Consider the following 72,089-nt stretch of genomic DNA (forward strand, 5'->3'; position numbering starts at 1 on the left):
ATTTGTTGATGCATGTCATCGTTTCCCAATTGCGTGGATCGATGCTCAGGATGTCAATCACTGGTTTATCTGGTCCAGACTCGATTAATTACAGACCGCCGTCATATAGCTGGGATATTGCAGAGTGCGGCATTAAACAGCAAACAACCAAACAGACAAATCAGTGAAACTGTTATTGAAACTGAATTAAATAGGACCACAAATGAGCCTGCCTTTCTAATATTAGACATGCCATTACTCTTTAAAACTCGGGGTGGTCGGGTGGCCAAGTGGTTAAAGCATTCGCTCGTCACGCCGAAGGCCCGGGCTCGATTCCCGACATGGGTACAATGTGTGAAGCCCATTTCTGGTGTCCCCGGCCGTGATATTCCTGGAATATTGCTAAAAGCAGCGTAAAATCAAACTCACTCACTCACACTCTTTAAAACTCACAAACAATATTAAATTTTGATTATCGTTAGAATATGTTTTTTTAGATTCTGTATATTTAGTGTTTTTATTGCATCAGTTTTGCTACTAGCTAATGTTTATTTGTGTTACATATGAATAATTGATGCTTGTGTTGCAATGAATAATGTAATATGCCACACTCTTTCTAGCATTTACCGTCAAAGCTTTTAGCAGGCTGTGTGACCATATGGTACACATAGTCACAGAAACCTTCAGACAGTCTTGAAGCGACCAATCAAATTCATTATTACAAGCACCATAGCCAATAGGCATCCTTGTAAGTAGCGTCACGGCTGATTTGTTTTACAACCAGGTATTGGATTTCTTGCAGCACTGAGAAGACTCGGAGTGAAAGGCAGCATTCCCGCGCTACATAGGATGTGAGTGTTGACACACGCCTCGAGAAGTGCTCGCTAACTTGGAGTAAGTTGAACGCTCCGCGTTGATCGTTTCCCGTTCTACGCGTAACAGAACAGCTTGGCGGTGCTACTAGGAGAGTGTAGCGTTAGTCGTGTTTGTGTATTTGGTGGCATCTGCGAGATAGGAATACCACAAGATAACAGTGATAGTCCGGGCCAGCTATCTTACCACCAAGGGGCCGACAGCTTTGCAGGAGGGGGCCAGCGCATCGTAACCTTGTGGCTGGAGAGTGTGTGGTGTTTACAAAGATCCATAATTGAAGATATACGCGCATTGAGCGCGGAGTGTTTATGCCGAGTGAGTGTACTCGTTCGCTATTACAGAAGCAACTGTGATCGAGTGCAGTCGGGAGTCTTCAGCTGAGCGCTGTGGAGAGACTAGCTAATTAAGCAACTCGCTTGCTGTTATTCCATCGCCGCTTTCGATTTTGTTTCTGAAGCAGGAATCAGCTGATCGCTTTGTGACGACGAAACAAAGAACAGTGCTGCCAATGTCGTTCTTTGCAGGAATCGGGTATTGTGTTACTGTGTGGTGAAAATCGGTGAAAATACATCAGTGTGCAGGGCTATCGACTTAAGGAGGAGAATACAGGCGTTTAGCCTGACCAAATAGCCATTGTCCGTGTGTTGTCTCAGAAGGACAATGAGTCGAAGGGCTAGTTTGTTAGCTAAACAGAATAAGTGCAAACCCAAAGTTCGATTCCCGGATGAGTTGGTGTTTCTGGATAACATAAAGGAGAATGACCTGAACGCTGTCAGTACTATGTTGAGGCGAGCATCGCTCAAAGTCAACATCAACGAAATCAACGATGTAGGTGAGTACACATCGTCGTCAATGTCATCGGTTGTTGTAGTCTCAATTTTCAGCCAAGTTAAACGACAGCACCTCACACTGGCACACCCTGAACATGAATGTCACGAGTCTCTCTCTCTCTCTCTCTCTCTCTCTCTCTCTCTCTCTCTCTCTCTCTCTCTCTCTCTCTCTCTAAATATATATGTTGTTGAGGTATCTACAAAGACATCAATGTCCATATCATAATTGTGATAATCAATATTTTAATCACCATGATGGTGATGATGATGATGATGATGTAATATCATCTTCATCATCGTCGGTAATATCAGAAAACTGAAAACTTATTGACATAACTACGATCATCGTTTTCAATGTTATCAACATAACATCATCATCATCATCATCATCATCATAGGTATGATTCAAATTATTAACTATTGAGACTGAGCCGTTACGTCACGATGCGATGTCGCCAGTGCACCTTCCCGCATCATGCAACATAGCCAGGTGTAACGAATGATTCGTACACACGTTCCCTCGCGTAATCCTAACAATAGACAAATGCTACTGTATTCACATCGTCACAATGTAATCACCTACTTTTACAGGCAATTATAAATCAGCATGAAAAATACACTTTGTTTTTTACGTTAAATTAGATCAGCATGTATCTCTGTTGATCCCGGCTACATCATGTATTACAGGTGTCGATAATGACGTCCTCGTTACCTGGCGCAGTGTAAACTAGGTTGACGTCGTGTTGACGATATTACCAATGCACCCCAACAAATACACATTTCATACCACAATCCAGTGGACGGTTGTTGTAATTCGACCGCTAGAAAAAACCTATTGTGGTAATTACGACTATATACTGATTGAAGAAAGAAACGGAACGGTTGTAATTAAACATACTTGAAATAACCATTGTTTGGATTACGACAATAAAATTTGGATGAAAGAAACGGAACAGTTGTAATTAAACAACTTGATATAACTAGTGTTACGATTACGACTATATACTGATGAGTGAAAGAAAAGGAACGCCATCACTCTCGTTATCTCGAAGACAGAGCAGAAAGGAGATGTTTGAGATAACAGTTTCGACACAGCAGTTATGGTTTATCTTGCTTAGGATAACGTCGACACATGCGATGTATGGGGTACCACAGTGTAGTGTGTACGTATCATATATTCGAAAAATTGTAAATGTAGAAATCAAGAAATTGACACTATTGATCAAATAGATGTTTGTATCCACTTTAGGGGCGGTCGGGTAGCCTAGTGGTTAAAGCGTTCGATCGTCACGCCGAAGACCCGGGTTCGATTCCCGACATGGGTACAATGTGTGAAGCCCATTTCTGGTGTCCCCCGCCGTGAATTTGCTGGATTATTGCTTAAAGCGGCGTAAAATCAAAGTCACTCACTCACATTGTATCCACTTTGGCAGATATGGTGTCTACTTATGGTGGATTTCAGCCAACGGTTAGATAAACGATCGTTGAATCTCAGAATATCTGAATCACAACTGAACCTTTTTACCATGGTCATCTACGAGGTTCGTTCGTTCGTGAGTGATTATTGTTCAACTCTGCATCAGCAATATTGCAGCTATTCGACGAAGGCTCGTTTAGGTTCCACACATTGTTTGTAAACAAAACTTATCCTTCAAAGACAAATACCAACCCTGCAACCCAGAAAAATCATATTACTAATATACTGATGGAAACGAATAAGGAGACAATGACAAATGTAGAGGCATACGCTCTACTGTCAGTATATTTCAAATAGCTGTGTCTAAAACTAAGTGTTCCCATATTCATTTCCATCAGTATATTCCATGTACAACGCAAACTATGTTGTTATATTTGTTTTATCCCTGTAATAATTGCATTGTAAACACCGTGAACACGGTGCCCTACCCTCTAAGATACACGAGACTTGCCTCTAGAATTGACTGGGGGACATCCTTTGTCTTGAAAAAACACGTGTGAAGGGCTATTGCTGTTTGCTATAAACAAACAACGTATTTAAAAAGGCCATTAGCCTATTTATCTTCATCTTAACTTATATTACAGAGCGTATTAGCTAGCAACAGGTTACCGGATCTTTAATCCATGAAGGAGATACCCTCGTCAACAGATTAGCAACAACTGGAGAAAACGTTTAGAATATGTCAGTCTAAATTTAAAACTTGTCACTTGTTGGGAACGACATGGTGATGATTTATTGAAACAATTGACATCAATGGTTGTCAACAAGACCTGTTTGTTTTGTCTGTCTTCGCAGAAGGTTTCAGTCCAGGGACAACATAGAAGCTAGGTTATTGTAACAACTTCCTACAGTTTACATAAATTCTATTTATCTTATCATACATCCTATGTCCTTGTCAATATAAACAACGGGAACTATTTGCTAAACAAACATCGCACATCTTTTTAGATCAGGAACATAAACATACGAAATTCATTCTTGAACAGTTTGATCATTTTTAAATAGGCTTTCCTATTAATTTCATTCAAGATCACACATGGATCCGACATCTTGTTTCTTTCAATAGCTTCCAAGAACGGAGTACTGTTTGTCACGTGACAAGCGTTCTTGTAATTCTTATCAGAGTGGGAATTACACCGGGCGCGATAATGGACGCTGACGTAGGCACAGCAGTCAGTGCAAGATTCATACAATAGATCACTTCTCACTTTGTGGTGTTTTGGGGGATATCTTACAAAGGAGTCTGATTTTAGTAGATATTTCTAGTGATAATGGAACTAGTTTTGCTGCTTTCACTTCGTCACTGTAAACAATATCGCAAATTTCCTTTATAAATCTCATCGACAAAAACACTTATAATGACATTCTGAACACGATGCCAATAAAAAAAGTACATCACATTGTCAGAAAGTGTTGATTGATTCAGAAGCTACGGAATATTACATGACAAGTATCTGTTTTGTTCTAGAAGCGACTACGTTCTACAAACATTGTGCCTTCAATGAAAATACCTTTACACTGTTAAAATAGCATTTGTTATTAAGAATTACAAGGCAGTTGACTATTGTGTTCTTCTGTTCTATTGTGTTCTGCACAATCAAACATTGTTATTGTTTGTGTATTTTGGGTATACTGCTCATAAACAATAACATAAGAGATGCCTATCTTGTTGACAGAGAAGGCAACCGCTCTGTAGTCGCGACGCTTATAAGTCAAATACATAAACCGTGACACAATTCAGAATTATTGATGATGGAAGGCATGCGAAACCAAGGTGATGAAAGTAGTGATTGATGGGGTGTGGGGGTAGTGAGGTGGGTGAGCACTACTACCTTTTTAAAGCATCCTTAACATGTACACGTACAAAAATATAACTTAATCGTTGCTGATATGTATAGAAGGAATACAAACACGAATTATATTCATACATACATACATGTTTATGTTACGTACAATGTTTTCTTTTTGATAAATATGATTAACGTAGCTCCTTTTAAGCAGAATATTCATATTACAACGGACCTATATAACAAGTCCGTGATATTACCAAATATAAATAGTTTAATTTTACTTATATATGGATGTTATACTAATGAAAACAAGTTAAGAAACACCCCAATTGTAAGCTTTTTAAGGCTGTGTGTTGCAATCCCCACCAACCTTGACAAATGAATCATTCATTGTCATATGAAAAAAATCTGGTGTTCTTTAAATAAAAGCGACAAACCCCTTTCCATATTCATTAGAAATATTTGCCAAAAACTGGGGTTGATTGTACGATTAACTAGTTTTGGGGAGTACATATACAGTCCATCACTTAACCCAAGCGGTATTGATACATGTACTCAATTAATGTACTCAGTGCATGTACTCAAACTAAACTCGACTTGCGTGCCATCCATTTCTTCGTTAAATTAAAATCCACACTGAACTCATTACATCCTCAAAAGAAAAAAAACTGTCCATTGTAGCCAATTTAGCATCAAACAGAAGATGATTAAGGTTTAAATATAACCACAGACACTATATATCGACTGTGCGCTACGTCAGGGCTGCACTCGATCAATGGAGGTTGTTGAACTTTTCCCCTACCTACTGGCGTTCTCTTTCATCTCCGACAAAACATTCACATCTTTGTTTGAGTGGTTTCACCTTGACCGTCGAAGCTGCCCACAAATGTACATGTCCGGCTCATCTTTGGCCCACCAATTACCCCGTTCATTTATCTACATGTCCAGGGGAATTCCCCGGTCACTCAGATCGTGCTCCTGTAATGAAATCCGAATCGATCGGATGTGTGAAGTGTCCAGCCACGTATGTGTTGGGGAGAGGAGGGTCAGATGATGGCTCAATCTGCTGGGGGTAATGTCCATGTACACTTGACCGGTGGACTGTGAAATGGGAAGATTATTGGGTGAGGAAATTGGTTTATGGTCTGGTTATTGTCGTCTGCCCCTCCAAGATATGCGAGGGATGGGGTTGTTCATTATACGGGTACTGTAGCCGTGGAGACACGTGCTGCTTTATGTTCCTGTCTATCCTCATTGTGTTCCTCAAAGTGTTCATCACTGTGCTGTTTAGTATTGTTTAGTATGTGTTCCTCAAAAGGGGGGACAGCAGACTAGTGGTTGAAGCGTTCGCTTGTCACGCCAAAGACGTTGGTTCGATTCTGGTCTATATCTGGTTTTATTGCTTGAATATTGCTAAAAGCGGCGCCAAAACCATACGCACTCCCCACAAGGGTCTCAGCAACCTCTGGACTTTTGATATATATTTATTAATGTCAACTATATGCTCCTACTAGGGGAAACGACCTTCAGGATTATGTGGCAGAATCGGTTCCGAGAACTCCTTAAGAGTCGAAACAACCTATTTTGAGGATCGGGTGGTTACAATGTCTGACCTGGCTGATTGCATTGCATCGCACCTTGTTGCTCGTGTTGTCAACCACTGGTTTTGCAGACTCCAAACACGACCAGAACTACGGACTGCGGCGAAAACGCCGTACAGTCAATTCTTATTGTAAATAATATCCATTAATATTCCAAAATACGCGTAATGGTTGTTTAAAGCTACTTATTCCTGAAAACTGCTGTGGGTGAAATCTGTTTTAAGAAAAAATGAACACCGCAGAATGACGAAGCTGTCGTTACGAGAAGAAGCTAATCACTCCTCTGTAAAGAAACAAACGACGACAGTTAACAGCATAAACATACCTCGCATGTATGATGGCTTTTGACCGTCGGGAATAAACAATTTTCCGAGACACCCGGGGTAGAATTTGAGATATTCAACATACATAGGTTCCGTCCTAGATTTATGTTCAAGAGGGACCAGGGCGTTTCACAAAGCGATCTTAGCAATAGGTCTATTGGTACGACAGTTTTATCGCTAACATCATATCGCGGATCATATTCCCAATAGATGGCCATGGGCACAGCTTGGTACGCCGCATTGTCTGAACTCTTGATACCAAGTGAGGGTATATTCCCTTAGTTTCAGGCTTCTGTTCCAGAGGTCAGACTCACTCGTGAAGATGTGGGTTAGAATTGATCTTCAGAAACCCATGCTTGTCATAGAGGAGGCTATGCGTCTCGAAAGAGGAGACTATCGGGATCGGGTGGCCAGGCTCGCTGACTTGGTTCATGCATGTCATCGTATCCCTTTTAGGTAAAACGATGTTCATGATGTCAATCATTGGATTGTCTGGTCCAGACTCGATTATTTACAAACAGCCGTCATATAGCTGGGATATTAATTGCTGAGTTCGGCGTTAAACACCAAAGAAACAAACTCAGCTACGATCGTTGCAGTTTATAAGTTTAGCTTTCGTACTTATACGACCGTCACGCCACTGTGAAGATCCATGTAAGAATTTGTCTTCAGCAAACAATGCTTTTCATAAGAGGCGACTCACGGGATAGGGTGGTTAAGTTCGATGAGTTGGTTGCTCAAGTCCCATGTGCGTAGATCGATGCTCATTAATCACTGTTTTGACTGCTCCAGACTTGATAGTTTTTGCTTTAAAGAACAAACAAACGGCTGTCTGGTGTAATGGGATCCCACAATAAAGAAGAATGGCATTGTAGTACCTTCACTCGTTTAAAATTCAGACATCGGTGCAACATGTGCCACGATATCTTGTTGTTACTCGCCGATATAACCGTGCAATTTTACATGACGAAGAACCCTACCAACACATCATGGTTCATCCTCGATTAATCAGTGTATTATATTTCCATTCCATGAGGATAATTACTCTGGATCCATTCGTTACCAGAATTCATTTTAATCGGATTCGAATGAAAGGATCATTGATGCTAAAAATAGCTATCCAATCGAATAACTCATGTGCAACAGACATCCTCTGGAAAATTAATCAAAAGACAGACGGAGATGGTGACGTCACTACAACAGGACGATATGTTGGCGAATGAGCACTTATGACAATTGCCTTATGTTCCTGTCTATCCTCAGTGTGTTCCTCAAAGTGTTCATCACTGTGCTGCTTAGTATTGTTTAGTATGTGTTCCTCAAAAGGGGGCAGTAGTCTAGTGGTTCAAGCGTTCGCTCGTCACGCCGAAGACCTTGGTTCGATTCTGGTTCATTTCTGTCCCCGCCGTGATATTGCTAAAAGCGGCGCCAAAACCATTCGCAGTCCCCGAAAAGGGTCTCGGCAACCTGTGGACTTTTAATATATATTCATAAATGTAAACCAAATGCTCTTACACGCGAAAACGACGACCTTCAGAATTACGTGCAGAATCGGTTCCGAGCACCCCTTAGGAGTCGAAACAGACTTTTTTGTGGATCGGGTGGTTACAATGTCTGACCTGTTTGGTAGCATTGTATCGCACCTTGTTGCTGGTGTTGTCAACCATTGATTTGAAAAGACTCACGTCATCTTGTCACAACCAGTATACTGCAGACAATTATGACAATAGAATGGAGATATGATAATCGAGGGCGACCACATTCTTTCTTTCGCACAAGCCTCGAACCCCGCTGCAGCTGTCTGTGGAGAACCCGCAGCTGGGACAGTTGGTAACACGATCATGAGAAAATCGAATATAACCCAGCCTCCCAGTGTTTACCAAGGCCGGCCGGTAGGTGTTGTGATGTAACACACAGCCCTTGCTTCAGAGGCGCTACAGGTGGACGTTCAGCATGGAAGTAAACACCCCAGGGAGACACAGGCGAGCAACAATGAGCAGCTCCATATGGTCGATTGAGTAATCATGACTGGTCGGGATGTAACGGGTTGTTGCTAATACCGCTACAGAACGTGTGGATTATAATGCTGCATCTGTTTATTACGTATGTGGATACCCGTGAAGATCCGGGGTAGAACAGGTCTTCAGCAAACCATGCTTGCCGTAAAAGGTGACTATGCTTTTCATAAGAGGCGGCTAACGGGATCGGGTGGTCAGGCTCGCTGACTCGGTTTAATGCATGTCATCGTATCCCAATTGCGTGGATTGATGCTCACGATGTCAATCAGAGGATTTTCTGGTCAGACTCAATTATTTACAGATCGCTGTCATATACCTGGAGTCATGTCGCACAAGTGTTGTGAAGTACATACAGTGACTAACTAATATACACTAACGTGTTCAAACCTCCCCATCCTGGATGCACGTAATTATGACACTTCTACATGGCATTAAGTCATTTTAAGGCTAAACCTACCCCCATTTGTAAGGACTTCCTTTATCGTCTGTTTCTGTAAGAATGAGACCGCCTATGAGGTCTAGTGGTAGTGCGTCCGCCCGGAGAGCGGGTTCGATCCTCGGCCGCGTCTTAGCAAAAGATATTTAAAGACAATATTCATTGTTACCCTGCCTGGCGCTCGGCATTCAGGGGATACAACAAGGATAAGTCTGCTCGGAGTCAGTATACTGTGTCAAATTTGGGAATCCATGTTAAATTGCGGCATGGTATTTCAGTGTGTTAGCACTATAAAATCGACATTCATTCGGACTAGTACAAGCAGACACACACACACACACACACACACACACACACACACACATACACACACACATGCATGCACGTTGCTATATAAGTGCAACAATGTTGAGACGCGACGTTAAACCCCAATTCACCTCACCTCTCCTGTAAGAATGAAGGCCAGCGACCAATATTAACAGCTACAAGATTGCTCCAAACATCGAACTTCCAGAGATACATAAGTTAATCCATATCTCTAAAAGTATTGACATAATACACGTACATAACCTGTTGTTTGACGGTATGTTCACTGGTACTTGACATATTATATTAAACTTACGAGTAGAATGAATATTTACGAATATGAATAATTATGAATATTTGTAAGGGTTATCTACAGTCAAACATGCACAATATTTAAGGACAATCACCATAGACAACATAGTTTGGGAGAAATGTTTTTACTTTCAGGGAACGTTTGTAAGTAAGATTTAAACTATTTTTTACTACATCTTTGAAACAGTTAGCAAAACTAGAACAGATGAAGTATCAAATATTTCGAAGTATGGAATGGGTCTAAACTAAATGATTGTATTATGCCAACAGTATCTGTTTGACTTCTGTCTCGGCATTTGCATTATTTTCGCATTAGAGTTCGCGGATGCACTTGTTCTTCTGTAAATTTTTGGCATGGTGACCTACTTCAACATTAACAGTTAGACTTGCCGTAGACCACAAGAATACGTAGCTTTAAAAAAAGAATATTGACCCATGTTTCCTACGAGACCGAAGGCTCTTCCGTTTGTTTGTTTGTTTGTTAGTTGTTTAACGTCGCACTCAGCAAAATTCTAGCCATGTGACGGCTCTGCGACCTCGTAGGATACATGAGTTAAAAAAATGTTTTAAAGCTACGTATTGCGGTGCAAAGTTCCTGTCAAATCCAGGCCTGTCTAGGCAATGTTTTCACCGTGCCCAATATATACAACCATCGTGACTCATCAATACTGGTTGTGGGTGAGTGAAACAAAATTTAAGGTCGTATCGGCAATATAAAGCCACGATTTGGTGTTCCCATAGCATCTCTGGTGTGTCATCGTTAATACATGTGCAGCATGTTCCTGGGTCAACAACGCATCTTAGGAAATCCCAGACGAATAAAACCAAGATCTGAATTAATTTCTCCTCTATTTTGTTGACCGCCACCACGCCCAACACTTAATCTGATGGCTGGTGTAATGTACTTAACCATTAGCTGAGAACCGCGCCACAGCTTCTATATTACGGAGCCTGGAGCCTGCCGTCTGTTCAATTATATAGGCCTTCCATTAAAGACGTGCCAGATACGATGTACAGTGTTATCATCTTAGCTGACCTACATTCATCCTCATCAAAGGATCATCCATACTGTTGATGAGGAGTTCCGGGGAACAACAGAACCCAACTGCTGCAGCTTCTAGTTATGAACGTCAGTTATGTTCATCCCATAGCCAATTTGTCATTATTGCTACTGATGCAAAGTCGGTCAATTGTTTCTGGAACATTAACGATCAACCTCCCTGCCCTGCATAGCAATCAGCGAAGTGTGGACTCGGTAAAACCAGATGGAGATGACGTTAACAACGCACGTGAGTGGCGAGCGTTTTAGAGGTCGTGTGGAAAAATACGTCAATTTACAGTGTTTTCACGGTGGAGTAGAACCCGGGGAGAGGGTGTTATCACCGAACACACGTATCGCTAGACTACCCGACGATGTCAGAAGTATTAGTTTTGTCGTTTGGGTAAGATGGGGTTAATCCGCCCCCGCAGTGGTTCTTTCCTGATCAAACATTTTGTTTGACCTTCTAGACTTTTGATAGCTTGAGCTCAACCTGTTGCAGCAGCTAAATCCCGTGTAGACCTTCTTAACCTCTTTTACACATGTCAACATTTGAAGCAAGGATGTGCTATCGATGAGCATGTGGTTATTGACGCTGTAAAACTTTTTTTAGAATAGGCAAGCATTATAAGTTTCATTGAGACGTTAAATTGTAACTCACTCACTCACTCACTCTTTGTTAACAGCGTATACAGTGACCAGCATGATTGTGTCAGGTGCGATGCGGAAATACTTTACATTACGGACAAAAGCAAGGCTGTTTCTTTGCTCCATTTAAAAAAACAACAACACACATTTGGAACAGGACTAACGTTTAGTCTCTAAAAATATAACATATTGATAATAACAAACAACTCCATAATTTTATATTGAAAAGGAGACACAAATCTAGACTTGCTTCATTAAGCGCTATAGCATTACGGTGAGGTGTAGTGGGGTGGGGGAACATCATAATATGGACTGTGAGACAGACTAAATTGAAACCTGCAGCAAGGGCAACCCAATAGCCTTACACTCCTATCATCTACCCATAGATATAGTTCCCCAGACCCGCCCTAGCCCCGACCCCCAGGGAATAGGATATCCATTGAATTAGCATCGACACACCAGCTGCATGTGTATCTCCCGCGTAGGGTCTGGTAAGGTCAACAGCCAGCAGTTGTATGTGTGCTGCTTCTAACTGATGTCTGAACGTGTCTCCAGGGAGGGTGGGAATTTGTAATTCATCCAGTTTTCGATAAATTTTTTAGTTCCAACACACAAAGGATAACAAAATATACTACTCAAAAGAAGTTAAAGAACACCCGATTTTTTCATATGACTATAGGGGGCACAGGTGGCCCAGTCGTCTTAAGGCGCCGCGATTCGCTGTGCAGAGTTGCGTCCCCTGGGCACGCCAGGAACCTATGATCGTGGGTTCGAATCCCGGTTCGCCCCGATTATGTTTCTAGGTTTGTCAGCACCATACCCGTGCTCGTGGGTTTCACCGAAGTGGTAAACGTCTGAGACCTGAATCACTTCGGGCTTTCCTCCAACATCAAGCTGACACGCCGTGATATAATTGGAATACTGTTAAAAGCGGCGTTAAACCCAACTCACTCACTCATATGACTATAGTTGATCTATCATGTCATGAAAAATTAACTACAGTCACTTAAAAGATATGCTGACTACTGTTCTTTAACTTCTTTTGAGTGGTATAAATACATCGACAGCCCGATTAACTACCTTTGTCCGGAAACCCGGTTTATCATTACTGGTAGAAGTGAGAGTGAGTGAGTATGGTTTTACGCCGCCGTCCATCCACATCACGGCAAGAGGACACAAAGAATGAACTTCAAACTTTAACCATAAGGGGATTCGAACCATGTTCCTCGACGTGAGGACCCAACGTTTTAACCACCAGGCTATCAACCACCTGTGTAGAAAGGTCTTCATATATACAAAGGTCATTACTCGTAAATATGAACGGTCAACGCCAGAGAACAACCAGTCTCGAATATCCGCCGAAACAGATTCCAATGGGCGTAAAAGACATATTAGTGGTGAAAATGATATGAATGGATCTCTGAAAATAAGTGATGACACCAGGTGTACGGTCCGGTTTAACAGGGTTCACTGTAGATAAAATGCTGGGTTCTTAAGGCAGCATCTGTGTCGACCAGAAGTGAAAATGTTCAGTCATACAAGTCCGTCTGCAACTTACATGCACTGACGCTGGTGTGGACTAATTTCTAGCCTCTGAAATGAACATATTGTACAGAAAAAAAAAAAAATGTTTTTATAAAAATAATAAAAAGGAACCAAGAGATTTTCTTCATTTTCAGAAACTGCAGTAATCTAGACTCGACAAATATTATAGACTTGCATGGATTGTGTTAGATATACTTGTTTCAGGATCTGTATGACAGCCTAGCACTATTGTACTCTTTGTGTGAACAAGTATTGATGTATTTAGGCTAATTGTTTCTCAGAATATATTTAACGTCATTATTGACGGAAATGTTCCATGATGGATATCATGCTCGTCAAATCACTTCACATCTCGTGACTTCATGATTCTCATCGTGTTCCATGTTTAGTCACGTGATGACATCACGCACACTGGTACCAAACTAATTGTTTGCTCCTGTAACCATGGTAACATGAGATAAGCAGTACAGTAATTGAAATACAAATAACGCTCGGAGGGAAGTGAAGAAAAATGACTAATAATGTATAATTAAATCATTTAATTCTACTTAACAGTAATGATGACATTTAGACGTCAAGCCATATCCCGTTTCACGAAACCAACAAACGCCATTGGTGCCGCGGCGTTTGAAGGCCAAATTTCTTGATTTTAAACTGACATTTCCGGCGGTGCCTCCCTATGCTCTGCAGAACATGTGTGTACCACAGACACTGCGATGAAAGAACCATTGGATTGTCAGTGGGGTTCTTTGGGAAATGGGGTGCGAAAAATGATTTGATTATCAATAGACATGGTTAGATTGGGAAAAGTAGGTCAGTTCATAGAAAGCTGTGTGGTCGTTACGGTACAACGGAACAGTGTTAGAATAGAACACTCGCTCGCTTGTGGGGCAGGGACTGAGGTTGGGCGAGTGAAATATATCTGTGATCTAGTAGGTTATATATGGGCGTTCTGGTGCTTGTGTTGAGGACAGGTCGCGTTTGTTAGGCTTCTTCTTAGACTCTAAGGGGCGGTGGGTAGCCAAGTGGTTATAAATGCACAATATTTCAATTCCTGGTCTCATTTTCAAGACAACGAGTCAGTAAGTGAGCATAGTTCTACGCCTCTTCTAGCTATATAACAGCAAAATCAGGGCGGGTGTCACAAGAATTCCGCTTACACATTGTACTCTAGTCCTGCACCATGACCGTGGAATATATTTATTTTATGAAAATAATCTAGAAATGCATACAAAAGCAAGTCTAGCCAGCTGAAGCTAGCTCTATTCCACAATCAGCATAGGGAATTATTTTTTTTAGAGTCGAGAAGGATCTTGTGTAATATAAGATTTCAGAGACTAAATGTTAGTTTAATTGTACCCATGAGGGCATCGAACCCTGGTCTTCGGCGTGACGATCGAACACCTTAACCACTAGGCTACCCTACGAACCCACTGCAAATTTGAGGTATAGTTTAGCCTTTGGTAGGGGATACAGATACAGCAGCATATGCTTACACCTGGTGTTATCACTGATTTTCAATAATTCATTCATATAATTACCATCACTGTATGCCTTTTGCACACAAAAGAATCATGTTTCGGCGGATAATCGAGACTGGTTAATCTCTGGCGTTGACGTTTTGATTATTGCTGAAATATTAGGCAAACAGAAACATACCCCTGCTCCCATAACATACATACACGAGGTTGGAACTGGCACCACCAAGCATGGCCGTATGACGTTATTCCACGGAATAATATATGACTCTGTGCTCTCAAGTCACGGAAGAGAAATATTGAATTTTCTAGACGTCCAACGCTGTTATCGTCAGACAGTCATCAATAATATATTCCTTTCAGTAATATTAGTTTTGAAATCGACCCATTCCCGTCTCAAACAATAGCCATGACAAAGATAAGCCAGGATGTAGTTCAGGTTAACCCTTTCACGAGTCTTTCAATATTTGATTTAGACAGAATCCTTTTACGATTTAGCGTGTACGTTTATAATTGTGGTAAGTCATATTCTGTTCTTAGGCGATGAACTATACATAACAGAGGGAAAACTGGTAAACATGTTTCACATATCGAAGGGGAAGTGACGCAGGCGTTGCAACTGAGACGGCAAGGGAACAAAAATACTGAAAAATGCCTTATGAAGAGTCACTAGTTCAACTGCCCTAGGGAAGAGGAACGTGTACTACTTTTGTTTGTTGTTTGACGTCGAATTGACCAGTATTCCAGCTGTGATGGCAGCCTGTAATTAATCGAATCTGGCCCAGAACATCGGTGATCGAAATTGTGAACAGCGACCCAAGTCGGAGGACGAGAACAGCTATGAACCAAGTCACCGAGCCTGAACACCCGATCCATTGGTCCCCTCTTACGACCAGCATTGGTTGCTGAGAACCTATAAGTGTAACCCGGAATCCCCACTGTCGTACTCGTTAGTGAATTGTTCAGACGATAAAAAGCGTATTGATCAAAACACCATATAAAGGTCGGTACGGAATAACAATGGTGAATTACATGGTTTTAACAAAAGTTAATGTCATTAATCATATTAATAAACCCAGTGCCGTACCCAGCCCACTACCATGATTTTGCGAGTCTGGATTGTCTAGGCTCTATTTGGATGGTTTTTTAAAATATTTTGTAAATACTAGTATATATTCTCAGGTAACATAATTTTTTTTCTGTGACTAATTGTTTGTCCAGAGCATTCAATATATAGTTTGAAACATGATTATTTAGTATTTGAATCTTTCTTGCTTATAACAGAATGAAGTAATTCATATTTATTAACTTGTGAAATGTTCGATAACGAAATAGTAGAAGAACCTAGTGAATGGCCTTCCTATGTATACACATGAACATGCTTCCAGAGAGTTATCTTAGTTCGTGATATCGGCTCTTAGAAAAACAGATTTTCCCAGAAACAGCCATTCATGTTTACAATGTTCCAAGCGTGTAGGAATACGTCAGAAGCGGAAGGTCACGATCGGGGTCATCCAGTAGAGGTCACAGCACGTAGTTCAACTGTAATGGTGTGTAATGGGTTTGACCTTGTTTAACATCAAAGACTTAAGATAGAGCGCGCTGCCTGCACCCCCACTCGATATCATTTCATGTTATCTAAAGAATTCGTTAAATTATCAATCTTGTTGCATTCGTTGTCATTGGGCGGAGGTCGCTATCTCCAGCATCAATCTACTTTGTTGGAAGCATTCCGGTAATGTGAAGCGCCCCAGAACAGATGTATCTGATCTCTGCATCGTGTTTTTATTACAAGCAGACGCAGTTCTGGGGCAGACGTTATCACACATTGTTTGTGTCGGGGGTGAGGGACCTGCTGAAAAGACTAACTTGTTATGACAACGAAACATCTGCAAAGCAGGATACGTAACCTCGTGGGGTAGTCTTTACGTACTTGAACGAAGTTGACGCAGTACTTCTTCGCAGTGAATTAATGGTGTTTTTTCACTGACCCATGTATCCTTCTAGTCTGTCTCTCAGACCTGAGGGAATAAATCAATAGGAGACCAACTCAAGTCTGGAATGATTTGGCAGTGTAGATTTCTCAGCTTGGGGAATTAAGAATTGTCTTGGGCTCCATTTGGATAGTTTTACTTTTTTGTTTTGTATATATAAATTTTGAATAATGTGTTGATTAATTTTAATGTTTCGGAAAGATTTGTGTTTTACTCTTGTCAAGCATTAGACCGTTGTGTTTGAATATAAACAATTTTGGTAAACTGGGTAAGCAAACTTACTAATACCAGGGGTTGTCTGTGGTAGCCTTGTGGTTTTACTTTATCACATCAAAGATCCGGGTTTAATTCCACACGTGGTTTCCATGTAGGACGCATACTCTTGTAGTTCCTTTCGAGATGCTACTACTACTACTACTACTGCTACTACTACTACCACTACTACTACTGGGCGGCAGGTTAGCCTATTGTCTAAGTATTCCCTCGTCACGCCTTCTACTACTACTACTACTACTACTACTACTACTACTACTACTACTACTACTACTACCACTACTACCACTACTACTACTACTACTACTACTACTACTACTACTACTGGGCGGCAGGGTAGCCTATTGCTTTAAGTATTCCCTCGTCACGCCTTCTACTACTACTACTACTACTACGACTACTACTACTGGGCGGCAGGGTAGCCTATTGTTTTAAGTATTCCCTCGTCACGCCTTCTACAACTACTACTACTACTACTACTACTACTACTACTACTACTACTACTACTACTACTGGGCGGCAGGGTAGCCTATTGCTTTAAGTATTCGCTCGTCACGCCTAAGAGTCGGGCTCGATCTCCCCTTGGGTGGAATGTGTGAAGTTCAATTCTTGTGTTCCCTATCGTGATATTACCACCCTCAATATCTTCGGGTCTTGGCTTTTGGTAAACCTACATTAACCTTGTATCCATTCCCGTAGTTCTCCCATTCTCAAATTACCCGCCCTTGATTTCCAGTTGCCAATTTAATTGGCTACGCTACTAGGTCTAACGTACCAATCAGAATGCGAGTTACACACCAACCTCAGTCATGGGCCGGCAAGTCAAATTAAACATGGAGAAACTGACTGACACGCCAAACAATTCCCTCAAAAATCTTTTGGATGGAAAGGGTGTCTTCATGTCCTTTAAACATGGCGGTGGTTTTGGTTTCTTAGTAATACGAGTTATCTCCCTTTTCCTTATGACGACGTTTGATTGGTCGGTAAAATATAAAATAATATCAAGGGCGGGTAATTTGTGATCGCAAGAACCACGGGAATAGAACCAAGGGTTATTGTAGGTTTATTGAAATGCTAGCCCTGGATATATAGAGGATGTAATATTACTGGTATATTGCCAAAAGAGATGTAAACCCGTACTCACTCACTAACCCCTACTACCACTACCACTACCACCACTATTACTCCTACTACCACCACCACCCCCACTACTACTGTTTCTTATTTTGGCTATTAACGTCTACGGTCTGTGTTACTTTGGGCTTTTCTCCCACGGGGGCACGGGTGGCGATTCGCTGTGCACAGTTGCGTCCCTTGGGCACACCAGAAACCTATGATTGTGGGTTCGAATCCCGGTTCGCCCGAATTATGTTTCTAGGTTTGTCAGCACCATACCCGTGCTCGTAGGTTTAACCGAAGTGGTAAACGTCTGAGACCTGCATCACTGCGGGCTTTCCTCCCACATTAAGCTGACACGCCGTGATATAACTGGAATACTGTTAAAAGCTGCGTTAAACCCAACTCACTCACTCACTTTTCTCCCATATTAAACTTACCGGCCGCTAGATATTACTACTACTACTACTACTACAGGTTGTGCACAATATGCGTAAAGCCATACTAACTGGAAGCCTACAAGGAACCACAGACCCTTCTACTGCCATAACTGATACCACGCCTGTTGTGAAGTAAAGACCGTGCCCCGTTTCCACAATGCATGTTATTACCTTTCTCAACGGATAATGACAATAATGTGTTGTCAAGATGTATATTGTGAAAACCATGCACAGCTACATCATAACAGTCAGTACTGCGGTGAAAAACACATCTTTAGACTCCATTGGTCAACACCAGCGAGGAATCAGTACCGGAACTACTTTCTTTCACGTAACCGTGCGCACTATTGCGGCTGACGTAGTCCTAATGAAACCGTTGACGGTTCTTTTGTCTCGAAGTCATCGTGTATACCTCATTTCTGTAAAGCATACAATCAGCTGTTTCCAAAATCATATTCCGTAATTCGCGAACTTTATGCACCGTGATCTGGCGGTACATGGGTTACAGTGAAATCATGCAGTATCACTACTCCCCGAGCTCTTAAGTAGGTAGCGGAATGAGCCGAGTTGTTCCGACTGACATACACTCGTGAGACTGGCAACTTGATGGCTCGCCATATGTATGTAATGATGTACGGAATAGCCCACAGTTTGGAGGCTGGCATACAGAGCATCAGTGACGGAACGAGCATCCTTGACATGCAGAAGTGAGTTAAGCAGGCCCGATCTAGTCTGGGAGGCAATGCATGTATCAATGAATACCACATATGTTAGACGTGCCAGGAGAGACGAATATAATTGCACCCTGAAAAACAATCGTTTCAACGCCGTTGGAGAATGAGAAATATTATATCTTTTTAGAAAACACACATGCTATAATAACACGACAGAAACATATATTGCTTTTGTATAAAACACGTCTATTTTTATATAATGTACTTATATATTTTGTGCGTAATTTATTCACAACAGATGTAAGTCTTCACAATGAACATTGATCTCCTGAACAGGGGTGTTCGAATCCCAGATTCTTCCTGATTATGTACCTCGGTCTGCCAGCGCCATACAAGTGTTCGTGGGTTCACAAAATGGTTAACTTTTCTCCGTATTTACCAAGCAGACCATGAAATAACTTTAATATTGTTCAAAGCTTTAAACCCAACAAACGCACTCTCTTTTGATGGGCGGTGTGATAGCCTAGTGGTAAAAGCGTTCGCTCGTCACGCCTAAGGGCCAGGTTCGATTCCTTACATGGGTACAATGTGTGAAGCCTATTTCTGGTGTCCCCGGCATGATATTGCTGGAATATTGAAGAAGACTTACGGTTTTGATTGTTAGGGCCATGGGGTAGCCAAGTGGTTAAAGCGTTCGCTCGTCACGCCGAAGACCCGGGTTCGATTCCTTACATGACTACAATGTGTGAAGCCCATTTCTGGTGTCCCCCGCCGTGATATTGCTGGAATATTTCTGAAAGCGACGTAAAACCATATTGCCTCACTGTTGCTTGTTATGTCGTGTATTTCACAATACAATATTTCCATATACTGCTTTAAGACATCTGAACATTTTTTCCAGAACGTCCATCATGTCAAGCGAACAAAACATAATCGCTCCCCTCTCCCATTAAAACTCTCATTTCTCCTCCAGAATATAAAAACCGCGGTCCTAAATCGACGTCTTCCTCTATATAACTATGCAGATGAAGCTGTAGGACTGCCAAGACGCAGACACGCGGTAGAAACGTCTCTCTCTTAACAGATGAAGCCCCGAAGGTTAAACGATAAACAGTTTACATGATGTATTGGTAAACAAGCATATAACATTTCAATGTAAAGCCGTTCTCAGGCTATTACATAACACTATCTCCCTTACGTGGGCGTCTTTTCACCTCGTCGTGATGACGGCGGGGAAGATGTAGCCGATACGACATGAAGGACTACGATATCGTGTTTTATCCATCTTATTGCAGGGAACGCGTTTGCAAAGCATACAATGTACAGTGTACTCGCAGAGAGTAGATAAATACGGTCTAAGAAATATATATACTTAAAGGTTAAAGTCAAAGCCATGCAATTGATGTAGTAGGCGGTTTTGGTGACAGCCCCGTTAGCTCTACAATCTCGTTACATAAAGAAGCAGTTGTTTACTTTCATCTACGAGTGGGCACTTGGTAACAGCAACTTGCCAATAACGTGAACTCGAGACATGTCAATTTAACACTCATTCATCGTTAACATAATAAACCTATTGCACAGCGCATTAATACTCTGCGATATTGACATCATTCGGACCCCGTGTAGGCCAGCCGTCTATATATCCCGTTCACATGCACGACATCTACTCACGTAAGTAATTTTGCACATGTGTAACTATACATACGTGTGTATATGTAAATTTACTATTCGTTCACATGAAAATTAACTTAAGTATGTAAATAAGGTATGTAAATGGTGTTAGGCACACATTTCATCGGTCTGTTCAAGACTTTCAACAAGAAATGCTGTTTTCAAATAAAAGTCTAATGAGAAGAAAGTTACCTCACAGAAAACTTCGCATTAAGCAACAAGTGTTTGATTTAATCTGTACACCAAATTCTGACTCCTCGAAACCCAAAGAAAACGCCGTCTGCATAAAAGTTGGTTTTGCTGTATACTCAACTTAACATATATTAATTAACTAGATCATCCTCTGACGTGGGCATAAACGTTCGTATTACAACATATACATAAAGTGCCAATTTACATGAGATTGTACATTTCCGGATGAACAGGGTTTCATGGTACTCATAGACGGTCTTAGGATACGTTGTGGGCTATGTACACTCACATGGTACCAGACATATGAAGAATTAGGGCAATATGTCTTCTGTACAAATACAGATGGCCTTAACATGGTGAATCTTAAGTGTTTGTTTGTTTGTTTGATGTTTAACGCCGCACTCAGCAATATCCTAGCTATATGACGGCGGTCTGTAAATAATCGAGTCTGGACCAGACAGTTCAGTGATTGACATCATGAGCATCGATCTTCACAATTGGGATACAATGACATGCGTAACCAAGTCAGCGAGCCTGACCACCTGATCCCGTTAGTCGCCTTTTACGACAAGCATAATCGCCTTTTACAGCAATTTTTGGTTGCTGAAGACCTATTCTTCCCCGGATCTTCACGGGTCGAATCGCAAGTTGGGAACCATGCAACGGCATTGACTCCAGAAACACCATACTATATTATGGCATTAATGTAAAGTTACATTAATTTGGTTTAAAAAAAGAATTTTGTTTTGTTGCCCTTATTGACTCTGAGGACGAAACTGTGATATTTCTCCATATGTTCTTTCACTAGAATTCTGGAAGTCACATAATTATGGCAAAGCACCGCTCTCCATGTGTAGGTGATGTTCTCTGATAGCTCCCCACAGTGCAATAATTAAAAGTGTGGATATCAAGTGGATTTATTGAGCACTCAGAGATGGAATGATAGTCAGGAGATGAAGGGCGTCTGGTGTATGAAATCTGGAAAGAAGATTTACATCCAATAAATACGGTCTAAGAAATATATATACTTAAAGGTTAAAGTCAAAGCCATGCAATTGATGTAGTAGGCGGTTTTGGTGACAGCCCCGTTAGCTCTACAATCCTGTTACATAAAGAAGCAGTTGTTTACTTTCATCTACGAGTGGGCACTTGGTAACAGCAACTTGCCAATAACGTGATGGAATGATAGTCCAAGCTGGTGTCAAGCTGGTGTCAGACTAATGGACATGTGGTTATAGAAGGAAATGTTGACTTCATCTGTTAGGGTCAACTGGAAGTAATTACATCACTTCGTACACACCTTCATATGATATGTTAAAACATACATACTACATACAGATACAATTTACACGTGTACCGCGAAGCTAATGCGTTGAAATATAGTGCTTATGATTTAGTAGTGAGCCACATGTATAGCGGTGGAAGAAAACTTTATGTATACGTACGTCCATAAGTATACGACATATTCGAGGATATCCTTGAAGAATCATGTCTCCTAATTCCGAAAGCATCAATGAGATCAGGGATGTCAACCAGTCATATCATTCGTAATGCGCTTTTGTCACCGGAATTTCTGATAATTCCTCACATAACACACACACACACACACACACACACACACACACACACACACACACACACACACACACACACACACACACACATATTGTCACTGATTCGTCAAAAGTTTGGTAATGTCTCCACATGTCTACCATAAAACATTGATGCCTTGAATGTTATAACCTTGTTCAACGCCTTGTTTAACGCCGCACTCAGCAATATTCCAGCTACATGACGGCAGTCATATGCAATCGATCTACTCATTTGGGATACGATTACACGCATCAATCAAGTCATCGAGCCTAACCACCCGATCGACTCTTACGACAAGCATAGTCGCATTTTATGGCAAGCATTGGCTTGCTGAAAACTAATTTACCCCGGATCTTCAAGGCCCAAACAACTTCTGAGCAAGAGTCGTATGACGCTCTTCGAAATTTTTGAAGAAAGAGCATGCTCGATTGTATCTAAAACATTGTGACATTTAAACACCAAAGGATGGAACTGGTGGAATATTACTCGACAAAGGAAAGATGACAATTGGAAAGTGTGGAACTTTGTTCTGTACCATTCACGACTGTAGTGCTGTGAGATATTATGGGGTTGAAGGGTTGAGGATCTCATCCAGGAAGCCACCAAATGCCGTGTTGTGATGTTTGAGGGGCAGCCACCATCGACCGACAGTGTTTGCCTTCCCTTAAGTGCCTCATATACAATGTGTCGCCCAACATGAAATCAATTTGAGCGTCGTTGATCCCTCCCCCGCGTCTGTTGGTCAAAAATATTATCCCATATCCGCACTTTTCGGTGACTAAGTGAATATTAAAACGACTGTAATCATATAGAGTCGGGTCAATAGCTACTGGTACTACGACAATGAGACACAGCAGGCAACTAGTGAGTGTACTATTAGACCTTTGTCAATACTAATGCCATTACCATTTTGACAACTCCCAGATCAGTTAACGAAGTACTCGAGGCTGGGCTATGTACTTCTACTCGTCTGTATAATAAGGTTAAATATTCCAGATCAAGAACTGGTATTGATAGCAGTTGAGTAGGACTATTTGATGTCGGTTTCTTAGTAGAAGACCTAATATGATTCGAGTGTGGATTATTTCTGACATTTATATGTTGCCAATACGACTGTGTGCTGTTTAACATTATGGCCCCATTGCAGACAGTCTCAATCGGGGCACGGTTGTCCCAGTTTTCTAAGGCGCCGCAATTCGCTGTGCAGAGTTGCGTCCCGTTGGCGCACCAGAAACCCAAGATTGTGGGTTCGAATCCAGGTTCGCTCCGATATGTTTTTATGTTTGTCAGCGCCATACCTGTGCTAGTGTGCTTCACCAAAATGGTAAAGTCTGAGACCTGAATCACTTTGGGCTCTCATCCCACATAAAGCTGACATGCCGTGGTGTGACTGGAATACTGTTCAAAGCGGAATTAAACACAACCAACCCACTCACTTATAATACCGGGAATTACAAGTGAATTACAGACATTCTTCTCGGAGCTGTAGTTTCTCTTATGCCACAGGGATGTGCTATGCATTTCATAAAGATCACATGACGGAATAGTTTCCCAGTACAGCATGTGGCTGCCTTTCATGTTAAGCCTTGACGTAAATGTCAGCCGTTTGTTTCGGAGAGGATTGGAGATATCGCCAGACTGATCTCTTGTGCATGGCATAGAGGGAATGGAACTATTTCAGACAAAGACCAGCTTAGAAGGGCAGGTACTGCTGCTAGCGACTAGTAGTATGTCTACACCACCTTACCTTGACTTAAGGGTCACGATGCCAACATCACCTGACATTTCCTATAGCTTGCAAAGTAGGCCACGATTCTGGAATCGTTCAGGCTTGTATAACATACAGGCCTGCTATGAAACATGCCTTTTCTTTCGCTGAAATAAACTTAAGTTATTATTCAATTAATATTTGAGTGAGTGAGTTGGGTTTAACGCCGCTTTTAACAGTATTTCAGTTATATCACGGCGTGTCAGCTTAATGTGGGAGGAAAGCCCGAAGTGATTCAGGTCTCAGACGTTTACCACTTCGGTGAAACCCACGAGCACGGGTATGGTGCGGACAAACCTAGAAACATAATCGGGGCGAACCGGGTTTCAAACACACAATCATAGGTTCCTGACGTGCCCAAGGGCCGCAACTCTGCACAGCGAATCGTGGCGCCTTAGATGACTGGGCCACCGTGACCCCAATTAACATTTGAAGAATCCATATATTTAAATGCCACAATCGATATAATTCAATAGCTGTGCAAGAAAGGTATTTTTTCTGTGATGTACAGAATCATATAACACAGGCATTTTAAAGGGTAATTATCTGAACACCGGGAATATTTCCTGACATTGTTAAAGTACAAGGAAGCTTAAGTGCAGACGATGAGTTGGGTATAATGCCGCTTTTAGAATATTCCACCGATATCACAGCCGGGGACACCAGAAATGGGCTTCAAGCATTGTACCATGGTCTGTCTCACGGTCCCTTAACCATGGCATTGCCCTTTGCGCCCAGTCCTAACAGTCCAGAATGAAGTCTATATTTTCCACAGGATCAGGTCCATCTCACTGGGGCTCCTTTTTAATTTAAATGTAATTGATGGTTTCAGTCAAAATTTTAGAATCTTGATTATTCTTAATTGTACCCATGGCGCCCGTCACAAACACTTGCAAAGGCAAGTCAATTATTCACCAACACAAAAGAAGGTGGTGACACCATGAACAGGTTTCATAAATTCTACCCATGTCAGACACATTGTGTCCACGACGAAACCAACGATTTAACCCCAAATCAATGTTTATTGTAATTCGGAAGACTGCATAGTAGGGATATTTACAAGCATCCGTTTTCTCACACGCATAACAACACAGAGAGTCTACAATATTTATTTTGTATGTCAACACTGTAAACTAGTGTGACGTGGGTAAGCAAAAACGCTTAAAATCAAACGCCAAGTGGAAGAGATGGGAACACTCGACATACCAGTCGCAGAACAGGTGGCTGTTGCTCCTGTTGCCACGGTAACGGCTGAAGATATATAAGCTCAACGGCCCAGATGTATAACATGAAACAGCAAATATAGGCCAGATCCTACTGGCGTTACTGAAGGGGACACGTTGATGGTATTAACCTGTTCAAACTCGCACACTTCACTCTACTCTGGAGGATTAACGTATAATTGCTTCTGTTGTTTTAAATGAGGCGATGACAATAAGCCAGCTTACTTTAGATGCTTCCTACACTAAGCGCTTGTTTGCGATCACTTTGCACTGAATTGCCTCTAACCCGATTTGGTTGAAAGGACTATTAGGATATATTAATCGATTTAAGCGGCTGTTAGTTAAAGATAAGATGCCTTAATTCTTGTAAATGGGACACGTTGTGAATAATTCATCTTTCAGAATATAGATGCAATAGCACGTTCATCACATACATTAATCATCCATGCTTAATGTTACAATGGCCTCATTCAAATCCTTTGGGACGTTCTGTCCATGATGAAATACTGGTTCAAGAGGGAAAGAGCTATTGCTCTAGTATGTTCATCTTTCTGGGTTAACTTGGTAAAACTGTCACGAGTCCTTGGGTTAATGATTAACAAATACTTGTTCATGTTTATTATGAACAGAGTCACGTGATAAATTATTTTTTAATTTACCCAAGTAGTGATCAAACACAACAATCTAAGTTCATGTGCACTTAAGATCATTGAGCCGCTTGGCACTGGACGATCTGACAGTCTGACTATCGGTGCCTCTTTTTTGCAATCATTCGAAGTAGAGCAGTACACTGCTACGTTTTTAGCAGCTGACGTCACACGTAATGAAGGCCTATATAACTGAGGTATGACCTTTCCAGGAAAGATGTAATCGATGAGAGGTACGAAGCTACAGATTCAATTTGCTTATAGAAGTGAGTATTCTGTTGTGTGTTGAATGCTCGATCGGAAATTGAGCCCCAACTGAGTATACAAACAACTTCTGAATGGGCGATGAGATTCTGACCTTTGAATGTTGACGTCAGCTGATTTGGAGTACTTGGTGTTTTCCTATCGATCTCGCCACACTGAATCGGGGAAGTCACTCAAGGACAAGAATAATGTTGGCGCTGTTTTCACTTTATTACTTCCGCTATAACCCCGTAGTGCTATGATATTCGATGATAGTCATGTTAAACCCCTCTGCGTGATCGTCATGGAATCAGGTCGCCATTACCAGCGATGCAGAATGGTGAAGTACACAGATCAATACCAAACCAAACCTCAACACCCATTCTGTAAGTCTTGATTATCCGACGAAACAGATCTCATGGGGCGTAAAGGGCAAAATAGCAGTGAAATTATATGAATGGATCACCGAAAACCAATGATGACACCAGGTGTTAGCGACTGGGTAAGCATTGGCCTGCTGAACCGGTAAAATACGTAATAAAGCGTGTTACCGATACAAACGTCAGAATTTACCACATATATGATTTAACGTCTCATTCAATCGAGAGATGTATTGTCGCCTTGTTTTGGAACTGGTGGCTGGGGTTGTAGATTGATTACAAGCCAAACTATCAAGCACACATTCTGTAAATAACGCGAAGTACCGATACAAACGTGAGAATTGACCGGCTATTTGTACCCATATGTCTCATTCAAGCATTATCTCATTGCCGGGGAGTACGGCTGCGGTTGTCGCCTGAAAAGTGCTCGTAATTGACAGCGTGGTTAGAACCATATGACCATCATTATATTCTGTACTATTACTGCTGCTGTAACGTCGGCCAGGACGACGGTGATGTTGGCTGATGTCAGAGGATGCACCCATGGAGAAGGTAACGGTATTTATCTGCACGCCGTCCCATCATCTGCCGCGGAGGTATTCGCGAGGCTCCTCATTAAGTACCTACACGCATTGATCGGAGATGGGTAATGATATGCTTGTTGCCTTCTCAACGTTATTTCTGGCGACGTTACTGGCACAGACATCGTAATATCACTGACATGCACGTACAGGCTGAGGAACCACTTTGTTCTGGATGCTCAGATATGTTTGCAAAGGCAGTTCCACTCAGTTGGTGCCATTCGCATAGACTGGAATAAAACGTGGTATAGACGTTGTGAAAACAGTACAGTAACCATGCCAGCTTTTGGTGTAATATATAATGGAACAGACAAACCACTGGTCACCACTCTATGTGGACAAATTCGTCGATCTGATCACAGTTGCGAGTTATTACAGATGGCCTGTTTCTGCCACACTGACGGTCATTGTGCCAACCTTCACCTCGCCATGTTGTAAGAACTACCACTTCCATAATACTAATCTAGATTTTACGTAATAGGTTTAGATTACGCTTCGATTTGTCATTCTGACACGTGAACACGTGGTGTACTATCTATTAGGGTCATATATTACACAACCTTACACACTGGGCAGATGTAGACATGTTATTGTTGTGGTAAATTAAACAGCTTGACATTAATAAACACGTGTTTACTATCTATTGTGGTTTTAAATTGCGCAACCTGAAACACTTCCTACATGTCTGCCATGTCATGTGGTGGTAAATAAAACTAACTGGACACATCAATAAGCACATATTTACTGAATATCGTTGTGGTAAATAAAACGACCTGACATCTATAAGCACATGTTAACTACAATTATGGTGGTAAATTAAACAACCTGTCGCATTATAAGCAAATGTTTACTTACTATTGTGGTGGTAAATTAAACAACCTGTCGCATTAATAAGCACATGTTTTCTATAATTACATTGTGGTGGTAAATTAAACAACCTGACGCATTAACAAGCACATGTTTTCTATAATTACATTGTGGTGGTAAATTAAACAACCTGACGCATTAACAAGCACATGTTTTCTATAATTACATTGTGGTGGTAAATTAAACAACCTGACGCATTAACAAGCACATGTTTTCTATAATTACATTGTGGTGGTAAATTAGACAACCTGTCGCATTAATCAGCACATGTTTTCTATAATTACATTGTGGTGTTAAATTAAACAACCTGACGCATTAAGACGCACATGGTTTCTATAATTACATTGTGGTGTTATATTAAACAACCTGACGCATTATAAGCACATGTTTACTGACTATTGTGATGGTAAATTAAACAACCTGACGCATTATAAGCACATATCTACTGACTATTGTGGTGGTAAATTAAACAACCTGACGCATTATAAGCACATGTTTACTGACTATTGTGATGGTAAATTAAACAACCTTTCACATGAGCACTTTGTTGTACTATCTGTTGTGGTTATAAATTAACGTCAATCTATTTTGGCGGTATTTATCAACTGACACATTGGGCACATGTTCACTACCTTTTTTTGTGTTGGAAAAGTAAAACAACCCGACAAAATGGTCACGTTTACTTGCTATTCCCACGTGGACCACATTGTGCTATAGTGTGATTGAAGACCACATGATATCCTTAGCACTGCATTTTTAATGTAACATTAATTTAAGTTATAACATAGTGTTACTTATAGTTTCTGTCCACGGTGATGAATTTGTTTCCCTCGCAAAGGAGAAAAGGCCCGACGTTTTGTGTGTAGTGTGGTGAAGTGTGTTAGGCGTCAGTGGACCGCGTCTCGCGGTAACCAGGCCGTGACAGTGTAATGTTCCTTACATGATATATAGTGTTAAACTCTACTGAACGAGTGACTGCCTTTGACGTCACTGTGGTGGGAAAGTAGGTTATATCCCATTGATATGTTAACATACATTCGCCTGTGATGTGGAAGACCTTAACACCCAATGGAATCCAAGGTGGCCGCTAGTGTCATGTCAGACCGGGTGTCAAGACAGAACATCTTTACATAATTTGGGGTTTAGGATGCAATAAAAGCAGGATCCACCACCCCAAAGCAGAGTACACATAAACATTTCCGGAATACAGGAACGCGACCTAAAGGAATGTCTAAAACGTACAGATCATATATGAACTTACACTCTTCAAAAAAAGAAACGCACAGGTAGTATGTAGTTCATTGAACCTTTCTACACAAAAACCTGGTATATAAATTAGATATATCTTATTGGAAAATGTTGATGGCCTGATATTTGACAAACGATTTGTCAAAACGCAGCCATTGTCGATTTGCAATGTCTTAAACGGCATTGTTTTCACACTTGTTCAAAAATGTCATTGAGGAAAACGGTAAAGCAAAATGCACGTGCAAGATATGGCATTTGTAACTCGTAGCAGTGGCTATAAAAAGGCAACTATAAGCCAATAATTTGTCATTCAATTGTCAACATTTTTCAAGTTCGGAAATGCCGAGACTCAGCGCTGGTGATCGGAACATCGCCACAGTACGTATCTAAAGAGGGGAATCGCAGTCTTCTTTTGCACGCCACTTCAACTGGACAACGCTCCAACGCACACAGCTCGTGTCACGGTAGACTACCTACATAATGCCAACATCACCGTCTTGCCCTGGCCGTCGAGATCTCCCGATCTCAACCCAATCGAACACTCTGGGATGAACTCGATCGACGTGTACGTCAACGTTAGAACACGCCGCAGACAGTCCCACAACTGGCCAACGCGCTACAAGCAAAATGACACAGAATTCCGCAGGACAGAATTCGTACACTTATCCAGTTAGTGCTGAGGAGATGCAGAGCCGGTCACACGAGATACTGAGTTCAATATCTATGATATTAAATTAAATACATCGACTTTATTAGGTGCAATAAATTTACTAAAAATCTACCTGTGTGTTTCTTTTTTTAAAGTGTATTTCTGGTGACAAAATAAATATGTAATAAAGATAGTTTAAAATGGTTTCGAATTTTTAATATGTATTTATCAGTCTGTAAAGTGACAATGTAACACGGTGAAATGGCGACAAAACTGAGCTGTAAAAGGTGGACTAACTGACTGAATCTCTCAGATTCAATTAGTGCCCCGTGGTTCGCCTTCCTCAAGAAGATTCATGGTTGCGTGTGTTAATATCCGGCGCTGCATGTGTCCCCCATAACTTTGACGTTATGGCCACTGAGTAATGTTGCTGAATCAGCGATATTATTGCACTGACATGACTGTTTCATTTACTAACTTCTTGCAACTGTATACAATATGTCAAACTGGCATGATTGGTTAAATTGGCCATATATGATCAAATTGCTTCTAAAGTGCCTCAATATACAACAGTTTTCAGATCACATACCAACACCTGGAATGTGCATTTATTACGTTTAGAGAGAATATTAATCCTTTAATTCCATCTAAATGTCATAAAAGCATTGGCGAGTGGAGCTGATGTCTTTCATTTCTGAGTATTATCGAACGGTGAGATACTCGTTTGTGGCGAAAGCAATGTCCCATCTTTATAAATAATGTTGTTTTGTTTTCAAGAACATTTGAACTTTTGTGTTAGGGGTAAGTATTTATTTTTATTCGTTTATTCCAATGCTATGGTTGGCATTATGTCAGCCGTACTGAGTATTAGGAACAGCTACCGTGAAGGTACGGACCAGAAACGGTCTTCGGCAACTCACACTAGTCTTCTTCCCCAGTGAAGATCCCGGTTAGAATTGGCCTTAAGCAACCAACGTGATCGTGTGGTAAGGTTTGCTGACGTGGTTGATTCACGTCGTCGTATCCCAATTGCGTAGATCGATGCTCATGGTGTCAATCACTGAATTGTCTTGCCCAGGCTCGATTGTATACATACCGCCGTCATATAGCCGGAGTATTGCTGAGTGTGGTGTTAAACAACAAACAAACAAACAACCTAGGAAGAGTTTATTGTTGAGACCTTCTTGTATTGAAAGATTCTGTCTTGTGTTTCAGGGTTAACTCCCCTTCACCAGGCGGTGCTCGACGGAAACTGTGACGCTGTTCGCCTATTGGTTAATCACGGTGCTGACGTCAACATGCTGGATGGAGACCATTGGACGCCTCTTCACGCAGCATGCGCAGAAGGCCATGCGGATATTGTCCGGTGGGTCTCCGAATTTCAGTTATTCTAATAACTGTTGATTTCTTCCACAAATAGATCGAATTTTGCTGATCTAATATGTTGAATGTATAATGTAGTAAGCATTTGATTCATTTATGGATAAAGGTTATATAGCTGCGCCACTATTGAATTGGTTTCCAGCCAGGAGTCGGAAGACAAGGATCTCATGAAAACTAAAATCTAATACATTGACTAACACTCTGCCTAGTGAACCGTTTCATGCGTTCACAACCCCACACAACGCCAGTATTCCGTAAAAATTCCGATTAAGGTCCCCAGCAACATATGCTTGTCGTGAGAGGCGACTAAATAGATCGTAAAGTCAGACTCGGTGACTTGGTTGATTGCATGGTTCCAAATTGCGTTGATCATTGCTCGGGATATCAATCACTTGAATGTCTGATCTAGACTCGATTATTTAATGACCACAGTCATATAGCTGAAATATTGCTGAGTTCGGCAGTAAACAACAAACAAAACAAAAACCATTATCAATTTCTCCCCAAGAGCAGTTGAACAAGAACTGATCATTATGCATACCACAGTCACTGTTTTTATCCCCTCGCCGTCTCAGTTGCAAACCTGCGTCGCAGTTCCCCGTCGATATGTGAATAATGTTCAATGCTAGTCGCGTAATTAACCCAGTTACCATAAATTCTGGCGATATGCTAAATGTGATATGTCATGAGCGTTGAGGCAATTGCTGCAAATGAACAGAATGTCTATAGAGGACATTTCAATATGTGTTTCCGATTAATGATGTTATGCTTGGCGCAAGTACAATGTTTCTTACACAGGTTACATTATGAAGGCAGTAATATCAGAAATAGAACATGCCCTCTGGATATTCGTTGAGTGTGTGTTCCATTCTAATAGGCTGAAACGGAATACACAACAATGGCACAGAGTCTTGCTTTATGCTAACACCTATTTGTAAATAGACCTCCATACACTGCATATTTCCTTCTGTTTAGAAGCTTACACATACAATAAGGTCACTGATTAGAAAATCTAAACTCTGAATTGTGTGTACTGTTACATATGTACTCAACCCGTGAAAATCCGGGGTAGAATAGGTCTTCAGCAACCCATGCTTGCCGTAAGAGGCGAATAACAGGACCGGGTGATCAGGCTCGCTGACTTGGTTGATGCTTGTCATGGTATCCCAATTGCGAAGATCGATGCTCATGAAGTCAATATCTGGATTGTCTGGTCCAGACTCGATTATTTACAGACCGCCGTCATATAGCTGGAATAATGCTTAGTACGCTTTAAACAACAAACAAAAACAAACTCCTTAAACAGTCTGTTGAGCACCCTTTGCAGTTTCGGGGAAGAATATATCCCAGTTATACCTTGCATTTCGTACTTTATGCAACGGAGAATAGTTGGATAGGTGAGTGTCATCGGCAGCTTGACCTTTGAGTGTTTCTGGGGCTTCGGTCCTGCCCCAAACTGAAGCACATGTAGTACTTGTGGTGTCTCCTTTGGCAAGTGACTTTGAAATGCGACTGTTAATCTTCCAGCGCCTCATACACAGCTTGAGTTGTCTACTCCTTAGGGAGCTGAGAATGAAAACATCCGAGTGCACACTGAACCATTGACCGGGGTAATAGAAATGCAGCGCTTCGAACATACATATGTGTATCATCATCATCATCATCATCATCATCATCATCATCATCATTATTATTATTATTATTATAATTATTATTATCTACAGGTTCCTACTGAAAAAAGGCGCAAATAGACACATCCTGACAGCCGAGGGTGAGCGTCCCCTCGACCTCGTGGACCCCACCGACGTGGACGTCATCAGCATCATGCTTGCGAGCCAGGCAGCATCACAGACAACGTTGGAGTCGGATGAAGACCTCGACGACTCCAACGAGGAAGACTGTGACAAGGAAAATGGCAACACGTGATGGCGGCGACATATGACGACTCCAGCAGTGTACGACGGACATTAACATGACTGTGCACACTGGAGTAAGAAGCTCGGCGATGCAACAGAAAATCAGTGGTGCCCAGGCTGGAGGGAGTACACAACTCCCATGGCAAGCTCAAGGGGGATGTCAACACAGAGGTGGCATAGGGTCTTTTAAATGCGTCGCTACGAGATACGCACAGTGTGTGCAACACGATGAAATAGCCAACTGGATAGTTTAAACCCGAACCTGCGGATTTCATCATACGCTTCATTGGTGACATATCGTCATCTTTATATAAGCTTCGTGCACAAATGATCTTCGATTCACTGCTGATCAAAATTCAGAATCACGTAGAACAACCGACCAACTAGAATCGATCACTTTTGCCATCCCATTCCTCATGGTCACTGACCAATAAACATGAGTGTTAATTAACCATAACATTGTACCTATGTGACGCACCTTCCATGCGACCAATCAGAGTCCAGGACTTTTGTGACCTATTAACAGCATTATCATGGCCTTCATGGCAAGCCCTCCTGCTCAACGATCACCTATCAACGCACCGTGGTACATGAACTCACGTAACATTCTATTACTGACTCTGAAGTTTATTGAAACAATGAACCTCCTTTGACTTTGACGAGTGTGTTACCGTGTGTCTGTGGTTCTTTGAAGTGAAGTGTTTGTCCTGATTGCGACTGTCTCTGTACCCGACTCGTGGTTGTTGCTGTGACGCATTCATGAACCGTGTGCCGGACTTCATGTCAAGACACTTCATCATTCTGCAGGAATGGATACAGGCTTTTCTTGCCAGATATTGTGTGGCGTCAATTACCGTGGCAGCAAAATGTGCAACATCGTTGTCTTCGTTTATGATGTAGTTTGACATATTGTGGCTTTAGGTTAAGCCAATGCAATTAAAATTCGGCTGTCAGTCAAATGAACTGTCGGGCAAAAGAAAGTATACACCTGAGAATTGGATTTGACCCCAAAATTACAAACGTTATCAAAACGCTACCAAACGAAGCACTGCAAACCTAAGATCCAAACACAACTATGATACCTGTATCAAATACATCACCATCGAATAACATTTCTTGCTTGTTCAGACCGCCTTCGTGGTCTTGCGGTAGAACGTCCAGCCAGAGAGCGGAATGTCGGGGTTCGATCCCAAAAGACGTTAAAAGATGATACTTGTTGCTACCTGGTGCCCAGCATTAAGGGGCTAAAACAAGGACTGGTCGGCTCGGAGTATGTATACTGTGTCTGAATGGGGTATTCATGTTAAACTAAAGCATGGTATCTCGGTGGGCTACCACTCATCGTCCTGATAATCTGGACTAGTACAAGCACACAGACACAGACACAGACACTGACACAGACACACACAGACACACACACACACACACACACACACACACAATTAACCCCATACCATTTCACCTCACCTCTCTATTGTGTAATGTTTAGCAACCATCAGTGTATACTTTCGTTTGCCTGGCAGTAATGGTCTGGTGATAACAGTATTTCTAACCTGACATGGTTTCATTTAGTATAGTACATCCCTAGTTGTATAAATAATATCTACAGAATGTGCCACGAGTTGTGAGTTTCCCATTTAGTGTCTCGTGTGAGGTAAAGAATCAGACCAGAAAGAAAATATGAATAAGCTGTAACATTTATTTCCGAAATAACGATAATTGATATAACGAACAATTGGCTTTAACGAACTCAGTTAATCCTATTGCTGTAGTAATTAGCGTTATTGACCATTTGAAGGGAACATGACGGATATATCAATCTGTGGTTAAAGGTCAGTTGGGATTCCTTACTTCTGAAGTTGATGCTGCGATTGGTAAAAATGGAAACACATGCTAAAGTGGCCTTTGGGATCTGCCTGTAACTCCATGGTGACAGAGAACGTTTATTTGTACCGTCAACGTGAACTTTAGAATCTTCGAATAGAAATTTAGTTCCTATATTCATTACATCTGGTAGATTATGAGTATATATCGGCCCTAATACGGGTACATGATTGTGCAGGGTTGGCGATACGAGATGTTTCTTTATTTCTATCAACTAACATGGAATGTATATAGGGCATAAAATGTTTCACATTCGACTATGTGGTAAATGCATTCAGTTTTGTAAAAAGAACGTTTTTATCAACATGGCAGAATCTTTTACCGTTGCGTTGTGAAGTGCTAAGTCGATCGGTGTGTGTACTATCTAGTCACGTGATACCCTAGATTAACTGTATCTGCATGCATTTGTCTGGTATTATCACCTTGCTACGGGTGCGATAACCGTCTGAGACCAAAAGTGACCATTTTCTATTTAGCCTGCAAGATTAGGACACAATATGTGGTGATTATATTATACTGGTCAAGCGTAATGTCACGATTCTGAAATATACTTTACACGAAAAAAGACGGTCACTTCTTGGTCAGGGCATCTATTCTCTGTTAAACCACAAGCGCTGAGATGGTCCTTGTCCATTTCAAGTTCAGTCCAGTTTATATTCTTCAGTGATAACCCAGCCATCAGATCACCCTCTGCTCTAGAATCAGTCCCGTTATTTGATTAGTTCCCAAGGGTCATCATTTGTCCATGGCCCCTCGGGACGGACAATACTACTAGCAAATTAAGACTTGGGATATTTAGGGTGGTCTTGCTACCACTGTAGAGGTAATCAAATTACCTGCAGCCCGAATTTTTTTTTTGTATTCTGTTTGGAGATACAAGAGTGATGGTAATTTTGTGAGAAGTCTTTGCTTATCTGGATTGATACACATTTCGTTGACACTTTCATTCCGTTAGACTTTTCTAATGCCCCTAATATATGAATTTCAATGTTAAACAACCATTCAGTGACGCGCCACATTTGTGTATGTACAGACAGATCAGTGTTTCGTTCTTGTTGAGAAAGTGTTCCGCGTTGCAGTGAACCCGTTTCATATTGACTGGTTAATGCCTCTCTTTACGTAGCGTCACCTTCCTGAGGAAAGGCGACTTCTCGCGATTGTGTTAAGTTGATTTCATCCGGCAGCCATGATGGATGATATCTCATTCGTTACGCGACCTTTCTCCAGATTAGATCGTGTATTGGCCCCAAACAAAAGCACAGAGGTCGTGCAAATATTGTTTTCCCTAATCAAATATAACTAAAAATAACGAAAGGGTTTAAAAAAATAAGTTTTGCACATTGAATGCTCAGCGTCCACTAGAGTAGGGGTGTAAATATACATAGCGGTAGGGTAGAAGTCGGGTTGTAGGGGGGCGTCCTCGAGATTCCTTCACAGAACATAGACCGGCTTAAAGGGAGAGTGCTAAAATATCAGGTGATCATTTCCATCTAGATCTAGACGTTGTAATTAGTGCTACGAGTGAAAGTGAGACATTGTCTCAGTGTTATAATCATTAACTGTTAAATTAATAAAACATTATTCACCATCAAGTTGAGTTAGTAGACTGAGAAAACGTTTCCTTAACGAGTTGAATCATATTGGGTAGGACTGTCAGTTAACCCGGGTCTAGGCCTCTATAAACAGATCGTGTTGCTGCAGTATTTCAAAAACCAAAATGTCTATTTCTCCCATTGGTCTCCGTATCACTCCTGGGATGCGGACTGCATTTTGTAACGGTTGTTTTAATGGTCCCTTGTTGTGTTCTTTAGAGTAATTATTTTCTTATCGACAACTGTCTAAATGAGTTTCCTACCCTCGGGCTGGTGTGTTCATCTTTCACATCCATAACCTCAGTAATAAAAGATGTTCGCCATTACCACTGTCTTTTCTTCATTCTTCAAGCTCACCTGGTTGGTTGGTTGGTTTGTTGTTTAACGCCGCACTCAGCAATATTCCAGCTATATGACGGCGGTCTGTAAATATTCGAGTCTGGACCAGACAATCCAGTGATTGACATCATGAGCATCGATCCACTCAATTTGGATCGATGACATGCATAAACCAAGTCAGCGAGCCTGACCACCCGATCCCGTTAGTCGCCTTTTACGACAAGCATAGTCACCTTTTACGGCAAGCATGGGTTGCTGAAGACCTATTCTACCCCGGAATCTTCACGGGTTCAAGCTCACCTGGACACAAAATCTACATGACCTTGTCCACATAGCTGTTTTCGACTACCATACTTCCCCTAACTGACTCCTAGCTTGTATACTGTTTTGATTTTGTGTTATATTTCTTATCGGCGGAATGGCTTGTTTTCACTTTATAAGCGTTGGCCACGTTAATTAATCATCGCGATATTTCGTTTTTCAAGTGGTGAGGACTTTAATGTCGTTGTTTTAGTGCTAGCCTACTAAGATACCATGCCGCAGTTTAACATGGATATCCAAATTGGGTATGCACATTATTCTGACCCCGTTTCATGCAACAAGTACCATATTTTGGTATGAAGCTTCCGACCTTCCGCTTCCGTAGACATTCCATCCTAGACTACGGAGGTGATCTCATCGAGGATGAATGAAACGTGTATCTAGCCAAAACTATCACAACATACAGAGGTTAATCATCTTCCCGAGGCAAGGTCCAGTTTCCACCCTTGCCGAACTTGGCTGGAATTTCCAGGCTCGATCGTAGCGTCACCAGCGGCTATTACGAGCTATGTCCCTCCTATTGACCAATCAGATTCCATCTCTCATATCACTTGCATTTGCTGAAAAAACATATAACCAATAATCAAGATCTGAATTATTTGTAATAAAACGGGTCTTTCGCCGCGAAGCGCACCAATCACTTGAGCGCCTTAATTAATTAAAAACACTAAAACAAACGCTCTCTTACATTTTTCTTCTATTGACGGACGCCTCACTCAGAAATACGCTAGCTGTTGAAAATCGAGTATGGACAGACAATCCAGTGATTGCAACTCGGATACGATAGCATCCAATAATGTCAGCGATCCTGGACACCCGACTCCGTTGGTCACCTCTTACGACGACCATGGGTTGCTGAAGATCAATCCTGACCCGGATCTTCACGAGGATCTCTCACATTCACAAATAGACCCAGTCTAACATTCACCTGCATGAAGAACACATACGAATTTATAATATCAGAAATACTTTATTCCTGAAAATATACCCAACCTCTGTCATGACAAACTTCCAAGGCGCTTAGTAGTCTCAACAATGACATGATGCAAGTGAGTAAAGCGGACGTAAAATATCTTGGCAATCGGGAACGCGAAAACAATATTGCAATGGAAGCGGTAAGTTCAAAAACTGGTGGTTTCTGGAGAAACAAAAAAATGGCAAAAATTGAACAGAGCTTACAATACACTCAACAGATGATTACAGCAGGCATCAATACATTAAAAATATGTAACAGTCATTACCTGGAGAACTGAAAAATCTGGCTGTATATGCAGGCTTTGTCAAAACTTTGCAAATATGTAAATAAATATGTAATAAATAATACTTTAAATTATATATATTTTGGTCATGTGCTATGTTCAAATATATACTATTTTTCTAGTTACAAAATAAATAAATAACATAAATGTGTAAATTGCCATTAAATTTGGTGTACATGTAGAAATTGTTGGTAACTTTGGTGACAATGAAGATAGCAGCTGATGTAAGTCACCACATGACAAAGGATAATTAATTATCACATAATTAACCAAATAGAACAGTATTCGCTTATGACGAATTAGCTTTGTTAATGCTGGTTCACAGTAATGACTTAACAATGAACCCTATTTTTTAAACAGGGCATTTCAACTAACTACTGAGTAATAAAAAGAAATATTTGGTGATAACCAATAGGGACATGTAATTAAACCTTGAAACAAGGCGTTACTAGATTTATATACATGAACATGGAAAACGAAACTGTTGAAGGAATATACTTAATGCTAGGTGGAAAAAGTGGAATAAAATTCAGATGAACATCACTAAATGCTGAGAATAAGGCGACAGACTGTGTGGTATTATGACAGTGGTCTGGTTGAAGAGGATAAATATTTTTAAAAATAGTACAATCTTCAACTAGAACTAACAAACGCAACCAAATGTATGGTCAGGTGCAGTTACTACACTATATCGGGAACCTGGTCCAGATCACTAGGGTCAGAATTCACACGAACACAACCAGGACATGGCCACTTGGTAGCTGCAGACTATCTCTGTGCTGCTCTCTATAAACCATGTTGATTTTGACTTGTTGGCCTGTCCCATAGTGTTATCCTGATGGATCGCTGATTTGGAACATATCACACTAACAACCCTTCATGGTTTACATGAATCATAAGTCATAAAAACTGCCACACGATTTGCTTCCTAAAGCACTTGCCTTCAAATATGTGTACATAGATGTTCGATAATGTAACTTTCTGTGTACTTATTGGGTCGGAATCATCAAGAGGGTAATAGGGTACAGACTGAGGGTACCATCACTGAGCGCAAGGGCAGGTACAATTTTGTTACTGGTCCAGTTTCCATAATGATTAGTAAATATATTGTTTCATGATCTAAAATAGAAGTATGCAAATGCCTTAGGAGTGAATGAGTGAGGTTTTAGGCTGCTTTTAGCAACATTCAAGCAATATCATGGTGGGTGACACCAGAAAATGGGCTTCACACATTGTACCCATATAGTAAATCGAACCTGGGTCTTCCGCATGATGGCCAACGCTTTAACCACTTGGCTACCCTACGGCTCCCAAATGTTGCATTTGTCATCAGGTAATGACACATGCACTTTGCTGAAGCATATACAAGTGCGATGCAGATTTGAATCAGGAATCTATTAGGAAAAAACTATCGGCCAGCTTGTAGCCTACAGTTGTCAAGTCAAAATCAAAATCGTTTATCGGGAGCAGCGCAGAGACATGGTGATTATCTAGGTGATTATTATCACCGCTACTTAAGATTCCATAATCACAACAGATGTGGCTACTAGACCCCTCTGCCTCATGTCACATCACATATCTTTGCTTCACCTTCACTAGTCATAGCTATGACCTTGAAACACCAGAAACGTTTTTGTTGTTCTTCTTGACTAACGCCACTTATCACTGACGGATTAGTATATTCTAGAAGGGGAATCTCAAAACGACTGAAAATATATACAGCTTAAAAACACACTGTAATAAACAATTAATTGATCAACATATATACAGTTAATCTGGTCATTCGTAAGCATGGAATCATTCGGAATCAACACACAAATCAAATAATAAATATCAAAACATATGATTATGTAAAATGATTAATATAGTGTTGGTCCAACATGAAGATGTGTAGACAACGACCATTATGGCATATAAACAGTGAAGGAATACAATTTCTGAAACAACAATAAACAACGTACAACTGACAAAATAATCATAAGAAAACACACTTGCCAAATTGTTAAGTAATTCGTGAGGTGGCAAGATTTTAAAAGAGGTTAACAACAAACAACTAATAACATTACAACCCTGAACAGGATGACTTTTCCACGAAGACAATCTTTGCATGATGATCTATACTGCCACACTTATGGTCACAGTATTTTGATGGCATCGTGGAAAAGGCCAGAAGACTTAATGTTCAACTTCAAACAGTGTCACTTAAACACAAATGCACTGTTAGAAAGTTAAACAACAAGTTTCAGGTGGACTAAAGGGTATTACAACCTCAATAGCTGTATAGAGCCAAGACAGTTATTAATCTATTCGCCATTTTCAGAGGTTTTACTCTACATTCCTGTGAGACACGAGGACAACTTTAAGTAGTGCCAAAAATATTCAAAGTCCTTATCGACTCTTGCTTGAAATGTGTCCTCAATATTCTGGTAATAAAATGACATTATGTTCTAAACAATCGGTCTAACTGATGAACTTATCCTGTGTGATTAACTATACATTGAGAATCATGTTGTACACATGCACAAGAACATTGTTTGATTGACAAGTGGTGTTCACAACCACGTAGACATGGTAGATACAAAATCTCAAGAGACTGATCACTGTTGATTGGCGGATAAACAAATTCTTCACAAACAAAACATCAACAGTAAAAATTGGAATGTTGTGTCTTGACGTATTCATAACAATGACACAACAACTTGGTGAACAGTATATACACTCACCGTTACTGTAAAATCTAATCCTATTCCAATTGAAGTAAGCAAAATAATTCAAAAGAACAGATGCTTGTAAGTATTGTGTGTCCTTGCCCAATGTAAGCGATGGATTAATGGGGGTATGATTTGGAACAAAAGACATAGTAAGTGGAATTATAGTCTCCCTTACATTCCAACCAAAACAAAACTGGGATTATATCGAAAAAAAAAAAATTGTTCCAGTAAATGCTTGAAAAAAAAAATGCTTCAAACTTTTAGAAAAAGCAAAAATTTGCCTGGCACAATATATGTGGTGTTGCAAGATACTTTTAAGAAAAGAAATATTTAGACATAGTTTTAAGTAAAAAATATATATGGTTTTGCAGCTGCAGCTAAAAATAACAAGTCTCGATACAAAATTCCAGGCCTACATAGAATGTCAAATGGTCAGTCCCCTAATAAACAGAAACACAATGGTTCTCAGAGTGGTGCGAGGGCAAATAAACCCAACACTATGTCTCTAGCCTTATCATACATAGTATCCTGATGAAATAAAGAGTGCAAGTAATTAATAAATATTTTCAGTCAACAAAACAATGACTAGTATTGTTACAATGAGACAGGTGGTTTTGGTAAGCAGTTGTGCACTGAAAACAGACAAGAACAAACAGTCAACAAATTTATCACAATAGCTGCAAATGACTAGTATCACCATTTCCAGACACCACACAATCTTAGTGACACTTCATCTATGATTCATTTACCCTGTTTGCCAGTAACAGAAAACATAATGAATATTTTGAGGTGCCAACTCCTTTTGGTATGCTGGTAGCCCTAAGCTTATAGGCATGCATGGTCATGCATACTTTGTGAAACTCCCAGTCTAATTCTAATTTACTTTGGCAATATTGCAGCCTCCCTTGTCAATGTGGGCAGCCTCCCTGATCAATGTGGGCACGCTCACTTATCAATGTGGGCACCCTCCCTTGTCAATGTGGGCACCCTCCCTTGTCAATGTGGACACCCTCACTTGTCAATGTGGGCACCTTCACTTGTCAATGTAGACACCCTCCCTTGTCAATGTGGGCACCGTCCCTTGTCAATGTGGACACCCTCACTTGTCAATGTGGGAACCTTCACTTGTCAATGTAAGCACCCTCCCTTGTCAATGTGGGCACCGTCCCTTGTCAATGTGGACACCCTCCCTTGTCAATGTGGGCACCCTCCCTTGTCAATGTGGGCACCCTCCCTTGTCAATGTGGGCACCCTCACTTATCAATGTGGGCACCCTCCCTTGTCAATGTGGGCACCCTCCCTTGTCAATGTGGGCACCCTCACTTATCAATGTGGGCACCCTCACTCACCAATGTGGGCGCCCTCACTTGTCAATGTGGGCACCCTCACTCACCAATGTGAACTGGGGTTGGCACCCTCACTTATGAATGTAAAATAAAAAATACCATACCTAATATATAGTTTGAGTTTGGACTGTAGCAAAGACACCTTTCCCTTTTTTTACCATAAGCCTAAACCAATCTAATTCCTTGTTTAAAAGGTCTTATTAAATTAACTTATAGAACACACATACCACTCAAACATAGACAGGCAGTTCCTACAATCCCAATCCTTGAACAATGCACTGAGCCAGGCCATGGGTGAACGAGTTAAATTCATGTGTCAACAAGGCAAGTGTCTGTGGTCATCAGAGAAAACACACAATGCCCCCTCTACTGTCCTGAGTAGAATATGGAACAAATATATCAACATGAAGTAACCATGGTAACAGTTGATAATACTCATTGGTACTGAAAATATATACTCCTCTTGTTTACTGCCTGAATGTTGCTGCACACCAGAACTACTACATCTGGTCGACAAAATGTCTGATTGTCATTTGTCAGCTAACTAGAAACATAAAATCTGACTAATCTGACTAATCTGACTAATCTGACTAATCTGACTAATCTGACTAATCTGCATAATACATCTTTTGGTTTAGTGATTTACAGGAATTAAAATATAGTTACAGACTCTCTGCGTCATCTGCTATAAAATACCCTACATCCACTGAACAGCATCAATGGCCAATGGAATACAATGTATAGACTGGGCCAATCAGATCACCCAAGCATAAGGTTTAGTAGGAAATCTGTCATAGGTTGCTTTCAATTGTTAACACAACAAGCTTGCAAGTTATGGCCATATCTACACATGGCATAGTACATCGCTCTAAGTCTACCATCAATAGATATACACGTCCCATACAAGCCATGTTAGCAAGTAGCCATGGTCTAAATACAGTGAGATACCAGCGTACGTATTCGAATATTGGAAAGATGTTTCATTTGCTGTTTCATTCAACTGAGTTTGCTTCCTATTCACTTTAAGTAAGTGAGTGAGTATGGTTTTATGCCTCTTTTAGCAAAATTCCAGCAATATCACGGCTGGGGACACCAGAAATGGGCTTCACACATTGTACCCATGTCGGGAATCAGACCCAGGTCTTCAGCGTGACGAGCGAACACTATAACCACTAGGCTACCCGACCGCACCTATTCACCTTAAGAGTTTTACAAGCTTCAAGGATGGTTTTCCAACAATCACAATCTATTTTGCCTTGCTTTCTTGTACTTCATTTCCTTGAGAGGTTAGAGGTGGGGGTAATATATACTAATAGCTTACTATATGTTGCTTGTACAACAGGTGTTTGAACCCAGATTAAATTGTCTACCATTTGAGGTTGTAGATTTTAAATGTCTTGGGTACGATATTTTAGTTCAAAGTGACGTCTTAACTTTCATCAGGTATCAGTAGGTATGAATAGGACGGGTATGCCTGTTGATGGTAGATCACAATAACGACAAATATCAAATATCTCTCATTGCACAACATGTCATGAGGACTGAAGTTGTAACCTAGGACAAGAAGACCCATAGGACAACATGGAATTGAAGGACAACTCACAAAATTGTTCAACAACAAAAGATCAGAATACCTTTCGGCAACAATTAATATCATAAATCTAACTTCAGCAATAATCATAATCTGAAATATGGTTGCGATATTAGAAACATTATATCACATGAATGTCATCACACATCTCTAGCACTCTCTAAATAAAACTTTGATATATAATTGAACTGCCGTGATGGAATGTAACAGCTCGTGGTCAGTTCTTTGTCACAGACGTATGTTTGTATCCAGATAGCCATGTGGAATCTCTCTGACAAGGCACCTGTTATTAAAGTGGTTTTAAAAATATAATCAGTGTGGTTCTCTCAAAACTGAACTTCGTGATAAATGACAACATAATTCTTGCAGTGCTTCCTGCAATTAGATGTTACGGAGAAATGTGTCTAACATCACAATCTATGATATTCATGTCTACATTATCAAATCTCATAAAATCTATAATGTAAAATCACCTGTGTCTTGTTCAATGATGGAATCATAGATGAACAATTGATTGGGTAAGTTTGGTTTAATGCTGCTTTGAACAGTTGTATCAATATGTGTCATCTTGATGAGTGAGGAAAGCCCGAAGTGATGCAGGTCATAGACTGTGGTGAAACCAACGAGCACGAGTATGGTGCTGACAAACCTAGATCATAATCAGGGCAAGTGTGGGCTATGATCACAAGGGATGCAATTCTGCATCAACTGAAAGTACAGGCCTTCCCTCATATACATACCCTACACGGTTCTTGTTGCTATGGTTTATAAGAGTAGGTATATTTGCTGGTCCAAATCTCCAGCTTGATTTTAAGTTATCGGGTAGGTCAGGGTTAGGGTTAGGGTTAGGGTTAGGGTTAGGGTTAGGGTTAGGGTCATGGTCAGGGTCAGGGTCAGGGTCAGGGTTAGGGTTAGGGTTAGGGTTAGGGTTAGGGTTAGGCTTTAGGGTAATAATACTGATGTTGCATTCTTAGATTATTTACATTAATACCTATTCTTGAGTCAAGTGAAAGAGTGAATATTGCTATACACTGCATCAGCAATTTTGCAGCTATTCGCTGCGACTATTCTAGAGTGAAAACTCTGTGTCCATGTCCTGCCTGTGATCTGAACTCTGAACCTTGTGTAACCAGATAATCAGCACCACTGTCACCGGGGGAGGGAGAAACATTTGGAAACTTTGCATGTTTCAACAATTTATGTCCATTCCTGTTTCTTTTGTCTATTTCACTTATACAGTGATGTGCGTGCGTGTGTGCGTGCATGTGGCTGCATGTACCAGTCCGAGTTAATGCCAATTTTATAGTGCTAGCCCACTGAGATATCATGCCTCAGAGATAACATGACTACCTCACTCAGACACAGTTAGCTCCGGGCAGACCAGTTCTTGTTTTAGCCCCCAATGCCAAGCACCAGGCAGGGTAACAACAAGGACCATTTTTTTTTTTACTGCTTTTGATATGTCATGGTCGGGGATCGAACCCCTGATCTTCAGCTTTCCGGGCAGATGCTCTACCACTAGACCATGGAGGCGGTCTTTGAAATGGGAAGTAAATGTTGCCATACACTTGAAGAATCAGCCAACTGGATCATTTAGCAATTTCAAGGACATTGGCTAGGTAACATGTAGAACAAATATTTCTGGCATATTCACTGTCCGAGAAGTGGTCACGTCATTCTACAGAAATGTATATAGACTCCAAATCAGGTCGGATAATTTATGGAACTGGCTTGATACTAAAATTAGATTGGGACTTACGTGGAAGTGGACATGTGCATTGAAATTGTCCCTCAGTGATATGCAATTTTGCTCTTTTGAAATAACCTTATCATTATTATTATTATTATTATTATTACCCAAACCTTACCCAATCAAATGTCTCTGTTTGTTGGAACCTAACATTATTGTAGCTGACATAGTCTGACATGTTGAATCTTCTCCTGTCTCTTTATTATATGATAAAACAATCATAGTCTTTATAAGAGGGAAATACCTGTGTGATGGACCCGAAAAAAGCACTATCAACCTTGTGCGAGGTCGACAGTGCTTTATCTGGGTTAAAAAAAACAGGTATTGACCTCACATAAAGTCTATGATTGTTTACAATCGTCTAGATCTAGACTTGGCACAGGCTCCATTCTGTGAAGCATTGCCCTTAAATGAACAGATAGAAACACATCAATATGATTGAGGGCTGATGTCTAACTCTGTGATAGTTGCCATGGAAAATTGGATCACGTATGGGTGATCTATACCAAACAATAATTTTATATACAGGTCTATATCATATATCATTACAATGATTCTTTCCCATGATAACAGCCAAGGAATAAAATAGTGATGGTACATACAAATATATTCTATGCCAGGCAAATAACTGTAATCAACAAAATGGCATGCACCAGTAGAAGAGTAGCAACATTTTTACAAGAAAGACATTGGGTGAATCAAAGACTTCAAATCATGGATTGAGACTAAAATGGAATTGGAATCAAACCACACTACATTCATACAGATAAATACAAACATACATTCTCTCTATAAACAGATTTAGGGGACTTATAACAGCGGATATTTTGTTGAGAACATGCTATAACAAAATTGGGATTCACAACATATTTACAATGTAAAGTTGACATCAACATACAAAAATATGGAATGTGAAGCCAACATGGTAATAATTTTCACAAAACCATAGTAACACCATCTCCACAGGGATCTCCCAACAGTGTCCCTCAGACAGGACCATGTGTCTGTAAGATGTAGTGATGATTGAGCATATCAAGGCCTCGGTGTGCTCTTGGAGCTTCCACTAATGTCCCATGCACTAATTGCAGTGTGTGAAATAATTAATAAATAGTATAGCCAGTTAGGCTGAAATGATTTACTGATGGACCGTGATGATCTCATTGATGGACTCAACGACATGTTAAACGATTTGTTTCATTCTAATTCGATAAGTACTGTTTCACAAATTGAGACAATTTTTCTGGTAAATCTGGTACTGATAAACATTTCAGGTAATACATTATTCCATCTGATCATTGGTCATTTGTTGGTGTCGTGTGGGTGGTATGGGGTGGGGAAGAGAAGTATAGGTTGGGGTGGGATGGGGAAGTATAGGTTGGGGTGGGATGGGGAAGTATAGGTTGGGGTGGGATGGGGAAGTATAGGTTGGGGTGGGATGCGGAAGTATAGGTTGGGGTGGGATGCGGAAGTATAGGTTGGGGTGGGATGGGGAAGTATAGGTTGGGGTGGGATGGGGAAGTATAGGTTGGGGTGGGATGGGGAAGTATAGGTTGGGGTGGGATGGGGAAGTATAGGTTGGGCAGGGAAAGGGAAGTATAGGTTGGGGTGGGATGGGGAAGTATAGGTTGGGGTGGGATGGGGAAGTATAGGTTGGGGTGGGATGGGGAAGTATAGGTTGGGGTGGGATGGGGAAGTATAGGTTGGGGTGGGATGGGGAAGTATAGGTTGGGCGGGGATGCGGAAGTATAGGTTGGGGTGGGATGGGGAAGTATAGGTTGGGCGGGGATGGGGAAGTATAGGTTGGGGTGGGATGGGGAAGTATAGGTTGGGGTGGGATGGGGAAGTATAGGTTGGGCGGGGATGGGGAAGTATAGGTTGGGCGGGGATGGGGAAGTATAGGTTGGGGTGGGATGGGGAAGTATAGGTTGGGGTGGGATGGGGAAGTATAGGTTGGGGTGGGATGGGGAAGTATAGGTTGGGGTGGGATGGGGAAGTATAGGTTGGGGTGGGATGGGGAAGTATAGGTTGGGCGGGGATGGGGAAGTATAGGTTGGGGTGGGATGGGGAAGTATAGGTTGGGGTGGGATGGGGAAGTATAGGTTGGGGTGGGGTATAGGTTGGGGTGGGATGGGGAAGTATAGGTTGGGGTGGGATGGGGAAGTATAGGTTGGGGTGGGATGGGGAAGTATAGGTTGGGGTGGGATGGGGAAGTATAGGTTGGGCGGGGATGCGGAAGTATAGGTTGGGGTGGGATGGGGAAGTATAGGTTGGGGTGGGATGGGGAAGTATAGGTTGGGGTGGGATGGGGAAGTATAGGTTGGGGTGGGATGGAGAAGTATAGGTTGGGCGGGGATGCGGAAGTATAGGTTGGGGTGGGATGGGGAAGTATAGGTTGGGGTGGGATGGGGAAGTATAGGTTGGGCAGGGATGGGCAAGAATAGGTTGGACAGGGATGGGAAAGTATAGGTTGGGCAGGGATAGGGAAGTATAGGTTGGGCAGGGATAGGGAAGTATAGTTTAGGGTGGGAGTAACCTACGAAAACGGGTATATTGCTGCTCATTATCGGGGTAATTTCTGTGATTTTCATCCACATCAAGAAGAGATCCTGGCAGGCTAAGGGACACTACTCCATAATTTGACAGCTTTAGACCACAAGGTCACCCATTCCCCATCTTGACACTGATCGAACAGATCACCCATTTTTTGTAAGGATTGATCAGTTGGATAAAAGAGTTAATGTTCTCATTATCATTTCAACAGAATATGTGTCACTCGGATTGAGAATTATAGCAAGCAAGTCAGTCTATTTACATACAAGTTAATTACATGGAGACCCAGCATTAATCAGACCAAAGAGCACATGCTATTTCACATACTGGTACAAACTATCTCTGGTCCTTCATTGTGGAACTCTTGAACACAAAGAGCACCGTTTTCTTCAAATGTTTTCTTATAACCTTCTTGCCCTGACAACATACTGAGCAGCATTCTGTACAGTAACATGGATCAGCAGCATGGTCAATAGCACCATCATTCACACACTAAGTAGTCACAAAAATACAGGATTATGACTGTATGTAGATTATGTCTGAGCTGTCTACATTTGGATTCAGATTAAGGCAGCTGTTGTCGTGTAGGACGAGGATCTGTACTGTTGGCAGTTGTCTCCCCTGAGCTTGTGTAGACCAGCGATGTTATGGAACACGGACTGTCTACATGGTCTAACATCTCCCTCACTCTTTTGTAGATACATAAAGATTGAGATTGGATGACACGAAAGGAAAGAAGGGAGTGTATTCTATTATTTTTATGTCATGGCCCAGTTGAAGTTCTAATGATCAAAATTGTTTTGACTATGAAGGTTGGATGAGAATGTCAACATAAATATCTCCTTTGTCCTCTTTGCCATTAAATTTTACATTATTCAAGGTCCATCTATCTTTGTTTCTTATTAGATTACCAAGAAGAGAGAATTTGACAGAGGCGCTTGTATATATACTGAGAGAACCAGTGTAGTATGCCAACAGTTTCATTGTAAAAGCAGCCATCTGTAATTGTTCAAGAGATACTTGATATTTTTAGGTGTTGCTAGTATACTATAGCATTTTTTGCAGATGTTCTAGGATGACGGGATCTGCCAATCTCCTGTAGCTCTGGAAGCGGTGTCTACTCGTCATGTAATCCTGCAACTCTTAGTGTAGAGATTTGGTAGATGATTGGTGTCACTGTCGGATTTCTGGGTGCAGGTGTTTACCCTGTAGATTTTAGCATAGCAAGGTGAAAGAAAAATGATTGTGTGAGTCTTGTAGCTCTGGGTATAAATGTTCATGGATGAAGCTGTTGAACACATCTTCAGTTCTGGAAGGAGATATATTAGGCTGCCTAAAATTACCCATTTCTGGATGTAGGAACGGGATGACTAAATCAGCTTACATGTCTTGTTTCTAATTATATGGTTCAAAGATGATATTGTTACTTGGCTCTTGCAGCTCTTGGTGCTGATGTCCCAGGATCAAATAGTCTGTGTTTTCTGTAGGTTTGTTTTGATGTTCCAGCATAAAATGCCCTCTGCCAACTGGAGCTGTGTTTTGATGTTCCAGAATATAGTGTTCTATGCCTACTGGAGCTATGTTTAGTCGATGTTCCAGCATTAAGTGTACTAGGCCTCCTGGAGCCATGTTTAAATGTTTCAGGATTCAGTGTTCTATGCCTCCTTGAGCCATGTTTAAATATTCCAGGATTCTGTGTTCTATGCCTCCTTGAGCTGTGTTTAGTAGATGTTCCAGGATATAGTGTTCTATGGTTCCTGGAGCTAACTTCAGATGTCCCAAAAAGAAGTCTTCTATGCTTGCTGGAGTTGTGTTCAGATGTCCCAGAAAGAAGTGTACTATGCCTCCTGGAGCTGTGTTTAGTAGATATTCCACGACATGGCAGGAGGAAATGTTCTCTGATTGCTGAGTAGATGTGGCAGAATGGCTATGGCTCCTGTAGCTCTGGGTGGAGATGCGTGAGCATGAAGTAAGCAATGTCCTTGTTTGTCCAGTAACAGAAGTGTGAGGTGAGCACGGACATGTAGCTGTTCTCCAGACTCCTCTCCCTCAGCTGGTAGTCAAGGCGATACTCCAACTCTGAGGATAGCAACCAGGTATACATTAACATAAGTTAACTGACTATATAAACAACATTCATCAATATACACATAGTGGGGAAAAAGCATGATCTGAACATGTAAAACATTAAACAATCCACCATATATTACAACATTTATGGCTAACAATATTCATGATAGAGTTACTTTAACATGGTTAAGTTTAAATAAATTTTTTTTGTAGAAATAAGTAATGTTTATCCCCTGAGTCCAACATGAAACATTATGAACTCTTTCACTAGAACAAAGTTTCATCATTAGCACTAATACGTGAAACATAATTGGCAAAGGGAGGGTAGAAAAGTAGAACCCCTACCTCCTCCATTATTTGATTAAGGAAGTGGCAAGAAGAAGCAAATCCCAACATTTGCCGGAAGATGGGTGAAAAAATGGCCCATGACTAAATCATGGTCAAGAAGTAATTGTCCAAATTAGATAATTACTGGACCCCAAACTTGAAGATCTCAATATTTGAATTTGTAACAAAACCATCTTGACAAAACTTGTCATGACCCAACAAGCTGATAAGCATATGATAGGTTTATCCACAGTGGACCCAGGCCTTAGTGGGTCTTCAACAAGCCTCTCAGTGCCAAAATTCTTTTTCTGTTTTATGTTGGCTGGCACAAATCTTTCAAATGCCATCAGTGAACCAACTGTTTCATTATTTCAACCCATGGCCAGTGTGAATTATTGGATTATATCTAATCTTTCCTGAAAAGGGAGGGTATATCATGAACATTAGTTTTCAATTCTTTCAAAGTGTGGCCATGATTAATCCAATTAATCAACTGGCAGGCATACACTCAAAATGAGTCCAGTCTCTACGACCAAATTACAAATAAGTGGTGGAGGAGGTCTTACTGGGGCCAGGCAGGCATGATATCTGTGTATAATTTACACTGGCCTTATATAGTGTTAATGCATACTTGAAATGTTGATTATATACTACTCAAAAGAAGTTAAAGAACACCTGAATGAGCATTCCTTAACTTCTTTTGAGTAGTATACTATAACAAGGATAGCAATATTCATAAAACCTGGATAAAACCCATGACAAAGTTTAATAAAGATGAATAAACCAAACTGAACAGAACGAGTGGGGTTTAATTTAAATAAAATCTAACTGAAAGACTGTTTGTCCACAGGTCAGGATACCATAGCATTTCTGGTGTCCCCTGCTGTGATATTGCTGGAATATTACTAAAAGCGGCGTAAAACCATACTCACTCACTCACTCACTCAGGATACCATAGAGACAGAAAAAGGGGTTTTCATAGTTTATTGTAAAGATGAGCACCAAATATTAAACCCACAGCTAATTTGTTTGATAAACTCACCAATCTGGTACATTTTAAGCCATCTTACGAACCCGCCTATAATGTAGTGAAAACAATGAACAAAGCGGTCAACAGTGTAGCCCTGTTTGACCAATCTTATTTTTTAAACCATTTTGATGACATCATGCTCTTGTTCTTGTTGTGAATTCTGAGCAGGAATTCACGGACCATTTAGAAAAACTCATGCCACTTGAGGTCATTATGCAAAATTATGAAGAAATTATACATCAACCATAACATGGTTTCAGTCAGAGAAATCATTCAAATCTGTTTCTCATGATTTTTCCACTACAGAACATCTGATATGTTATAATGTGCATCAACAATGTGCAGATTCCATGATACTTTGATCATGTTCATACAATTCCACGGCTTCAGATTAATTCAAATTAAAAAATTGACTGACTGTTTAAAAAAATGTCATTAAGATTCTTTTGAAAACAAATCATTGATAAAGAAGAATGTTCTTTCAAAACTTGTAAAGAAATCATGAAATGTTGTATTGCCATTTGTCTAGTCAGATATATCTGAAACAAATTGTGTGATTTATGGTGTGATCTACAATTTGATGATCTTACACTCATGTCAAACATCATAACAAATATATCAACACTCATCGATGGAGATGTATTGATGTAAACAGTGATCAAAAGACACAAGGATGATGTTTTCTGCACATATTTTCTGTTATTAGGTCTTATGGTCCCCAGGACCTGAAGTTGATGAGAATTCACTGTAATCATGACAACTGATCTTGGTTTCAATTCAAGGCTTTGTGAAAAATGCTCAAGGTGGGAGGAGAGCTGTAACAGTGAAAAAGGTTTTCTGATTTTGGTAAAAGACTATTATTCAAAGTATGTTTTTAATTATTCTGGTTAGATGAATGATGATGTGAAAAAACAAACAAGTAAAAATGATGTCCTTAAACAGGTTAACAATGTCTGATGGGATATTTTTGTTTTCAAATGCAACTCTTAATGTTTTGTATTTGGTGTGTTTCCACAACATATCTTAAGTCAATCAATCGCCAATATGAAGTGGTGCAGCTGAGAATCATAAAATCAAATCATAAAATTCATAAAATCTTTCATAATTTCACGTTTCCCCACAAAATAAACATCCCTCCAATAAAACATGAAGAATTTGCCATTGCTTCATCATAGGAAAGTAGCTGCATGTCCAAAATGTTTAGGAATTAACCGACGGGTATATATATATATATATACACATTTTTTTATCTAATTACTGAAAAGTTATCAAAGTAACACACAGAAATTAGAATGATTCTTGAAGTACTGTACACAGCTGAAGTGACAACAGTTAGAGAATACTGACCTGTCTTGTCAATGTCTTTAGGGTCCATGTACATTTTCACCTGGAACTTCTCGGCATCACTGTCCATCTTCTGCAGCATCTTCAGTTCTGCTGCCAGTGAGTCTTCGCCCTTTTTGTTGCCTCGAAAATCTGTCAGCCATTTGGCTACACAACAACATGGAATGTGATAAGAGCAGGGATGATAACAGTAAAGACAGCTGACTTTAACATGTAACGTGATAAGAGCAGGGATGATAACAGTAAAGACAGCCGACTTTAACATGTAACGTGATAAGAGCAGGGATGATAACAGTAAAGACAGCTGACTTTAACATGTAACGTGATAACTGCAGGGATGATAACAGTAAAGACAGCCGACCCTAACATGTAACGTGACAACTGCAGGGATGATAACAGTAAAGACAGCCTACTTTACCATAGAATGTGATAACTGCAGGGATGATAACAGTAAAGACAGCCGACTGTAACATGGAATGTGATTACTTCATGGAATGATAACATGGGGAATGAAAATGTCTGCATTAGTGATATGTGTTATCTGTGCTAATCACACTTCAATCACATCATCAACCAATTGATGCGGTAGGGGGCATATACTGCTGTTAAAGAAAGAGTTATGACCAAGTGAAAATCCTGAATTGTTGAGCTTACACAGAGAGAACTTCTGTCCTTTGCCAGACCCGGACTTCCTGGTTTGAACCGGACTGTCCTGCTCCTCAGCTCCACTTCCCTCTGTGCTGTCATCCATCTTGCCACCCTTATGATCCGACTCCTCGGACGAACTCTTAAACGCAGCATATGCTTTCCTCTTCATCTTCACATAGGCTGTCTTCTTGGAGCTGTCGTAGAAGTGGATCAGGAGGGGAGTGATGGTAGCGTAATGCTTAAGACACAGAGGCTCCAGTCTGTAGGCCTGAAATCAAATGGAAGGATAATAATACTATACCAGTGTATAAAATTCCCCCAAATTTCAGTCAGACAACTGGACTCTCAACTTTGCAAAGTTATCAGAACAGATAGAATGTTGCCATTCCAGAATGCTCTAGACTGACGAACAAAAGTAACAAAGGGTAAACATAAGAATAGTACTGTTTAATGTTAGCTCTCAGAAAACAACAATAAACTATTGGATTGAAATTTTATTCATCAATAATGAGTTTATCCTTTACAGTTAAAATACCTGTCACACTGAAACTGGAATCATCGGGAGTGCAACTTTTCAAAACTGACTGTCTGTCAGCAAAATAATCTGTCTCGGCCTGTCTGGCAGGAAGGAATTTTAAAAACTGACTGTACATATATTTTTGAAAACCAATGGGAATGCATTCTGTTTCAAATTACATAATGAGGGTATGTTGTTGTTTAATGCAGCAGCCAACAATATAACTTAGGTCTTTAAAATTGATCCTGGGTGTGGCAGTAGTTAACAACATCAGAAAAAATCAAATCAAATCAATAACCACAGAGTCTGATATACACACTGATACACAATAAACACAACACATGGGCTGATATAAACACCACAGGGTTTGATACACACACCACATAGTCTGATATACACACTGATACACAATAAACACAACACATGGGCTGATATAAACACCACAGGGTTTGATACACACACTACATAGTCTGATATACACACTGATACACAATAAACACAGCACATGGGCTGATATAAACACCACAGGGTTTGATACACACACCACATAGTCTGATATACACACTGATACACAATAAACACAACACATGGGCTGATATAAACACCACAGGGTTTGATACACACACCACATAGTCTGATATACACACTGATACACAATAAACACAACACATGGGCTGATATAAACACCACAGGGTTTGATACACACACCACATAGTCTGATATACACACTGATACACAATAAACACAACACATGGGCTGATATAAACACCACAGGGTTTGATACACACACCACATAGTCTGATATACACACTGATACACAATAAACACAGCACATGGGCTGATATAAACACCACAGGGTTTGATACACACACCACATAGTCTGATATACACACTGATACACAATAAACACAGCACATGGGCTGATATAAACACCACAGGGTTTGATACACACACCACATAGTCTGATATACACACTGATACACAATAAACACAACACATGGGCTGATATAAACACCACTGGGTTTGATACACACACCACCTAGTCTGATATACACACTGATACACAATAAACACAACACATGGGCTGATATAAACACCACAAGGTTTTGATACAGACACCACAGGGTCTGATATACAATATACATGCCACAGGGTCTGATACAAAATATACATAACACCTGGGCTGATATACACACACTACAGGGTATGATGTACACACCACAGGGTCTAATATACACATCATAGGGTATGACATACCATATACACACCACAGGGTCTGATACTTATTCCACAGGGCCTGATATACAATATATATATACCACAGGGTCTGATATACACACACTACAGGGTCTGATATACATTATATATACCACAGGGCCTGATATACAATATATATACCACAGGGTCTGATATACACTCAACAGGGTCTGATACACATTATACATCCCACAGGGTCTGATATACACACCACAGGGTATGATACACAATATACATACCACAATGTCTGATATACACACCACAGGGTCGGATACACAATATACATACCACCGAGTCTTGATATACAATATACATACCACAGAGTCTGATATACACTCAACAGGATCTGATACACAACATACATACCGCAGAGTCTGATATACAAACCACAGGGTCTGATACACAATATACATACCACAGGGTCTGATGGATGGTAGATGTTGAAGAGCCTTTTACAGATAGACGTGGGGAGGATGTGGTCGTGTGTGCCCTTGCTCTGGGGTCGGATCCCTCTGAGAGCGAGGAACACAGCTAGTGGAGAGCCCAGACAGAACAGATTTTCCAGCTGCAGATGACAGACATGAGTTACTCTACATGAAACCAATGAACTGCCAAACATATACGATATGAAGGAAAGTATCCAGTATTTAGAAAGTATAATAATATTGAGAATTGCTTGTAGTCGATGTTTACAACAAATGGATTATCCAGAATTAAATATACAATGGTGAAATGTTCTTAAAAGTTTACTTTATAATGTTTATATTGAAAATCTTTGTGGATTGCACTTTTGCCAGGTCAGCAATCTTGAGTAATGTAGTAGAGTAAAGGAGGATGAAAAAAAACCCCTGACAAATACATGTTTGTTTGCTTGTTGTTTAACCCTGCACTCAGCAATATTCCAGCTATATGACAGCAGTCTGGACCAGACAATCTTGTGATTGACATCATGGGCATTGATCCACACAATTGGGATATGATGAGATGCATCAACCAATCCCGTTAGTTGCCTATTACGGCAAGCATAGTCACCTCTCACGGCAAGCATATGGGTTGCTGAAGACCTATCCTCCCCAAATCTTCACGGGTTACAAATACATGTATGACCATGATGAGTGATTTAGTTTGGTTTAAATCCGCATTGGAGAGTATTTCAGTCATGTTATATCATGGCGTCAGCTTGATGTGGGTGGAAAGCCGTAAGTGATCAAGTTTAAACCCACGAACACGGGTATGAAACATGATGAGGGCAAATCTGGGATTCAAACCATCGATCATAGGTGTTTCGATCACTCAGTCTCGGTGTCTCGACCAGCAAATCGAGGAATCATACGTGGACAACTAGGCCATCTGTGTCCCCAGTACTGGAGAGCAAAGCCCATATGTTCATGTTTTAAGATGAGCTGTGGACATATTGTATTTGTTTGTTAGTTTCTTTGTTGTGTAAAGCCAGATTCAGCAACATTCTGGCCATGTGATAGTGGTCCGTGGATAATCAAGTCTTGTCCAGACAATCCAATAATTGACATCATGAGCTTTGTTCAACAATTTGCACACAATGACATGCATCAAACAATTCACTGAACCTGACCACCTGATCCTGTTAGTTGCCTCTTGCAAACAAGCATTGGTTACTGACTAATTCTAACCCTTGATCTTGATGGGACGAGACAGAGTGTGTCATCTGATGCATCCACAAACCATGTAATGCTGCACCCCTGTGCCTGTTAGTCAACTAACCATGGAACGTGTAGCTTTCATTGTTACAGCAATGGCAGTAGTCAATGTGCGGCAGGTAAATACACAATAGTTCCCTGCCTGTTTGTGACTTTCGCTTGGTATAATTGGACACAGATAATCATGAGTGAGTGAGTGAGTGAGTGAGTGAGTGAGTGAGTGAGTGAGTGAGTGAGTGAGTGAGTGAGTGAGTGAGTGAGTGAGTGAGTGAGTTTGATTTTACACCGCTTTTGGCAATATTCCAGCAATATCACAAGGGGGACACCAGAATATGATTTCACACATTGCACCCATGTCGGGAATGGAATCAGGATTATGACTTACTTTGAACTGGAGAGGTTGTTTTGCTTTCACTTGTTTTTCATGAACACTTTTGAGCGATGCTTCAAGTTCATTAACCCTGAAAAATGATTTTTTTCTGGCGTTTAAACACAGTGTCAAAATAGAATTGTCATAGCAACGAAACTAGAAATGAAAGTAATTTAGGTTTAATAGTTCTGTTTGTTTGTTGTAAAACACCACACTCATCAATATTCACAGGTATATATAATATATAATAATCAAATCTGGATGAGACAATCCAGTGATTGACATTGTGAACAACAAGCCATGCCTCTGTATACCAATGATCACAGGTATGATGCTGACAAACTGAAGGTCATATTCATATTCATGGCAAATCTGGGATTCAAACTAATTTGTCAGATCCTGGCACTGTGAAGGGAGGCAATTTTCTCTTGCAAAAATGAAGCAAGTGTGCCTCCTAACTGTTACATGTTACCATGGCATGTGAGTTCACAGTCTGAGGAAAGGCAATGTGATGCAGGTCTAATAGGTTTAACAATATGATGCAACCCATGGGAATGGTCCTGACAAACCAATACAAATCAGGCTAATTTGGGCTTCTCTGCAGAGCAAATTGCTGAGCATTAGATGACTGGGGCTTCCAGTCAGTGCATGGAAGGAGGAAGCAGAAATATTTTTTTTTACAATTTTACAATGCATCTTAAAATGTCATGCCAAATGATAACAATATCTTTTGTGGAGTAAAAAAGCACAAACAAGTCACAAATGAGACATGTATTATAGAACATGTAGGAAGAGAATCAGACCGTTTCCTTGCTTGCTCCAACTCCTCCTGCAACTTGTTGGAGCCCTCTGCATTCTCACTTTCTTCATGCTGAGGGGCAGAAACATAATCCTGTGATAACATAGTCTCCAGGTCTGGGGACCTAACCAATTTATTTGTCAAATGTTTTGGTTAGGCGTTGACTGACTCTCCTGAATTCTTGGATGTAAGAGATGAAGATTTGAGGTCATTCCAAAACAAAGCCTTGGTTCAGGTAAATTCCCGGCAGACAGCTGGACTGGCAAGTCTTAATAAATTGCCAGGCCAGTTAAAAATTGTCCAGACAAAAATAGTTTTACACTGGACTGAACAGCAAAGATACAAAACTACCGATCAGAATTACTAATGGGGGTATACTCATTGGTTCATAATGTTCACATCATCCCTAATTCAATATGTTCAAATAATCCATAATTCATTATGTTCACAACATTCATGATTCATTATGTTCACATCATTCCTAATTCAACATGTTCAAATAATTCATAATTCATAATGTTCACATCATCACAAGTTCAAATCATTTTATAAGTTCATATCATATGTAATGGATTTAATGCTGCTTTCAACAGTATTCCAAAGTATGTCAGCTAAAAGTAGGAGAAGAGTCATATCATTAATAATATATCAAGCAATTAAAATCAGCCAATCCATTCGAAGTACATGACTTAAAAGTTGACTGTCCAGTGACAAAAACACTTCGGATGGTCGGGTGGGTATTCTAAACATTGGCTAGCAACCAGATGCACGGTATCACTACCAGTCAAAATCATAGCAAGAAGTCCTTCAATTATTACTTAAGTGAGTGAGTGAGTGAGTAGGGTTTAACACCGCTTTGAACAGTATTCCAGTCATATGGTGTCTCCGCTTATAGTGGGTGGGAGCCTGAAGTGTTGCAGGCCTCAGATGTTAATCACTTGGGTAAAACCCATGAGCATGGGTATGGTGCTGCCAAACCTAGAAACACAGTCTGGGCTAACCCGGATAAGACCCCACGATCATATGTTTTGGGCACAAGCTCCTTACCAGCGTGTGACACCTTTGTTACACTCTTGGTAACATGGCTGCTACCAGTGTGGGCGCAGCAATTACAAGAATCTTGAAATTTGCCCTTTAACCCCAAATTTTGTGACGTTTTTACTTTTGTTTTTGTCTTTGGGAATGCCATCACAGTTAATTTTGAAAAGGTTTACGACTGACCATATTTCCCAGATGAATTTACCTTTTTGTTTCTTTGATCGGATTGGTTCGAGATTAAAGACGAACGGAAAATCAACCAACTTCCCCCTTGCATTCTTACTGTGTCAATTACATGATAGTTGTAATGAAACAGAAATTCAAATTAACAAATAAAGAAAAGAATTTAGCAGGGGTAAGAGTATTCGGCGTCATGGCAGTCGTCACTTGTTTGTAAACATAACGGTCAGTCGGCTGTGAGTTCAACTCCATGCATGGTTGTAGCCACCTATCACAGTGGGGACTTTTGAATGGTGGCAGCGATAGTGTAGAGAGCTCCATGAATGGGCTATTGCTGTGAGGAGCTTGTTTCTGGCATGCCCAAGGGCCATAACTCTGCACAGCGAATTGTGGCACCTTAGATAACTAAGGCAACCCTTTTACCTTAAGACCATCTATGTGAATATGGTGAACTGAATTTTGATGTTTTGGTACCATAATTTATAATTTATCAGAGGAACATAAGAACAGCGATCTGACTGGATATCTTGTTTTCAATACAAGCGGCACAACTTGTGATATGCGCGGGGTGGAGCCAGGGTCGAGCCAAGAAAAGGGGTCTTGATGTGGCAAGAGTAGAAACTAGGCTTTGCTATAGGCTAGTGGACACACTTGCCTCGGGATCAACCAGTTGCTAGTTGTTAGATACTCACAATGACAGATGTGACGAATTCATCATACAGCTTCATGGGATTCCAGCCGGTGATGATGTCATAGGTTATCACACACCCTGAAACAAGCAATATTGTGCATGAGTGACAGTGCTGTTAGAAGCTGAAAACCCCACCATCACTAATTACTCTGATGAAAATCACAGAAAGTGAAACTCCATTAATCTCATATCCTGCCTTAGCTGTCCTGTTTACAGCAGGTGCCTGTCACAATCCATTAGAGTGCAGTAGGGATGAAACCATACAGGAAGGTCACGATAAATATGTACGTCACAATACAATACATATCGTGATATGCATATTTACATCAAATAGTATGGAAACTTCTTGACTATAACTATTTCAGTTCAAAAGTTCAAAAAGAAAAGCTAGCTGTAGACACATATTCGTAGCGGTTCGTTTTAGAAATTATCTTGAAACGCTATTTAGAATTCATTTTACAATATATGACCAACAAAATTTCTGGGTCATTAACGAGTTGTAAGTAATTCATTTTAGGAAGTGTATCACCTTGTATCGATACATTAAAAAATGAATTATGTATCCTATCATTGCATGAAAACTCAGGATGCACTGTTGCAGAGATGTATTGTTTCAACACAAGACACCAGATAAATGCTGAGCAGATTGTAGATTGGGAATACAATGTTTGTGATGCCAACTTAGTTTCACTTCTACTGGTTAGACACCACATTTGTTTCTTTATAGTTATCAAACCGCCTTGTGTCAAACTCAACGGTGCGTGAGAACTCTGTAATGTCCGCTGACCACATGTTACTGATCTGCTGACAGTTACCTTATAGAACAAGATCCTTCCAGGTAGAGACACCTGGTCTGATGTTGTACAACACAGATGCACCCAGAAACAGTGAGGTGAGGTGAGGTGAGGTGAGGTGAGGTGAGGTGAGGTGAGGTGAGGTGAGGTGGGGTGGGGTGGGGTGGGGTGGGGTGGGGTGGGGTGGGGTGGGGTGGGGTTCAAGGTCGCGCCAAAATTATTGCTCTTATGTAGTGAAAGGCATGCACATGTGTGCGTGCAGCACGCACATTTCATGCATGCGTGCGCGCACACGCTTGTACTAGTCTAGACTGATTCTGATTTTATAGTGCTAGCCCACTGAGATACCATACCGCAGTTTAACATGAATACCCTATTCAGACACACAGAATACTGAATAACAAGTAACAACAAGTACCATCTTTTAACGTCTTTTTGTATGACGCAGCCGGAGATCGAACCCCGGACCTTCCGCTCTCTGGACGGTTGCCTACCACTAGACCACGGAGGCGGTCCCAGAAACAGTCATATCATGTCTACACGGCCAAGTGGAAATATGTCATAACTTATATCATCATATCTTTAGAGACTAAACAAAGAGCTTCAAGAAAGGACAGACCAAATTAATTTCGTAGCTTTTCAAACTGCAGGATTTATCTAGCCTAATTCAGAGGACAATATTTGAGCCCAAGTCTGCAGCAAATATAAAAATCTTATTCATGTAATTAGAAAGCTACCTTCAAATACTGAAAGCTACCAGCCCCTAGTAAAAGCTACCAGCAAATACTGAAAGCTACCAGCCCTTACTTAAAGTACCAGTGCTTCAGTAAGTGCACAGCCTCTGCTGTGCTGTTTACTCACCAAGTGAGTGTGCCACCACAGACACCTTCCCTCCATTCACTTCGAAGTAGGGGTGTCGCGAACAGAACAAAGCATAGAGACGGTTCATCTCATGCTGAAGGCTATGTGTAATCTGCAACAGACAATGATGGAGACATGATGCTAAACACTGTAACTATGGTAACTATGAAGGTTCTGGCAACGATTTGTGACTAGATTGGATGAAAGCTGAATTCTACCATGAATTTGGAATATACTTGACTTTGATCATCTTCCCGAGGCAAGGGAGTTAACTGACTGTAAAAGTCCAGTTTCCTCCCTTGCCGAAATAGGCTGCAATTATGGAGTTATAATTTGGCTGGACTGAGAAGTCTTTGTATTGTCCAATCAAAATCGCATGACGAAATCAACATCCGGTTCTTAAGCAACATGGATTTCAACGTGCAGATTTTCGGTTGACTGCAGGATTTGCAAAAGTGTACCGTCAACTGGCGATGACACATATTTTCCAAATCTTTTCATGTTTTTGACGAAGGTGGTGACGAGATTTGATGCACTTCGCGAGGTAAGACTCGTTATATTACAAAATGTCTCGATCTTCAGTCAGATTGTACTGACTGGGCGCCACCATTTTGTTTGAGGTGAGGTGAAATTGGGTTTTAACGTCGCGTCCAAGATTATTGCACTTATATAGCGACGTGCATGCACGTGTGTGTGTGTCTGCTTGTACTAGTCCGGATTGATGCCGATTTACAGTACTAGCCCACTGAGATACCATGCCGCAGTTTAACATGAATACCCCACTCAGACACAGTATAATGACTCCGAGCCGACCAGTCCTTGTTTTAGCCCCTTAATGCCGAGCGCCAGACAGGGTAATAACAAGTACCATCTTTTAACGTCTTTTGGTATGACGCGTCCGGGAATCGAACCCCGGACCTTCCGCTCTACCACTAGACCACGGAGGCGGTTCCATTTTGTTTGAAGCAAATGCAAGTGATATGAGAGGTGGAATCTAAATGGTCAATAAGAGGGGCATAGAAGAGGCATAACTCGTAATAGCCACTGGTCGCACTACTGTCGAGCCCCGATTTTCCAGCCTAGTTCGGCAAGGGTGGAAACTGGACTTTTACATCAGTTAACTCCCTTGCTTCAGGAAGAGTGATTTTGATAGGTGAATCAGAGATTATCAAATCACAATAAACAGCCAATTTGACAGACATATCACTGAGGAAGCTAATATATTTATAATAGCACTTCATTTACAGTCAGTGTCGGTAGGCATCCACCAAAGAGTTTGCGAGGAATGGAGACGGACACATCACCGCCGAAGTTAATATTTAGAATTCATTACTCCAATCCTGATTGAAACAACGATCTGCAAGAACTTAATCACAGCGAGTTCCACAAGTTGATCCATTTTCCAAAGGTCACAGAACCTGTTTATTGTGCTGTAAAACAATTTGTGGATATACCTCTATGACATCATGTAGTGTCCACAACAAAACGTTTTCTTCCATGGGAAGCTTAGAACTTATCAATCAACCTTTGTAGAAGAACTGTAAACAAGACTAATCTGCACCCTACCATGTCTATATTAAAAGTGCTCACCAGTTGAAGTAATGGGTCTGTAATTTGAGGTTATAGATGCACAACCTATCTTTGGAGGCTTCTATAATGTCTTACCTTGGACCAGGATAGGGACTTGTGTAATGTGGATTGTCTTACTTTGGACCAGGATAGGGACTTGTGTAATGTGGATTGTCTTACCTTGGACCAGGATAGGGACTTGTGTAATGTGGATTGTCTTACTTTGGACCAGGATAGGGACTTGTGTAATGTGGATTGTCTTACCTTGGACCAGGATAGGGACTTGTGTAATGTGGATTGTCTTACTTTGGACCAGGATAGGGACTTGTGTAATGTGGATTGTCTTACCTTGGGCCAGGATTGGGACTTGTGTAATGTGGATTGTCTAATGTGGATTGTCTTACCTTGGACCAGGATAGGGACTTGTGTAATGTGGATTGTCTTACCTTGGACCAGGATAGGGACTTGTGTAATGTGGATTGTCTTACCTTGGACCAGGATAGGGACTTGTATAATGTGGACTGTCTTACCTCGGACCTGTATAGGGGGCTTGTATAATAAAGAATATCCATGGCACTGCTGTTCAATATATTTCTCATTCCCCTCATCTTGTGTGGTGTAATTGACTCAACTGTGTCTGAAGTACGAACAAAAATATCCATTACTTTTCACAGCAGTCCCTATTAAATAATACAAATCGCCAATGGCACTGTTTTGTTGTTTTGTTTTTTTTTCATTGCAATTCTTTGGACCTTAAAACAAATAATAATAATAATAATAATGCAACAAAATCAACCACTTAAGCATTCTCAAAGACTTACATTATTACCCTGGTAAGATTATCCACATATATATTGGACAAATATGGAAAATTACTTTTTCAAGAGTATGTCATTATTAACATTGAAGCCTGTTATTCTCAGATGCTCAATTATTCATCTGCAACATACTTCCATCATCATGATCATATCTCAGGCTATTTATTAGTTACATGTACCTAATAAACAGACTTTACGCATGTAACATTAATTATAAGTAAATTTATCATGTTTAAGTATGATAATGCAGATGTAGATAAGTTCTTCTGTTCTGAGTTTAGTGTTACCTCCATCCAGCTTAAGTGAAGATCTCCATTCCACTGGCAGAAACTCTGACCTCTTGTTATGTTGATCAAAATCAGGGAAGTATTTTTGCTTTAGGTGAACCACTCTCTCCCTCAAACTGGTGATGAAAGACAAATAGAAATGGTGTATGTTATCAACTAACCAGAAGGGTCTACTAGACAGAATAATTATATCGAAAGAAAACATTTTGAAAAATATCAAGGAAAATATATTCCTTATGTTGACCAGATGTGCAATAAAGATGCAAGATTTTGAAAAATAGGGATGCATGCTACACCCAAGTCATGAAGTGAACAAAACCATGTGATAGGTGGACATGTGAGGTGTCTGAAATCAGTTGGTTATAAAATACTATCAAAAACACATCTTATAACTGTATAACTGTGCAATACATGCTAATCATTAATAGACCATGTTACATATCATTGACAGGACTGTGATACATCTAGACTTGATCAGAGGCCGATATTTGGCCAAGTCTGCAACAAATGTCAGTAAAAATCCCAAATTGGAAATAAACATTTTCCAACTCATAATATTCAATGATGTTATCATGGATATGGCTTTGAAGAGAGGACTTGTTTATTGTCAAAAGAACCAGTGATGTAGATGCTTTTTAACTTACTTTCATGTCATTGTATAGAATGCAATATTAAAACACAGTTTCAGAAGATATGAATTTTGTAAAAATCCAAATTTTGAACACCATAATGATTTCCCCCCAATTTGCCTGGCAAGGGCACTTAGTTTGCAATCCTAAATAAATCCCTGAAGTACTGAAAACATGGCCGAGAGAGAGAGAGAGGTGACAGCAGTAAAGAACGAAAATATAGGCACTGGAACATGACATCACATGAAGTGGGTGAGTGAGTGAGTATGGTTTTATTACGCCACTTTCGCAATATTCCAGCAATATCACGGCGGGGGACACCAGAAATGGGCTTAACACATTGTTCCCATGTCGGGAATCGAACCCGGGTCTTTGGCGTGACGAGCGAACGCTTTAACCACTAGGCTACCCGACCGCCCCTCACATGAAGTGAGTGAGTGATAGAGAGTGAGTGGTTGATTGAGTGGTTGAGTGAGTGAGTATGATTTTATATTCCAGCAATTTTTCACCTGAGTCCTATCACAGCAAAGCACAATATAGTTTCCTCATAATCTCAGATGGGAACTGATTATTAATTCACAGACCTGTATACAATTACAATACTTTGTGATCATAAAACATCTAAATATAAGCAAGTGTGTGAAAGAAATATTTCTATATTTAGATTTCAAAAAACATAGGCCATGATATGAATGAATGTTGTTTAATGCCTAGGCCATGGAACATGGAAGAGACAATGCTAATCTCATTATACACCTGTGGTTATGTTCCAATCAAATGGGGCAGAAATGTGTGGACATGGCAGATTGTGTGATAAACATCTTGACCAGTACACCTTGCTTGGCACTAAACGTGTCAAAAACATGATAAAAAAGTTGTATACATCGTACATGTTATATACAGCTGTTAACCAATTAGGATATGATAGTGTTGTCGCTATCAACTGCACAGACACTAGTTTTTGAGATTGTGAAAAACATTCTCACTCTTTGCAGCATTTGACAATAGCACCAGTTTCCATCTTCTGTCCAATGCCGTGTACAACGAAGACCAGGTGAGCTATATCTGGCGGCTTGTCCTCCATCATGGCTTCGTAACGGTAGCCTCTATGCAACTGGCTTCCAGCTGAAAGAAAAGAATGTGGACATTTAATAGTCTAGCTGTAGCTTAGCAGGCTGATCAAAATAGAATGTGTGTTACAATAAGGCAGTTCCTTCAAATTATTAATGTCTAATATATTCTAAATTATTTATCACTTATGCCCCATTACATTTTACATTCCCTTCTATTTCCTGCAAAAACATGACTGGTAATGTCATCCCTTGAGAAAAACTTGTTCCTGAACAAAGTTGAAACCGCCCGCCCAAATACAGTCTGCCCTCAGCATCCAGCTAGCACATATGTCACTCTTCTGTTGTTGGGGATAAGTTAAAAAATCTAACAACTAAGAAATCAATAAAGTCTTTGAATGGCATTTAGAGTGAGTGAGTGAGTTGGGTTTTAACGCCGCTTTAAACAGTATTCCAGTTATATCACGGCGTGTCAGCTTAATGTGGTGGGATATAGCGAACAAACAGATACAACGAACTGTTAAACAATCCCCGATTTATCTCCCATATACTATCATATAAAATTTACGTATACAACGAACTCTCTACAGCGAACTAACAGATACAGCAAACTGATATCTGATCACCGACAAGCCCATCTACCACTAATTATTGATGTGTATAGCGAACTAAGAAATCTCACTCAGTGTTAAGTGTCACTAACAACTGGCTGTATGCAATCAGCGGTGAATCAACACAATCGTGGCGAATCAACACAATCGTGGCGAATCAACACAATCAGCTGTGACGGATCAACCTTGTTCAACTTAAACTAATGTTATGCAATGTTATCAATTAAAAGCTATGAAGTGATCACTGCTCATACAAGTCAATGCTGCAATTACGTGTCTTGTGTTTTGTTTTATCCAAGATGGCGGAAAACGTATATAACAAACAACAGATATAACGAACTGATTTTTCTGGTCCCTTGAAATTCGTTATATCCCTGTTCTACTGTACATACTTACTCTTTCAACAGGTGAAAACAATGCTTACATTTTTGCCAGCCAAGAGACTTGGTTACTTGTCTCATGAGTTTGGAGGAAGCAGATTCACTGAACAGATAGATCTCATTCGGAGCATTCCAGTCCACGTGAAAGTCTTGGAACTTCAAATTATGAATAACTGAAAGGACATGAAAAAGTGAAAAACAGTGGAATGACAAAAAAGGGAAGGAAATTTTGAAGATATCTTTCATCATCAATCATGTCATTGTACCACAGATCGAAATTGAAAAAATAATCATTGAACTTTGGAAGTACAATGCTGATGTCAAACTGAATAAATCATCCTGAGCTAAGCATCTTTAAATTTCGTTTCAATTCATGAATCATAATTGTGCATTTGATCTACTTTGCTTCTCAACATGATTACCAATCATGCTAACGTTATATGTGGTAAGCTGCATGCGATGCATGGAGTTGGTATTGATGTAAGGAGCTAGAGCGGTCACATGACCTAACATGGCGACATCCATGGATTTGTCGCGAGATATCATTCATTCTAGAGTAAGTATTAAAAACTTGGTAAGTTGATGATGTATGAGTGCGATAGCCTTTGAGGCGTGAGTTGTACTATGGCGATGTAGTAAGACCGTTTTGATTGATACAAAGTGTTTGTTGAGTTTGAGTCAATCGGAGTCGTCAACAAGCGAGCATAATGCTAGGTGGAGATACAACACTAATAAAGATTAACTTCTAGGTGAAACATTTCACTAGTCAGTGACTTATATCATGTATTACAGTGAGTGTACTATTCAAAAGAAGTTAAAGAACACCTGATTCTTTCATATTGCCATAGTCATGCCATGGTGTTCATTAACTTCTTTTGAGTAGTATATGTATATATATTCAGTCAGGAAACTTTCTTCATGTTTTAAATGCCTAATACACAGCTAGACATGCTAAGAAGTTTCCAAGAAATACAATTATCAGCTGTTCATGATATTTTTTGCCACATTCAGCAAAATTACAGCCATCTCATGGGTGTCTACTCATGGGTGAGGTGAGGTGAATTGGTTTAATGTCGCATTCAAGATTATTCCACTTATATAGCAACGTGCATGCACGTGTGTGTATGTGGCTGCTTGTACTAGTCCGGACTAATGCTGATTTTATAGTGCTAGCCCACTGAGTGAGTTAATTAAGGAGTCAAAATTTAATGTTGCATCCGTAAAAGTAAACTCATCAATTAACTCAGTCAGTGGGCTAGCACTACAAAATCAGCATTAGTCTGGATAAGAACTGAGGTACCATGCCATAGTTTTAATATGAAAACCCCACTCAAAACACAGTATACTGACTACAAGCCAACAAGTTCTTGCTTTAGCCCCTTAATGCTGAGCACCAGGCAGGGTAACAACAAGTACCATATTTAACGTCTCTAGTGATTGAGCATGAGCCAGGCAAACCAGAGGTTGATATCAGGAGCAATATTCCACACAATTGGGTTACGTTGACACAATTGGGTTATGTTGACACAATTCTAACCCATGTCACCATGGGGACAATAACTTGAGATAGTTAACTCTCAAAGAATATGTGAGTAAGCATGGTGACTATGGTGTAATGCTGTTTATCAAAATATTTGAGCATGATCAGATGGAGGTCAAAGAAAATAGGCGCCATACTTCATTATATGGGAATCTGGGTCTTGGGCAATGAGAGCCAACAGGTTGCTAAACATACTAAATGTCCCTGAATGGGAAACATAAAGATTTCAAACTGGTTCAGTTTCTGGGCAGTTGACCGATTGTCATCCAAAATGTCAAAAAGATTATTTTTTCAAATTTGGTAATGATATAGAAGAATGTCCTTATAAAAGATAAAAATCATGAAAATGCCTCAACGACAACTGTCCCCAGAAAAAGCACTGTACAGCCATGTCACCTGGTCTCGGTCCCTTTGGTGGCACAGCGGGTACCTCGTCCAACCTCCGGTTGGCAAAGTTGGCCATGTGCTCAGTCTCTATCTGCAGTGCATACACCTCCTCCATAGGCTGCCAGGAGCCATCATAGTACCAGGTTCCCCTCATGATTTCAGAAACATCACCTGACAAGAAGAATCAATGTCATTGGGAGTTGTGCAAAGTGTGTGTGTTTGTTTAATGCTGTACTCTGCAATATTACAGCTATATGATAGCAGTCTGTAAACAATTCAGCGATTGACATCATCCATAGGCTGCCAGGAGACATCATAGTACCAGGTTCCCCTCATGATTTCAGAAACGTCACCTAACAAGAAGAATCAATGTCATTGCAAAGTGTGTGTGTTTGTTTAATGCTGTACTCAGCAATATTACAGCTATATGAGAGCAGTCTGTAAACAATTCACTGATTGACATCATTGTGAGCATCAAATAATGCATTGGCATGATATGCATCAACCAAGTCGTCAGTGAAACTGACCATCCGATCCAGTCAGTCGCCTTATATGACAAGTGTGGGTTGCTTAAGACCAATTCTAACCCAGATCTTCATGGGTGGATTTGTGCAACATTTAATTGTCAACAAATCAAATAATCACACTTGATGTTTGTTAATTATGGTAATCTGTGGAATACTAGATATGACAATTAATTAGTATAACAATAAACTTTAAATACATGATGTATGTGTAAACAGTCTACATTGACGCCCTGTAACTGTAATCAACATAAATAAATGCCTGCCCTCTGACATTTCTGATGGCCACAGACCAAAGGACCAGCAGTTAATTCAACCCATGTTATTAGCATCATTCTTATCATTTTGGGGGGAGGAAGCGTTTGAGCTAAGCAAGTTGTTGATCAATGTTACAGCTGTATCATAACATCCTGTGCAAAATGCCGAGCCTGGACCAGACACAATCCAGTGTTGATGACATCCTGAGAAAAAGACCCTTGCAATGTAGCATGCCAGGAGACACATTGTTATCACCCATTCTTAATCTGAGTATCATTGTGCTGAATCTATGGGTAGATTTAACAACAAATTTGAATGTAGCCATCAGGGCTAGCTCCTCTTAAAAGCCAGTGACACTTCTCCAAACTGACTGGTCCACAACCAAATGATGAAGGCCGCAAAGTGGTAGAAACCCTAGGTCACATAGCCACTTAGCAGGGATCCGAAACTTTATAACTCCACACCTCTAAAAACCTTTTTCCTGCACTCTGAGATTATATCTTGGCTTCCATTTGCATCATTTTGCAGCAATTTATTAGTTGTCATTCTCCCAAAATGATCAACATATATCTTTCTTTGAGTAAACCAATCCAACATCATCTCCTGAACCTTTTCTCATCGAAATTAGATGATTCACAATTTTTACATGCAGTACACAATTGAAAAAAACTAAACATACACAGAGAAGGGGAGACATTTTGATCAGCCAGACAGACCATCTACTTTACGTTTCAGCCAACTCTTCGTAATACTAACTGGTCACAAGCCAAGGGTTACATCGATGCCTGTCAGGGCATATTTCGATTCACCAATGGGATGAAGCACAATTTATCCTTTTGTACCCTAGTTATACTGCTTCTGCACTGTGCAGGACATTTACTTTGATTTAAGGTAGCGGAGGTACCTGTCTTCAAAAAGTGAGTGAATGTTATGTTGTTTGCTGTTTAATGCTGCACTCAGCAATATTCCAGATATATGACAGCATGTTGTGTTGTGCGGGGTGCAGGCTAAATTGGCACCTCAGCAAAACGGCACCTCTATTTTTAATAACGTTAAGAATGATTTATGTAGTAGTATATATGATTTATTTACATGTTATTTGATGTATTTACATTGTAAGATGAGTAGAGGCTAATTTCTAATGTAAGCTTGTTTTAATATTTCACAATTATTGGTGTTTGCAAGTGACCATGTAAGTTAAATTTCATTTATTTTACCAATGTAAAAAAAAAAATAAGGTGCCGTTTTCATAAATAAGGCAATAGGAGCCGTTTTCGCCAGGTGCAGTTTTGCTGAGGTGCCATTTTAGCTTTAGTGAGTGAGTTGGGTTTAATGCCGCTTTTAACCTTATTCCAGTTATATCACAGCGTGTCAGCTTTTTGTGGGAGAAAAGCCCGAAGTGATGCAGGTCTCAGACGTTTACCACTTCGGTGAAACCCAATAGCACGGGTATGGTCCTGACAAACCTAGAAACATAATTGGGGAGAACAGGGATTCGAACCCACAATCATAGATTTCTGGCGTGCCCAAGGGACGCGAATTGCGGCGCCTTAGACGA

At 40.5% G+C, this 72,089-nt stretch overlaps 2 protein-coding genes across 2 annotated transcripts in view; one reads left to right on the plus strand and one right to left on the minus strand.

Moving 5' to 3' along the window:
• Nucleotides 1-775: 775 nt before the first annotated feature.
• Nucleotides 776-37,315, plus strand: LOC139442679 (protein phosphatase 1 regulatory subunit 27-like). Its single transcript, XM_071223554.1, has 3 exons — nucleotides 776-1,684; nucleotides 31,430-31,580; nucleotides 33,322-37,315. The coding sequence occupies exons 1-3, from the start codon at nucleotides 1,513-1,515 to the stop codon at nucleotides 33,521-33,523; spliced, it is 525 nt and encodes a 174-aa protein (XP_071079655.1). The 5' UTR covers nucleotides 776-1,512; the 3' UTR covers nucleotides 33,524-37,315.
• An 11,387-nt stretch (nucleotides 37,316-48,702) lies between these two features.
• The window catches only part of LOC139442559 (phospholipase DDHD1-like), a 24,275-nt gene continuing 888 nt past the window's right edge, over nucleotides 48,703-72,089 (minus strand). The window contains exons 2-14 of the mRNA XM_071223383.1: nucleotides 69,759-69,920; nucleotides 67,867-67,995; nucleotides 66,748-66,886; nucleotides 65,133-65,248; nucleotides 64,558-64,664; nucleotides 62,459-62,570; nucleotides 60,805-60,881; nucleotides 58,899-58,966; nucleotides 58,111-58,186; nucleotides 56,465-56,614; nucleotides 54,282-54,543; nucleotides 53,631-53,774; nucleotides 48,703-50,935 (exon numbers count right to left, since the gene is read on the minus strand). Of these exons, the coding sequence (XP_071079484.1) occupies nucleotides 50,784-50,935; nucleotides 53,631-53,774; nucleotides 54,282-54,543; nucleotides 56,465-56,614; nucleotides 58,111-58,186; nucleotides 58,899-58,966; nucleotides 60,805-60,881; nucleotides 62,459-62,570; nucleotides 64,558-64,664; nucleotides 65,133-65,248; nucleotides 66,748-66,886; nucleotides 67,867-67,995; nucleotides 69,759-69,920 (1,694 nt within the window). The 3' untranslated portion in view covers nucleotides 48,703-50,783. The remainder of the gene's footprint in view (nucleotides 50,936-53,630; nucleotides 53,775-54,281; nucleotides 54,544-56,464; nucleotides 56,615-58,110; nucleotides 58,187-58,898; nucleotides 58,967-60,804; nucleotides 60,882-62,458; nucleotides 62,571-64,557; nucleotides 64,665-65,132; nucleotides 65,249-66,747; nucleotides 66,887-67,866; nucleotides 67,996-69,758; nucleotides 69,921-72,089) is intronic.

This window comes from Haliotis cracherodii, unplaced genomic scaffold, assembly GCF_022045235.1.
Source record: "Haliotis cracherodii isolate W230 unplaced genomic scaffold, xgHalCrac1.p SCAF_5, whole genome shotgun sequence".
Classification (NCBI taxonomy): Eukaryota; Metazoa; Mollusca; class Gastropoda; order Lepetellida; family Haliotidae; genus Haliotis; species Haliotis cracherodii.

Excerpts from the sequence above, each read along its gene's own strand:
- LOC139442679 (XM_071223554.1), top strand. The coding sequence starts at position 1,513 with ATGAGTCGAAGGGCTAGTTTGTTAGCTAAACAGAATAAGTGCAAACCC. Across the intron at positions 1,685-31,429 it reads CAACGAAATCAACGATGTAG|GGTTAACTCCCCTTCACCAG; the intron begins GTGAGTACACAT and ends CTTGTGTTTCAG. Across the intron at positions 31,581-33,321 it reads GGCCATGCGGATATTGTCCG|GTTCCTACTGAAAAAAGGCG; the intron begins GTGGGTCTCCGA and ends TATTATCTACAG.